Raw genomic sequence first — 72,089 nt, 5'->3', positions numbered from 1 at the left:
TTATAACACTTTCCACGCATTATTTTTTTAACATAAGTGTAAATACGTTCTCCTGCAGCTGGCCTGAAGATAAATATGGTAATTGGATACCTAAATGAGTCACGTGACCCTTATTGTGACAACTTTCGATCAGACTTAACCTTTACAACATGCTGAAGCTCTTACCCAAGTTTCCTATCAATATGTTGCTTAATTACAGAGATAGACCACCCCCTTCATTTTTTCATGTAGTTTACGTGCCTTAATTGACCCAGTCCTTAATATACCCTTTCCATATCAGGTCTGTAAGCACCGCGAGGACGGCAACGAGATCGTCACAAAACAATTGGTTTACGAGCAAAAGAACGGCTCGGCACGCGCATGCTGGTACATTTCTTGAACATTGATTGGCCGACTACGACGTGAACCTTCCTAATGCGAAAATTCCTTTTCAGTAAAATTTCTCTTCTTGTGTATTATCATCAGTCTACACGCGGCTGCCTTTAAACTAACCTTATTTTATTCGATCCTGTTTTGCAGGAGCATTTAAAGTTGCTATCTTTACAAGCATAATCTGGCTGCTGTTAACAATCCTACTTCTGTTTGCTTTGCCTCCCGTACCAGGCTTCATGTTGGTGACTACCTTTGGCGTGCTGTTTCTCGTTGTTCCGCCTGTTAATTACATTCGAGCACTGCTCGCTATTCGTAGTCATAACGCTCAGTTGGGTGATGCAGTTACGCTCCAGATGTCAATAGTATTGCAGCGCGAGAAAAGAGTTGCACTTGATATGTGCATTGTTGCCGGCTTGCTGTTCGCCTCTCTGCCACCAGCTTTTGGCATGTTGATTGTTCAAAAGAGATATCCTCGGCTACACTCCGTTCTGCTTCCATGGAGTTTGACAATGTCGTTTATTCCGTCCTGTGCGAATCCAGTGATTTACTTTGTACGTTTTAAGAACATGAGAAATGCCTTTAAATCTATTATCAACATATAATGGAGCGGCTTTCACAGTCACCCATAAGTAGGCGACTGTTTTACATTCTCAACACATTTATTACAACTCTAACATAGCCGCTCCACGTGAAGGCGAACTACATGGATAGCATAATGTACACGTGACACGTAACATGTGACCTATATACTGTGAAATCCCCCTCTTTACAACAGTGTCTAAGATCATAGAAATCTTTTAAGAGCTGACAGTAATTAAAATCAATGTTCAATGTTCATCAGCTGAGACTCAGATAAAAAAAAAACTGTAACATGCCTTAGCCATAAGACGTAACTGTAACGAAGAACAATAGCGTTTAAACGTTCAGTGACATCTAATTTTACTCTGTAAGGGGAGGTACGTTTTTTCTTGGCGGGAGAGGGCTGGGGAATTTCCGTACTTTTTTACAAAAAAGTTTTGGCCCTCTCTTTGAATATGTTTGAACATGAATATATCTCGATATTGAATGTGTGGGCGCTGAAACAAGAAAATAGGGACTTTGCGTTTCTTCAGTCTTTATAGCGATTATTCCTACCCTATTCCTTACTTTGTCAAATGTAGGCGAACCCTCCTGAAGCTGAATTTCAAGGGACCATGGCCAAGCTCAGAGAGAGAAATAAAATTTCGTCGTTGCTTGTTTATGTCCTCCATAAAACGCAAAATTAGGCATTCAGTTTCACGTCGTAGTCGTGCGAAAACAGGAAAGAAATGTACAAAAAAGCGTGATGCACGTGCAAAGTTGTTGTCCAATTGTTTTTTTGCCGTCCGCGTCGTTGGATCTTAAATTCCCTTATGCGAACAATCAGTGTGGGATATTTACGTTTTCTGGCTGAACTTTGAATATGGGAGAATAAAGTTTGAGGATTTTAAAAGTTTTGAAAATAAAATATAGAAGGGAAAAAACATGCGCTTCTTTCTCCGACAAACCGGCATTGCCTTTGGTTGTTTTAATTAAAAGGTTTGTTTGTTTTTTAACAGCATGCGAAATCTGGCTCTCAAAAACAAATATTTCCTACATTTTCGAATTCTGTTAAAGGAAGGCAGGCTTCTGTAGGAAAGGGAAACTTCTCGCACATCATTGAAGCATCACTGAAGCGTGCGCAAAGAAAGCAACAGGAATACAATGACATTGACTGGAAGATCTCTATCACAGAAACCAGTTGTCATAGCATCCCTTAGAGTAGGTGAAAATGAACTTTACATTAATCACCACAATATTTGCATTTAAAAGAAAGAAATTTGAGAAAGTGAGAGTGCTGAAGGCACATATTGGTGGTAAGATTATGACTTTTATTGTGCAGGACAGACAGAAAAACATTCAGCCAGCTGCCTCTAACTCAAATTCAGAGTCTGCCACTGACAGTTACAGGGTAAAGCGCATTGTTGGACCTACTAACAGTAACTTTTTGGAACTAAACGTCTCAAGAGACCAGGCAGCGGATAGTCAACAGGAGCAAGAAGCTGAAGAAACGATACCTGAGTCTAGTGCATCTCGATACGGAAGGAAAAGGAAACGAGTCCTTCGAGAAAACTATGTGCCAAGGCATTATATACATAGAGAAATGTAACCTAGTACCTATAATAAATCACAAATTAAGTCAAAGTAGGTGAAAAGAACCGGTCGGATGCAACGCGTCTTCCTGCGTGGTACTTGCTCGTCCTGGTCTCCAGTTTTATCTGGAGTACCCCAAGGAACAATCCTCGGACCCGTCTTATTCATTTTATACGTGAATGACATTTCGTCAGGTATTTCATCAACGGTTAAACTGTATGCAGATGATACCAAGGTTTACAGAGAGATCTCCGACATAGCTAGAGACACAAGCATCCTTCAGTCCGACTTATTCCACCTTAGAAATTGGTCTGAGGTCTGGCATTGAAACTTCAATGCGACGAAATGTGAAATTATGCGAGTCACACAAAATCGTGATAAATCTGTCCCACATTACTCCCTCGTCCCGCGTGGAGAACGTCTAAGTTCAGTGACTTCTGTAAAGGTTCTCGGCATCACAATCTCGCATGACCTCTCGTGGTCTTTACACGTTGTTGAGGTTGTCAATAAGGCCAATAAAGTTCTTGGTCTAATCAAGCGAACAATCGGTTCTGTAAACAAGGAAATCTTTTCCACACTGTACAAGGCTCTTGTGAGACCAATCCTCGAGTACGCTTCCCTTGTATGGTGCCCTTACCTAGTTAAGAATCTTGTTCTCTTGGAGAAAGTTCAGAGAAGAGCTTCTCGATTGGCCTTAGGTCAGCGAAGGGGAGAGATGTCATACGAAGATCGCTGCGAAATGTTACGGTGGATGACTGATAGAAGGCTATATTTTTCTTTGATTGAATGCTATAAACTTGTGTTCGGACTGAATAGCCTTTGTGTTTCCGATTTTTTTGAGTTCGCTTCAAAACGTACCAGGTCCAATCACAACTACAAAGTGCAAGTTAAATCGGCTAACTGCAATTGTTATAAATACTCTTTCTTTGTTAAAATTATTCGTGAATGGAATGACCTGCCCGCCAATGTTGTTGACATAGGAAATTTAAGACGTTTTAAAGTAGCTCTTAAATCGTACATGCGTATTTCTTAGGTTTTTATCCATCTTAGATCTTAGATTTTATTCATAAGCATATATTTTTAATTTTTATTTTTGGAAGTTTATTTACATAGGGTCAACCTCTTAAACTTCCTTTTTAGGGTATTATTTGTATCGTTTATTTCTTATGATACCTTAAATAAAGTATGTATGTATGTATGTATGTATGTATGTATGTATGTATGTATGTATGTATGTATGTATGTATGTATGTATGTATGTATGTATGTATGTATGTATGTATGTATGTATGTATGTATGTATGTATGTGTGTGTGTGTATGTATGTATGTATGTAAAAGAAAAACTTAATCTGTAAGAAGAATGTAAAGCAACATCACAAAAAACCTCATTAAAAAATTCTGGAAAAGATGTGTGACCCTCCCCTTGAATAGCTCACAAAGAGGTATGGCCCTCCCCTTTTGGTGATTCAAGCATGGGCGGAAGCGCCCCTGGGTACCGACTCTCACCGGACCATTTCCAAACGGTCAAGAGAATGCTGGTTCCTGATTGGGCACAAAAAATGCTTTGTATTATTGTGCCCAAGAAACAGTAATCGAAACAACATTCGATTATCGAATCGAGGCTAAATATGAATATTGGATGGTTCATTTTATGAATGGATTATTGAATCAATAAACGAAATCATTCTTCCGTTAATGAATTTATTAGTTCGTTAGCGACGGGAACGCTTCACCTGGTTTGACTGTAGACGAATTATCCGTCTGACGGATAATCCGTCTAGACGGATAACTCGTCTCTAGTATAAATTCGGGCATTGGCGGAGTGCAATTTGTATTGCAAAATTGTGAAATACTGCATTCTGTCCGAGGTCTGTATGATAAAACAGTGCCTCATAGTACTGTTTCACCTCAGATGTGATTTATAAATGGTATAAAAGGTTGGTTTACACGCACCCAGAAGTTTGTTGGCTAGATTTTGTAAAGTAAACTTGTCGAACGCCAAAAATTCGGCCTGATTTTTTTTCCTGGCCTAATTAATCTACGGTGATCAAGATCCATTATGGCTCTCAAATGTGATTGAAGATGATTACAAGTTTTTGGGTGTACATACGAGGCTATCAACTCGAAGTAAGATTTGGTTCACTCTTGGGCTGTTTGCAAATTATTTTTCTCTAAAATCACTTGACCTTTCCCTAATAAGTCACATGAATGTGCTCTAAAGTTAACTGAATTGTGAAATACAAGTTAATTGTTTGATTTAAATTATAAATTTATTAATGGCAGCTTCGCTTTTAGCCCTAGCTAAATCTATATATTACTCCATCTGGAAGTCGAAAATAGGTTGGGAAAATGAAAAATAAACCATGTAAATCGGGCTTCGAAGTCGTCGAACTTGAAAGAAGCCGTGACTGTCATTGGCTGCTCGGCCAAAACAGGATCATCGCTTCAAGCGGCCTAGTCGTTTAAAACATGCGTATTTGAAATATGTAAGGGTTGATATGGAAAGCTTTGGAATCTAATAAAAATATATGTAAATCTGCGTTTGAAAAGTACTCCTTCCTTCGCAGACGATGGCGATTTTGTGGAGCGCCCCGGCCCTTCTTGTAATTTGCATTACGTTTGTGTTGTGTTGTGTAGAGGCCGTGCAAAACGACCAAGAAAAGAAGGAAATCGGCGATGGTAGGAAATACAACCACAAAGGATATCCATCATTTCAGGCCCAAATAAACAAGTAATATTTGAATCTGTAAATTACAAATTTGTCTTAAGTTTATTAAGTTCCGCTCGGTTTCATGTTCAGCAACTGATAAATGTTCTATGTTTTTGTTGGCAGTAAACTTCTGTACTAATTATACTATTGCAAATCTGCACAACAAGACGCTGATTATCATGATCAAGAACTGGAACCAGAGGAAAGCTTAGGCAAGGATTCTTATAACACAAAAAGACGGAGAGGAGTGTGGGATCCCTAGTGTGATAATAAATCATAGACTTTGAGACGAACGTGGCTCCCTATTCCACGATAAAATCTTCCACGGCACAAGTACCCTTTTCGGCCACCATTTCGTTTTGCCTTCTTCATTTAGCCCCATAGCCCGCTCATTTAAACTGCGCATGAGCAGAACCAATTTTTCAGGCTCAAGACCATGTAAATCGGCCTCAAGGGGCTCATTTCTTGCCAAGAATTGTTTCTCGTAGAATTTAATATGAAGTAACAAAAAATAACTATTTTGGGAGGTAAAAGTGATTTTAGGTGTTGCAGTGAGGTAGTTGTGGAAGTGATTATTTGCTTATGAAGGGATAATGTAGTTACAATGTGTTGAAATAAAGTGGTGGTTGTGAATAATAGTCGAAAACATACTTGTACTTATTTTAAACGTTCTCAGGCTTTCTGTTTAGGATTGTTTTTCGATTATTTTTGATAATATTTGTATGGAGAGGACATGGATGGATGAGGCCAAAAGCCCATTTAGTATAGAGAAAGGGGTATTGAAGATTTTGAGAATGGGCGTGGGGCTGACATTTTGTGTGTGTTCTCGTGTACCTTGTTTTTCCTAAACATTTGTTTTCTATTGCCGATTTGTTTGCCGTGGGTTATCTGTGGGTCGTAGGTAACGAAGATAAATGCTGTGTTGTGACACACCGCGCGGCAGACATTCGCGTCGCTTGGCTTGTTTACACTCGCACGTACGGCGTGCCTATTGCAACTTTGTGTCAAAACAAGCGAACTCGATTACTCTATTTGGGCGACGCCCAAATAAAAAGGAAAGCCTTAATACTGCACGCAAATGCTCGCATTAGCGAGGTTGGCTTTTTTCGAGAATCTCTTGGTTGGGCGAGAATCAAGTGTCTGTTGTCCGCATTGACAAGTGTCTTTGAACGTTTTCCCGTTACCAAAAACTTTCGGAAACTCCCATGGAAAGGTCCATCGAGTGAAGAATGTGTTCCATTTGGCACAAGCTCCATTCGTTATGCTTTTGTCACCAATATTCATGATGGTAGCACAGATATCGTCATGAATAGCCTGGAACGGCCGGTGATTCCTTGTGAAAACTCGTAAATGGAACATGCTTTTTCACCGGAAATTTTCCAACGGGAAAACAGGATTACCTTTTTAAAATTCCAATTATTCCCGGGAACTTTCCAATGGAACGCCCGGAAAACGTGTATTCCATTAACATCCCAACCGGAATTTCCGGTATTTCGTAGGAAATGGAGAGCGCCTCATATTACATTTAAGAGGCCCCCTTTAGAGCTTCAGGAGGTTTACGTACGTCTCTAGTCTGAATGTCAAAACCTCTTGTTTCGCTTATTGAGGAAGAATCCATTTCGCTGTTGGTATATTGCTATTGTCTTTTCGCTTTTCTCCGTCGCTGTCGCAGTTCCAACCCATCTTTGTGTCGCTTGTCACCATTTCTGCTCCATTGTCGCTGTTCAAAGGCTATGTCGATTGTGGGAATTTACCCTAACTGGGTTCCTGCCCTAACAGGACCTTTCCCAGAGACAAACAAAAATGACCGTATCATAAAAACGTCAAATCACTTAATTGTGTCAATCAAGTTACATGTAGACCTAGATGTTGCAAATTTTGGGTACATCGTATCTTTTCGTAATTTTGGTTGCCGTATCATAAACAGTTTTATAGTTCATGTTCGGCCGTTATCTATAGAAAACGAAGCGCTTTTGAAGTGAAATTTTATTTGTCTTTAAAAACGTGAGTGAAAGCGAGCGATGTAGAAAAAAGGATTTGATTAGTATGCACTGAGGCGCTCTCTTTTGTAAACATTTTTGGTCTTCTTAAACAAATAAGCGAGTAATTTTGAAACCGCTCGATGGATTTTATTAACAATTTCAGATTCTCGAGATTAACCTCTTCTTGTATGACCCTTAAGTTTCAAGATTAGTAAAAGAAGACAGTAAAATACGAAGGGCTGCGGCGACCTCAAAGGCTTGACGCGTTTCAGACTGGGCCTCCTTTTCTCCTCCTCGATCAAGAAGACAAAAGGAGGCTCTGATCGCAGGGTGGAGTCCTCATGATACGAGAGATGATTTTTTAGTTACCATGGAAACTCTTTTCTAAGTTTGGGCGGCCCATCTTCTGTCCCTGGTATAGTCGACTCTGTCTTAAAGGAATTTTCTATAAGAAGGGTATCTCAGTGAAAGGGACATCTACGGTTGGTCCTTTCCTTTCTCTGATCCGTTTATTTGACTGTTTATAAGACGGACACTCAGTGTGCGCCCCAAAGGTGTTCCTCTTAGAAAACGTTGACTGCATGCCTAATGCTCCTGCTAGTGTTAATCGTGTTTTGCTGTTGTTGTTGTTGCTTTCTTTGTACTACATTTTTGAACCTGCATGGTTACGAGAACCTTCTATACGTGAATGATAATACGTCGTTTAATGACCAGCTAGGAGAATGCATTTTTTAAATCTGACCAGACTTGTTGTCTCGACTATCAGCTTATACCTCACATTCGATAATTAACCTTAAAGGTCTGGATAGGTATAAACCACTTAGCAAATAAGGAGGAAATGCCTTTTGAGTGTCTCGGCGCATCGTCTTATAAGGAAGTAAATGTGTTGAGATACTGATCAATTACCCTTATAAAAAAAAGTTGCCCGAAAAGATAAATTTAGCCCACCTAAATAACGTGAGCCGGCCATCTCTTCACTCTCGTTTTTCGCTCTAACAGGTTATCGTTATCGTGATGGGACTTCACATCTTGTTTTCACTTTAATAAGTGTTAGACACTTTGGCGACCTTAAAACAGCATAAGAGAGCTTTAGCAGTGTTGTCATCAGTCAAATGTTTTCTCTGGTCGCGCATAAAACTTACATACAACATACATGACCTAAAATAAAGGATCAATAAGACCATTTAAATGTGAGAAAACAACTGTTTGAGTTAGTTTTCTAATTTTGAGGTCTCCTCTGCTAATTCTTGGGAGCGTGATTCCTTCAGGCTAAAGACTGCTTAATCGTCGATTAAGCGGTATTAAGATGTACCTCGGTCAAAAAAGCTGTAGAATGAAAAGATCTTGTCAAATTAAGTCTAACCGGGAAAATAAAATGATTTACTCCTGAGTTTTTTTTTTTTTTACTACATGTGTGGCTAGATTCTCCGAATGATCGTGTACATGTTGGATTGAAAAGTCTGAAACTGGATTTCCAATGTATGCAAGGTTAGCTGTGAGGTGTTAACGCCTACATATGTTTTAATTTAAAGCCTGACAGTGTGAGGTTTATTCACTTGACATGCGGAAGTCAGTGGAATGCAGGGTTTTACTAAGGGGGGTAGCCTCCGTAGCAGGTGTTAAAAGGGGAAGGGCAAGCAGGAATTCTGGCGCGCAAGGATGTTGAAAACGGGAACCTTTTCCTCTCTTTTCCCATTTTTCCCCCTCCTCGCGCGCCCCTTTGCGCTCTCACGCACCCAATTTCCTCGTTCTCCTTTCCCTTTTAAAGCTGCCAGGCAGACTACACGTAGGGGATTAAGCCCCTCTATTGTTAAGTGGTTTCTAAAAAGGTGGGGTTGTGTACATTGGCTTGCACCTCACACAGACTGCAAGCAAATGTGACGACATGAAGTGAGAAAATATAATATCGAAGGTCAACCTCTGGAAAGTGTTAATGTGATGATTTAGGATTGTTTACTACTGGTGACCTCTCATGGAACCAACAAGTTGGTAACTAACAACTGCTTAGGCTAATGGGGTTTTAGGGTTGGTTCAAAGGACCTGCAGGGACTTAAAGGACATTGATACTATGAAAACACTTTACCGTAGTCTTGTGAGACCTTTATTAGAATATTCATGGGAAACTTGGGAGCCTCATACTAAAAGTAACTTTGATAAATTAGAGGCTGTACAGCGAAGAGACACCAGATGGATTACTAAGTCTGATGATGATTATGATACTATACTATCTAAGTTAAAATTGTTGTCATTGTTTAATAGGAAGTTCATTAGAGAGTTACGTAATTGATGGACATTATGAATTAGGCATATCAAACAAGCTCATATTTTGTAAGGACAGAAACACAGGTTATAACTTGTAATGGAGAAAAATGACACACAGGACCTTGATTATAGCCATTGATTTATTATGTGTTCTAAAATTGGTTAAAGATATCAACAAGCGGAATAAAAACTGCTGCCACTGCTCCATCGAGCACGGTGAATAAAATATTTAAAAAAGGATTAACTTCTGTACTTCTTACTTTGGCTTGCACCCAAAAATTCAAGAACCTTTGTCTTCAATCTGGATTTTGTGTGTGGGTTTGTTTATTGCGCTCTCTGATTTCGCAAGGAAAATTTGTCGGTGCGGTTAGATTCTTCTAATTTCGTGAGGGAGAAAAGTCTAAATTGACAGAGGGACAAACACCAAATTCAAGTTGAGAATTTCTCAAAACAGGAGCTGAGCGGATAAAAACAGCTCACAACAATTCTAATTAATCTAATTGATAGAAAATTGCATGAAAGTACCAACATTTGTGTAGATATAATGAACAGTAAACGACAAGTAAAGGGGGAAACTTATTCACGTGGTACAAATTCGTCTAACTTACTAGTGGATTTCAGGGAGCACTAACATCCCGGAATATCCGATACTCGGAAAGGCCGTTTTAGCTTTGACTGAGAAGACGTTATCGCTTATTTTGTTAACTTATTTTGTTAGGTTTGACTGCAGTGCTTGCAGTTCACTCATTTGATATGCGGAAGTTCACAGTAGAATGCCATGGAATGTAGGATCAGGGGGTTTATTCTAAGTAAGCCTTTAATTTCTACTTTTAAGTGCACGTGGTTTCGAAAAGGTTGCGATTGTGTACATTGGCTTACACCTGATACAGACTGCACGCAAATATGACATATCCCTCTAAGAACACAAAAAAACCCTGAACTTATGTTAGCTGCTCCTACTTAATGACCGTTTTAGATCTTCTTCTATAACGTTGGAAAATCAGATGCACGTTTCTTACCCTTTACTGACTGTTTCAAAGCCGCAGAAAGAATACTTCCTGAATGTTCCATGAAAGGGATTGCGTGCGGCAAGCGGACGTTTTCTAAACATAATCCATGAATACTTACCACGGATCATCACCAAAAACCCTTAACATTTATTTGGCTTTCGGAAAGAAGTGACAGTTTTCTAAAAGAATTATCATCACTGAATCATTTAACAAGTTAAACCACGAAACAACGAGTGCGTTCGCAATGATAGCATTGAATGACCAAGAAAAGAGTTGAGGGTTTATCTAATAACAGTTTCCAGGATCCACTGGGTTTCTTCCTTTCAGGAAACGTAGTGCATGTGTGGGTGGTGATAAAGTCTTTTGAGACTCATTACGTGGAATACCGCACGCATATAGAAAGGATGAAATTAGCTTCCCTTTGCCAAGAGGGTCATATCTCAAGTTTGACCGGCTAAACTGCTCCTATGCACGGTAAACAACTAGAGTTTTGGCAACAAACTTTAGATAAACGTTGCTCTTACAAATACCTACGATTACTGTTAATTGTAGGAATATTTTTAAGCTGCTTTAGAAGGAGTTGTCCTTAAAATATTTTGATAAACTATTTCCACTGACACGGCCGTCTCTCGCACTGCACTCTGGGACCAAAGCGACACTTCTTTTGTTGAGCTCCTGAAAGCGTGCCTTTGTGTCTTAAATTTACATAGTATATGAAATCAATAAAAATTAGGCAAAGTGCCGGACAGCGTGATTCTAACAGCGTGCCCAGAGCTCCATAAGACAGTCGGTTTTCATTAGTTTGAATCTAGTGATGAAATACTTGGCAGAAGTAGCTGTTCGAGAGTCCTTTTTGAGTCCTTTTTACTGATTTGCATCATATTGCACTTTCACTACCCAATCAGCTTGTTTTTACTTGTTAAGAGGATTTGGTATACATGGCTGATTTGTCAAATATGAGCCGAGGAAACGTTTTTACCGCTATAAAACAACCAATCCAAATGTCGACAGGCCATTACATCTATAGGTTTAGCAGCCAGATGGACCTCAAAAAATTTGCACTTTTTGTCTTTTTCCTAAACCTGGGGATTTTCCCTCTAACTGTAAAAGGTATGCCAGTCTCTTCTTTTCATCGTAGGCCGTTGCAATCAGCATTTGTACGTTCTTATACCTAACAAAAGGAAAATATTACCTCTTTTCTTGTAACATAGTTGAAAATTGTTAAAATTTCATCTCCTCAAAAGCAATTCATCTCGATCGAAGACTTTCTATTTTGTTCTTTATTTTTTAAGGAACACTGCATGGACATATTTAGACCTCATATAAAGACAGAAGGTCTGACAGCTAAAATTTTTGAGTTTCTTAGTTCTTCTGATTTACAACTTTGGGGAACATAACAAGCCCCTCCTTCTCGTTTAAGGGACTAACTCAGTGCTCGAGCTTGCGACTAGAGTACTAAGGTCAAAGTCTCTGATCGATGCATTTTTCCATCTCATTTAATGTGCCAGTTTCTATACATCTCACGATCTCGAGAAAATGATTATATTACAAAGTTTTGGATGGACTAATTTGTTTGTTGTAACTCGGTTCTCCAAAATAGTACAGTCTATTCCCGTCAGCGGGCTACCACTTGGATTGACGCAAAACGAAACAAAATTTTAAGCACAGACAGGTGATTGATTCTTGATACGATATTTCATATCCGCAGAAGACCTACAGTTTGAAGATTTCAGATCTAGAACATAAGATTTTGACAGTGGGGTGAGATCTCTGAAAATAAACCTGCCCCTTACACCCCACACCCACATTCTGATGCAACGCGAAAGTTTTAATCCATTTCAAACTTTCGAAGGCCATAGTAATATCTGGTAGTTCATCAACCCTCCTTTTACAGAAAACCTCAAACGAGTTATTATTCTTTAATTTCCTATTTTCGAATCAGTCATTTCGGCACTTCTATCGATGTTCAGATTTCCTAATCTCTGCAGCTCGGGTTTAATCCAATCAGAGATAACTGTCATTTGCGGGCTACCCTTTTGGTGCAAGGAACCGAGCTTACTCGACACATTGCGTATGCGCGCGTAGCAAAACGATAATTTGTTTAATCTAGATATTTAGATTTGCTCTCAACAAGTGGAGTAACTGAGCATGAACAAAAAAGGAGCTAGGGGAGATAAAATTGGACTTAAAACAAATCTAAAGAGAGTTATTATAGTAGCTATTCTCCGAGTTTGCCATTTGGACCGCCGCGATCTTTATCAAATATTGTCCAAATCAAGAGTGAAACATTGAAATATGATGATAAAGACTTTCAAAATGGCGAGAGAAGTGTTCATCGAAGAGACAGATAAAAATTTCGAATTTATCACGAAATACTGTTCCGATTTCTTGGATTTGGAGATTTTAAGGTCCCTCTTGTCATAGAAAACTAGACTTAAGTACTTTTTTGGAATGAAACGTCCACTGGTGTAACAAATTTTAAAGATTCCTTTCTATCGTTGAACAAATTTTACGGGCAATCATACGGACCGGTCACACTTTTGAGGGCCAGTGCACAGCAAGAGTGAGGAATTTAGACACAGCAATAGGAGGTTCATCAAAGGATCTATTATACTTTACCTTGTGCGTATTTTCAGCTGTTCAGAGCTAATGGAACCCCATATCAATCCTTTCAAAGTTCGCTTAGCTGTATTGTTGAAAGAGGAAGCTACATGACAGATATTTGTGAGAGACCGTGAGCGTTGAATCTTGTTGCTTTAACATATTTTCATACTGTACTGGGCATACACCTGTAATTCTGTAATTAAATCCCGAAAACCAATAAAAGGTTTCGTTTAATTATTTTTTGGGGCCAAACCCAGTGGAGATTTTAGGGTAATAATATTGATAATTAAGACGATGTACAAAAGGCAGGTCTAAATTTCGCCAGTGGATCACTGGTGGGTGTTAGGTGTAAACTAGTACAGTCTTCTGGTGTACTGTGTGTTGTTTGTCATGATGTCAACTAACATTGAAAAAAATTCAGCTGTTTGAGAGGAGAGGGGACATAAGTTGAGAGCTTGTGTTTTTTTCTGGCCGTAAGCTTGGCCAGTACGCAGATCAAGAACTCTTGAAATTCCTTTTCCAAAGTAATAATCCGGTCTTAAACTTAAAATATATATTGATCCAATTGCATGACCAGCAGGGTCCGCAGTAAGAATAAAGAAAAACAGGCGAAAAGGAAAAACCAAGACTAAACAGAAAAAAAAAAATAAAAACGGTACAAAAAAACAGAAAACAGCGTCGCCAGGAGTCGAACCCGGTTTATCTGCACGTGCAAGCAACTCCTTGACCACTGAACCACAGTGACACACATGTTTTGGAAACCATTTTTTAGTCTAACATAGACGCTGTTTCAAGCTGGTGGAGCTGTATTTATCATGAATTCAAATATACATTAATTTTGAGGAAAATTATCTTAAGCGCGTATTTCGAAGCTATTTCGCATTATTTCGGGTTCAACGCCGGCCGACCCGATGTAGATAATCGATCGAACTAGCTTTACGGAGTTTGGTGGAGAATTAGGAGATGAACAGAGGCCCACACTCGAAAGGATTGATATGAAGTGAGGCCCGTTTAATTAGCAAACGAATAGATGAAATATTAATATGTCAGGAGCCGATTACTGATATGTGTGATCTGTGAATGGAACCTCCTATTCTGGAGACTAGACCTTGCCTATTTAGGAGAAAAAAAAGATTTAAGTCTTGATGACCTTGCCGGTCCCATGAAAAAGACGATCCCGCAACACGGCCCGCAAAACAAATTAACAAAATTATACAATTACGGACACAAAATATCAAAACGGTTTACACAAGCAGATTATAGCAACACCAAAGCTCACACACATTCGATCAAATTAGCGATATAGCCATATCTGATAGCTTCTTAGCTTTTCCTCGACCTCGCTCGTCCTAATAACTGTCGTATCCGTTGCTAATTTGCACAAGCGACCCAAGGGTCTTGCCCGTTAATATGTGACGTCATACTGGCAGGCAGAGTGGGTCAAGAAACTTAGGAATAAAACAATAGAGTTACCTCCCCTCCCCCCTTGATGTTGAGTAACTGAAATGAAAAATATCTGTATATATAAACTTCTTCTTCCTAAATTTTCTTCACATAACGACAAGGCAGAGATTTTACACCTCGCTTGGAAATGAAAAGTGAAAAAATGCTAGGCTACGTTTTTTAAGCGCATATTTCTTTTCCCTATGACGCCAAAGTAGAGTCGCTTATTACCCAATAGACTTGAACCGTAGGCCAAGTTACGTTTTTACAGCGCTATTTAAATGAAAAGAAAAGTCACAATGTCGTTGCAAAAGAACAGCTTTTGGTGATATTTAGTTTATATTTCTTTCAAACTGAACTTCACTAAATGAAGAAGAATTCATTTTCTGTCCTCACATTTTAATAACACACAAAAGTTGCTTATCTCTCCTCGCCTTTCAAATAAACACAGACACACCCCTGGCCGCTCTTCGTTTCTTTTCAAGCAACACTCCATCTCCTTCCATCCCATATCTACACTACATTGGGACATTTTTTTCTATTTTACAGGCATTTCCTATCAAGTTGGAAAACTGAACACATCAGAGACACGTCAAGAATGGAATTGCAACAGCGGATGTGAGGCGCCACAACACTGTACACTGCCACGCTGCACTAACGTGGTATTTCCTCAAACCTTTAGTGGATCTGGAACAGTAAGTACACCCTAAGCAATTAAAAATTACTGTATTTCTTCAAATAATAGCCTCGAGCAATTATTCGAGGGAGGCGATTATTTCAAATGTTGGTCACTGGAAGTCGATCCCCAAATATTTTATTTTGTTACCCGTTTAATAAAAATAAAGAAATAATCACATCAAATATACTTAACATGGGCTTTATAAGTTTCCAAAAAATGGTTTCTTGTCAGCAGCAATCCTGTTCCTTGGTTATTTTTCAATTTCAATATCCTTGGCGTTAGAGCTTGAATCGTCACTGATCAGTTTTGCTGGATGAGATTGCACTTCAGCTTTGTTTGTTATCCAAGGTGTCAACTTTTAACTCGATAGGGAGGTAGTAAAGAAAGAGAAGATAGCGAGAAGGGTGGGGGTTAGGGGCGATTATTTGGGGGAGGCGATTAACCGAGGGACGGCTATTTTTCGAGGAAATACAGTAGTCTAGTCGTAAGGGTTGGTGGCAACTTTCTTTTGTTAGCAGAACACAATAAGCTTCTCTAGAAACTAATGTTTTTAACAAATTTTGATTTGCCAGCATAGTGGCCTTTGTAATGTTATGACCTCAGACAATTTAGTGCGCATAGGTGTGTTCAAGTGCTCCCTAATCCCTAGGATGCGAGTGTTTTCAAACAAAACAAAACAAGACAAAACAAAAAAGCCAGAGAATTCTGACAATAAAAATAGGCTAGAAGATCTTTAATCCTTGGAATGGGGTCGGGAATGGAGGGTTGAATTAGATCCTCTTTTTCTTCAGATTTAGTGTGAGGAGTGCACGCGCGCACGAGCAATACTAAATTTAAGGACAGGGCCAAATGGTCACGCGACACTGTTCAACCAAGTAGAAGGTGGGCTTGTGTTTATCAAAACATCGACCAAGTGATCAAAAATTTTCACAACAGCGGACGGAGTCGGACAGATTTTAAGATAAGCTTGCAATACTCGGCTAGGTTTCACATTGTTTCAAAGAAAACATTTGATGTAAGAGAATAAGAGTATTATTCATTGCAAGGAATCATTGGGGTGTTCGAACTGATTCTGGACCGATCGCAGAGGTCGTGGCTTCACTGACTTGGCTTGCAAGATTTTTGATAGAAGGAAACTTGAAAATTTGTTGAGATCGTACAAAACAGGAATGGTACTACCTATTAACTTCTACAGGACAAGAATCAAAGAACCAGTCATCATAACAAGAATAAAAAGTAGTTCAAATTTATTAATTTTCCTTGTTTGTTTTTTGTGTTGTTTTGTGTTGACTTCACGCATCTGGTGCTTTCTTTGCTTGTTGTCGTACCTGCAATGTTTTAATTTTATCCCAGATAATCAGTGCATGTTTAATGTGTAGCGAACTACATCATTTACAGTTGAAATTTGTCTTCTTTCTTTGATTTTTTCAACTGTGGATGAACATTTGGAGAATCCAACAATAATAAATCTCTCCTGATTTGGTGAATTACAGAAACAAAGCGGTTAATAACCACCTTGCGCTTACGATTTTTAATTTTATCCCCGCAAATTCGGCAAAGTGAGGCGAGATGCATGTTGGACGTGAATATCCATAAGACTAATAAAGTTGTTTTGGCCTTGAAAAGAAAAAAGGCAAAGGCTCGAATTAATGCGAAAAAAATTAATAACACGGCTCTGCCATGTCTGCGTGAAACCTGGGAGTGGAACACGTTCGATCTCACGTATCAAGGACAATTTCTCACATCTGACTCTCAAATCCGGACAAATTGTTCTCAACACATGATGACTTTGTGTCCTTTTTTGTGTTCTAACGAAATCATATCAAAGCACGCTAAAAGTGTCGTCTTTTAAGTACCTTCGAAAGTGCTCAAACGTCAGGTCTTCTGGAACATCTGCGGACATTTAACTTTCGGCAACGTTTGCAAGTCTTCGGTAATTCGTCGGAAATCTTTGGAAGTCGCCGGGACGTTTCGTGAAATCTTGGTTATGACAAGGTGAAAATCTCACGTATTTGACTCAGAAAAAGCTGACAGGTATAACATTGGGACGTAGATCGTAAGAAGACCAAGAAAACCGTCTCTCAATCATCTCAGTAAAACCCTGCAATTGCCTTTGTAACACCCTCATTTTGAGCAGCCATCGTATGCTGGCGCGTTCTCAGAGAAACGTAAATTTGAAATCATAGGTCATTTGCAGATGGTACATGACACACATGAGATTTTAAGCGTATCGCTGCTAAGATTACCCCTAAAAACGCACATTTGATCACATTATACGATGAAAAGAGTGGAACAATGCTATTCAAGGCCTTAAGAACAAGTTTTGTAGAAAATAAAGGACAATCAGGTCCTTTGTCAGCTGACAGTAAAACCCAGGGCAAATGTCAGTTGTCAGTTAAATTTTCGGCTATTTGTGAGTGGTCAGTCGTCAGTTAACCCCATCCAGACCCTCTTCTAGATTGTCTACTATCCCCACATTCAACGTGATATACGTTAATGGATATGACAATTGAGGAAAAATATCTAGAACTTCGTAAAAATCTGTAAGTCGAAAAAATAATAGATACTTGTTCGCCTACCTTGAAAACCGACCAAATTCTCGCCTACATCGTGTTGTTTAAAAGAAGAAATCAGGCAAAAAATGTGCTGAATATTTCACGAGACACTTCCAATATGGCTTTCGATACGCTTTCAACTTGAAAAAATTGTGTATGCCTCATTAAAGTCTTCCAAATATGCCTGAGAGTCTCGAAACGGTGACTGTGGTCGTTTAGGTAATCTATCCGCCATTTTTCTCGAGAAGAATAGCTCCATGACGTCACAACTGCCCTTAAATTTAGGGATATTCCGTACTGATCAAGGTAGAAGAAAAAAGAGAGACTGCTCGTAATCTAGGGTTGAATTGTCGCCTGCAAATTTTCATTGATGCTTATCTTTTCAGGTTCGAGTCTTTGTGTCATTAAGCCACGAAGATCAGTCTTCAGTTGTTCATTCGCCTTCTGCTGTGTGGGCAGAGTCCATAAGTACAGCTGGATTTCAGTTATGCTCGCGTGCAACAGGTTCTACAAATGACACTGGAATTATCAACTGGGTAGTGCTTCAGGACAAACCCATGTTAACGCATGGAAGCGTTACTTTTAGTGGAATATGGACAACAGAAACCAAGTGTGAGAAGGTGGCCTTTTCTCAGGTTAGATAACAATAATTGATAACAAGTATAATTTTGTTATCAAGGTGTAAAACGTAATTAAATAGTAGAAACAAATGAAATAGTATCAGAAAGTATAGTTCTAAAACAAATGATCTCTAGTTCCATATCCGGAATTTGTTCTTATTGAATAATCAGACCTATCAAAGTGCATTGCTAAACTTCTTGTTAAGCTTCCTCTCGGGCTTAGATTCAAACTTTTCCTTCTATCGCCTTTAGACAAGCCATTTTCACGTTTTACTTTAGAACATAGTTAATTGAGTGGAATGGTTATGAAACCCGTCAGACTCCTCTGTTATATGTTTTTGTGGACCTGAAAGTGCACAACGTTCAAAAGCATTCCTATCATTTTGATTGTTTTGACCAATAAAAACGCTGCATTAATTTATTCTGTAACAATTTGCCAAGAGAAAACAAAGGATTGTGCGCTTTCTGGGTGCTTTCAACATAAACTGCAGCACTGTAAATTGTTTTTATCATTGATGTTTGCCGCTTTTCATAACCAGTCTCCTCTAATAACTATGTTTAGAAGTAGTGATTGAATAATGCTTGACCGTTTTGATTGTATTGATGTATCAAAGGGAATTGGGAAAATAAAAGTCTATTTATTCAATGATGTTAAATTTTTGGCATTAAACCTAACAAGGTTAGCCGAACAGAAACATTGCTGTTAGTAGCTTTATTTAAGTAAGGGGCTAAATAAGATGCATTCAACAACCTTTTCAACATTTCGTAGAAAGAGGTGAAGAGGGGTAGAAAATTGAATCCATGTGAATAGACAAGTAGTCAAGATTTAATTAATCTGCTCCAATTAGCCTTTGATAAATCCTTAATTTCATTTATGTGCCACTAAGCACTTCATTGATACGATCATGTTGATTTATATCTCGAGAAGCTTGTTTATTTTTTAGTCAATTGTTTTTCATATATCTAACATTTTTTGCAGAGCTTTGCTTCCAAGCCTCGTGTATTTGTCTCTGTTAAGTACACTCGCAGTACTAAGCCAAATGATGCTATGTACTTGTGGTTAGAAAACGTCAATTCTGGAGGATTTGAAGTCTGCTTAAGGGAATTCTTGCCCTTTGATGGAAAGCACCAAGATACAGCTGTGGTAAGTGAAGAAAAATGCTCGAGTAAACTATAATATTGATGAAAAATAAATAAATAAATAACTTGACTTTGCCACACTTCGGCAGCCCGGACAACCAATTACCTAGATCGTTCGTAATTCAATTAAGGTCAGTGTCCTGTCGTCACGTGTCTCATGCAGTCATTTCTTGTTAAAGGAAGTGTCGTTCGAAGCCTGACGCAACTCGTCTTGTAAAGGAAAGAGCAGCAAATTAAACATTATTTTCTTGTCCACAGGACTGGTTCGCATTCACTGGAAATGGGAGTCAACTTAATTTCACAATAACTGGAGAAGAAATCTTTCCAAACACTGGAAATCCATCGGCCGAAAACAACTACGGCTTCTGTCAGGTGAAAACTTTAGTTCTAACAAGAACATTTAGCAAGCCACAGAACATTTTCAGTGGTTGAGGCCATACTAGAGAAAACTTAATCTAGTAAACCTAAATTTACCAGGCCATGGTGATCGACAATGTATCAAAAATGGCAATTCCCAGATGAACGCGACATGCTTATCTCGCGACTTGAATGTGCGCATATTTTGGGATTTTTAAATTTCGCGACTTTGCAAGAATTTTATATTTCGAATCACTTCAATTTCGCGTTGTTGAGTGGGCGAATATTAGAATCGGGGACTTTACAGACGATGGGCAAAAATAGTGGGAGAAGTGAGCACGTTCACATCCATTTACTAACCTACATTACTTTTTTACCTATTTATAGGAAGTACCTTTCAATACGACCTTTTACAAATCGCCAATTGTGATTCTTTCCGTAAATCATGAGTATAATCTTCAGGTCAAGGGAAGCCGTCTTCCAGAAAATAATATAATATCGTCCTGGGTTGAGGTAGGTTTGAATTTTTATTCTAACCTGAGAAAAAAGCCGGCATTTCACGCTACGCCACCACTAGTTTTTCCACAAAATGACGTCTGATGAACGACGATAGCAAAAATTGTATACTGATGATGTGTCAACTGGGCATGCAGTGCTTCTGATTGCGGCACGACCAATCAGGAGCAGTATCTTGATCTGGGAAGTGCAAAGTCATCATTATGGGATTTCTTCACTCGTTCCACAGACGTCTTTTCAACAAGTAATTAATTGCGTCGCGAAATGGGGTTTTCCTCACTGGATAATATTCTTGTTCAATAAGGGAAGAGAAGTAATCCGTACATTCTAGTAAATTGATAAAAGGACCGTGAAAGAGCCATAAGAAACAGATAATTTGGATCTGATCCGTAAATTTCATGACTTGTATTGTCGTCGTAGAAATTAAGAAGAAATTATGGATTTTCTAGTAACTGATGAGTGCTATCACATTTTGCTGTAGGACGTTGGATTAGAATCTATGAAGATATGCGTTAAAGACCTCAGTGGATTAGGATCGAGTCATGATCCCTTGATTGTCAGCTACGCTGTTACTGGAGGTTGTTATTAATTTTCCTATTGTAATGATCACTATTTCTAGAATTATTATTATTATTGCATTTTTTGTATTTGCAGATTTTATCTCTTGTTTGCCCCCTGAGAAACCACGCAACATTGCTTTAATTTATTCCATCAGCCTTAAGCGCGTGCAAAGATGGCGGTATGGTTAATAAGGTCTTCTAACGATAAAAATAATAGGTTGAGTTGCCTGTATGCAAACGTGTCACTACTATTTACTAACATGTCATTACTATTTAGTTTTAATTCAAATATGAAAAATATGTTAGAAATTTATGTTTTTTCCGAATGGATAACTACTCAATATTATGTTTTTTTTCTTGCTGCAGATCTTAATCCTTGCCTTAATGTGCATTGCCCTCGATTTGAAGTCTGCAGGACCTACAGTGCGCATGACGCTCAGTGTGAGTGCGATGACCAATGCCCCTCATATAAAGACCCAGTGTGCACTGCGAACGGAACAACTTACGACAACCGATGCTGGCATAAGTTAAGCTATTGCAAAGGACTCGAAAATAATCTGGTCTATCACCCAGGAAGCTGTGAAGGTAACGAAAAATGATTTCAATGATTTTTTTGGCTGTATATGCCACATAAAATAGTCTGGGAGTTAAGCTCTCGGTCGCTTAGAATTATAGTTGTTGGCTCAAAATTGCATTCAATTTGGCTTCTAGCTAGCTATAGGATGTTTATAACTTCCGTTACTTTTAAGCTCAATTCTAGCTCCTCACGCAGGCTAAGCAACAATAGACAGCTGTAACAAGTTACTTCGTCTTTCTACATTGGCAAACAAGCATATAGCAGCCCAGACTATAGCCGATGTTTGATCTGTGTAAGATCGATCTTTTATTCTCTTTTGCCTTGCAATCTAGTTTTTATCGCTTAAAATTAGATTTACACAAATTTGCTCGGGGCAATTATGGTTCAAAAAAGTGCAAAAGTGGAGGAAATCAAAGACAAGGGTGGTAAATATCACATTTACATACCAGTTTACATGGAGTTGCATATTTGAGGGCAAATGCAGTATTTATTATCTTTGCCCATGATTTCAGCCTCTTTTGCACTTTTTTTTGCACCCTATTAGCACTGAGTAAATTTGCTGAAAATCAAATATTTCGCGCAGTGGCGAGCGCTCCCACGCGTACATGTCATCAGGTACGCTTTTGATTTATAATTTTTTTGTTGGCCTCCTCCAGTACTGTATATGTTTATCTTTATACTGGCATATGTTTATCTTGGGCACTGAAACCAGCAACCAGCATGCAATAATAAGCAGCCACTATACATTTCGTTGTTGAAAGGTAGCCGACATTGCAAGTTATAGCCTAGTTTTAGTTCAATTTCCACGCTTTTTTTGTCACCACCCTTCACCTGACTTAGAGTTACACTACAAAGCAAGCTGACTACGACCTTAGCGATAATGCTTAAAGAGTACAATGATGCTTCCTTTTAAAGTACTTAATTTATTATAAAACAGGTTTTCCAATTGTACGGGGCCGTATAGATCTGCTACAGGTTCCAAAATGGTCAGATTCAAACTGTCAGACAGTCACATTTCCTCCATACCGGTTTTATCCCGACAAACAAGTTCATGTTCAAATAACCGTCAATCACATGAAGCTGAATGACTCTGTGACAGTCCACGACGCTGTTACTTCATGGACAGAAAGTATCAACACAAAAAACTTCACCGTCTGTGTCATGCAAACCGGGAGGAAAGAAGAAGGTGCGAATCCATTTGCCACCATTGATTGGATGGCTTATCAAGGTGCACCGCCCGAAGGATTGACGGGAACGGTTGAGTTGCAGAAATGGTGGTCTGGTACCAAATGCGCAGATGTGACTTTTCCTACGGTGAGAGATTAATTGATGCAAGTCCCCAAGGCAAATGTTAGACTTTCGTTCATCAGACAGCTTTAATCCACACCGTCTTTAAATTAAAAAATAACAGATCTTTACGACTAGGAAGAAAAAAGACGATTGCTACAATAAATAACAAGGCAAAGTTAGGTAATAAATAAGAAGGAGAACTTACTCAGTGATCAGTTGCGTGTAATTTTGCAGCAACATTCATCTTAATATGACTTCAGTTGTTGTTATTGTGTTTTTTTGGTTTTTTCTTCAGGGCAAGTTTGCTGAGGCGCCAATAGTCCTTGTGACGTCAGAGCACCTGAGGACTGGTAAAGAGCATGATGCTGCTCTCATTTGGATTGAAGACGTAACTAAGGACTCAGTTAAAGTCTGTCTTCGTGAAATGCAAAACTTTGACGGTAGACACCAAGATATCACTGTGGTACGTTCTAAGTGATTTTCTTAGAAACTGGAACGCCAATGTCTGCAAAATTTGTGAGGATTGTTGGTCTGTTAACCATAACAGCGCGGTTAAGATGAAATGGCGTTGATAGCTTTAAAGATCGTCCGGGCGAGTGATGGTTCAGTCGAAAGAAGGGAACTGCAGAAAGAAAAACATAAAAAGAAACAGAAATATAATAATAATAAAAAGAAGAAAAAGAAGAAAAAAAAACTGAATATCATCAGAGGGAGTGAATTTTAAATAGCACACAAATTGGTCTGCCTTTTCCCCATGCTTCCCTTCCTGACGTTTTTACGCGATTCCCCCGATGTCGTAAAAAATTATGGATTTGCATCCTTTCCTTGACTTTCTGCGCTCTTTGTTAGTTCTAATCTCGTACCCAGATCTCCCACGGCCAGTGTAAAACAGAGTGAGATCTGGGTACGAGATTATGTTAGTTCACCAATTTATAGAGTTCAAAATGCTTAGGTTCACTAAAAGGGCCTTAAAAATGCAGTTGATTTTAAATAAATTTTCTGTGGGTATATTACGAAACTGTTACAAGTATGAGTGGCATCATTTTTGTTTTTTTCCTCTTTTCACAGAACTGGTTTGCCTTCTCCAAACTGCACAAGCCTCTTTTCACTGAACATGGTGTCATAAGTTTTCCAAATACGAACCCACCTTCGGATAAAATGAACAATGCTTATTGTGAGGTGAGAAAAGAATTCTTTGCAAAATTATAAGCATAAGCGTGCTATTCACAGGATTTTCCCTCACAAATATTTAGCTTACTTACATCACTGTTTATATCTTCAAAGCACTTATAGTCATTATACACTGTGCGTGGTAGAGATCAAATTAACCAGAAAAGCTAAGAAGCTGGTCCACAAAATAATGTTTGAAAAACGTTAATCAAAATATTAAAAGGGCAGTTCGTTCTGTTAAAATAATTAATCGCAAATATTGTTTGTCCAATCTTGACTTCAAAAATAAACACAACCGAAGGTAACTACATTTAAAGGAAACAATGTTAAACGTTGTATGTTTCTCTTCCATGGCAGTTCGTGACATTCACGAGAGCTTATAACTCGACTCCGACAGTCCTTGTCTCAGCCAATCACAGCACGACAGTATCTGGGAATTCAGCGCCGATCCACAACGGAATTACAACTTGGATCGAGGTAAAAGTTTCCGTCATGGGGCGAATGTGTAGGGATGTGTCCTGGCAAAAAAAATTCAAACCGAAGCTCGACGAAAGATAAAACTGAACAGAGTCACGCTTGAGGCGATAATAGAAGTGGCTCAAAAAAGGACCAAGAAAATTTGAGATTGCTTATTGGCTAACTTCATGTTTTCGATCGCGAATATAATTATGTAGGTATTATTCATTAAAGTTAGAATAATATCTTTAAATACTCAGGCGCCGCGGTGGTCTCAAACTTTAGATCTGACAGTACGGGTTTAAACGTTACCGTATTTTTTTTCATGGAACAAGAAATCATTTGCTGTCTTCATCAAACTGTTTGGGCCTTATAGCTCCTGCGCCACCATCATACCCCTTATTAGGGTAAAAAGGATATTTTGGATAACATTTGAACCTCTTAATTCTTTAAGCTTTTATAACTTTGTTATTTCTAAACCTTCCAATCTTTTAATTTTCTAGCGGTCTTTGCAAGCTTTCATCAAACCACGGTTTTCAGTTGGCGAATCTGTTTGCATTTCTATGTCACATAAAAAGGTGTAGGAGAAAGGTTTAATTTCAGAGACTATTCTAACATTCCCTCCACGTTAATCCAGTTGTTTATGGTTACAACTGCATAAAATGTACCAGCTACGTTAAGTGTTTATTTTTTCAGAACATGAATACCTCTGCATTCAGAGTCTGTGTCAAGGAATTATACGGGACCAGATATGACCCCTTGTCCGTCAGTTATGCTGTGCTCACAGGTCTGTAATAAGTAATGAACTCATCTATGAAGTAGTTTTCAGCAAACATCTTACCCGATTCATGAGGAGTTATAAATACTTTGGAAGTGCTCTAAACTAACACAAGCATATGGTTTGCGAGTCATGCCGAGTGAGAGTCAAGAGAGTAACAAAATTCCAGTCGCTTGTTGTTCAAATTTTCTTCTTTCGATTCCCCATTCACTGCTAGCAGCGGGGTACCATTTTGAAGTTCTTGTCTCAAAGAAATTAGGGACCTTAAGATGTGAGGACGGCAACGGCAGGTAAAACGTCACTTAAAAAGTGAATTCGGGGTTTTCAATCTTCATCGCGATTTTTCCATCTCGCTTACTTTGTGGAAAGTACGCTACTCCTCCTGAAGTTGAATTCCTAAGGGCCTTGACGTTAAGCCGAGAGAGAGAAGGAAAATTTCGTCGTTGCTTGTTTACGTGCTCTAAAAAACATGAAACTAAGCATTTTCAAGTTGTAGTCGTGCAACGACGGCTTAGAAATGTAGAAAAAAGCGTGATGGCACGTGCATAGTTGTTGTTTTACTATAATTAAACCTATTGCTTTTTGGCCGTTCTCATTGCCGTCGCCGTCGTCGGATCTTAAGGTCCCTAATAACTCATAATGACAGAAGACCTCAGTTGCCGAAATGAAAACCATCACGCATCGAACAAACGTTAAAAGTTAGTGTTGCTTCAGAATTTTTACTCTAATTTGAAAAAGTGATCCCTCTTTCATCATTGTGACACCGCTCCTACTCTCCTTCAAGATAAAAATAATGATGATGGTCTACTCGTTGCCCCGAAAAAAATGTTAATCATTTTTAAATATATTTTCTTATCACCCTTGCAACAGTACTCCTACAAAAGTGCCGCTAAGGATAAATAATATCTATCAATCCGACCATAATCATATTTATTATATGGAGGAGAGTGTTTTACTGGGAACTAAACCACTCGTAGATTCCATACGCCACTTCATCCGGGACCCGAGTGGCGTATTTTCCGTATGTCACCTTTGTGAGTGTCGTATCGTTCAATGACGTCACGATTCCCGCCTTTTGCTTTTGTTGAATTGGTTTCTCCATATAATAAAAAGAACATTACACGTTGGCTCGAAGATATGAATTTTATGTTCTCGTGGCAAGATCAATATCTCACTCGTTCGCTTCGCTCACTCGTGAGATATTGTTCTTGCCACTCGAACATAAAATTCATATCTTCTCGCCACCGTGTAATATCCTCTATTTATTATATAACAATTTATATATCAGCAATCTAAATCTTTTCCCCTTTTTACCTTTTGTTAGATATTTGTGATCCTGGATGGAACTATTTCAACGGCTTTTGCTATTTCACAAGTAAGACTTGTCAAAATTGGACCACATCACTGGATAAATGCCGACAAGAAAACTCAGTTCTTGTTGATGTCCAAAACAATGAAGAAAATGTGTTTTTACAGCATCTTCACAATGGAGCAAAATCCTGGCTGGGAATGAATGATATTTTCACAGAGGGCTCCTTTACTTGGGCAGATCGTGGTAATGGGAACTTTACAGCTTGGGCCAAAAACCAACCCAACAATTTTCGAGATGAAGACTGTGTACATACACTTAGTGTTGAATACAAATACGAATGGAATGACGTGAAATGTAGTGACTGTCATCAGTATACTTGCAAGAAAGGTATAGTTTTTCATGTATGTTTACGTGTAAGGTTATGGTCATAAAAAGAGATTATTATCTCTGAAAATTACATGATTAAATGATATCTTGTTATTAAACAGAGACAAACAAGACAGTTGAAAAAAAATAATTAAGTGATGCAATGAGTGAACTGATGGATATGTTGCGGTGGGTCATCCTTGGTGTTTAAACCTGTGAAGTTTTTCTTTGTTTTCTATATTGTAACTACTAGTTATAGCTATCGCTAAGTGCCAACGAGCAAAGCTGTTACTTATTGTTGGTTTTCACATGACGTCACTAAAATTCAAACTAAAAAACTATCGATCCTACCGTGATTTTGCTTTCACGATGAATTAAGAGCAGCTGAAAACTAATTTTCATACAAATTTTCGCTTCAAAAGGGTTCTTGGTTTTGTGAGAGAGTACGCTTGAATTTCTAAGCTTTTGCGAGACGCGGCATTTACATGACGGCCAAGAGAGCTGTCATGTAGGTTAAAAAAATGACTTATCTCAGGAAATTTTGCTATCTAAACAGTTCATGTATTAGAAAAAGTATTATGAGTTAGAAAAAGTATTATGAGTTTCTCGAAGAAAAAAATTCACGCTTCTACTACTTCTGTAGCAAAACTCAGTAACAGATGTTTCTGTTGGTTTCCGTCCGCCATGTTGGAGCTCATCCAGGTGAACACCAGCAAGGCGTCTCTATACTATTTAAATCTCTATAGGTTTGGGTAAAACATTTCTTCGGATATCTCGTATACGAAATATTCCTCTGACCTGAATCTTGGCAAGGGTCTCTGTATATGTACCTCCTTTCATTTCCCAGATTCTGGACTTTATCTATTGAACGGTTTTGATTTTTATTTTGATCTATTTTGAATGGCGTGACACTGGAAACCAGCAATACGCGCGCACTGTTCAATGTTTTTAGAAATGTCATGAATTACAGTAATTTATAAAGAATAGATTGAACTTAATTCGATCGCATAAGCGAAAATTATTGCAGTAACCTGTTTTAGCAAATTTAATGTGTAGATTGCACTATACCTGATAATTTAGAATGTTGTCAACAGCACCGTTTGGGTCGAACTCTCGTTCATTGCAACTCAATTTTTTGTTTTTAAGTGCCACTTTAATTAACTAAAACTTTCAAACACTGAAAATAAATGGAATCACGGAGACTGATCGGTATGGAGGGCAGTTTATTGTATCATTTTAGTCATAAGTTTATTTATACGAAATAACAATTTTAGTGCAATTTGTTCTAACAACTCGTCTGACATCTCGTCTATATCTTCTTCAATTACTGGATCGCCATCGTAATCTTGTTTCAAAAGCGCTTCATTTCTATGCTTCTTCCACGGCATTGCAAAGACTTTCAAAACCCACGCCCATTTCCGGCGGCTGACGTCTGATACCCAGCTTTTGTCAAACTTCTCGCAGTTCTGAAGCTGTAATTGGCGTTCTACATCTTCGCTCTATTTTAAAATGAAAATGGAAACGCTGCCTTTAGAGGTAGATAAAGAAGTAAAGCACTGCCAGAAATGACTAAACGTTACACGCGATTACCTTCGATTTCAGCTGAAATATCTGTTTTCGTAGAGCTCTGTGTGATAAATAATGCTTCGTCTTCCGAGGAATCCATCTCCTTTCAAAACTAAGGCTTGTACTGAGCAGAATGACTGAATTCTCTGGGTTATAAAGAGTACAGATTTGTAGTGTTACACGCCTTGCACATGTTAGGGCCTGTTTACATGGAGTGGGGGACCCCGGTCTAGTGGGGTTGGTTTCTTTTGTTTTCACGCTCTGGGGGACACAAAACAAAAGAAACCTACCCCACTAGACCGGGGTCCCCTACTCCATGTAAACAGGCCCTTAATTTCATTGTTAGAATTGTTTTAAACAACTATAACAATGAACTACAATAACACCCCTCGGCTTCGCTAAAATCGAAGATTCATCACAAAGAAGGAACAAAAGGATTTGAAGGGCATCACAATTATCAAACATAAGTGCAACTAAAATCGAAGATCCAACACAGACAAACAACAATAGGACAAGGATCAATAATTATAATGGATAATTACTTCGGCACATGGCATTATGAGAAATATTGTGAGCTCAACTGTTCTTCTGCATAAAGAATTTGAAATCCCGACTTTACATAGCAAGTTTTTCGAGATATTGAAGTTAGTGGTTTTGTCCGAAGTTGAGCACATATCATTTTGGGTAAAATTTAGTGGTCTTATAAGCAAACTTAGAATCCTTGAAAAATCATATCAAAGTCCGCGAATATTCATCGTACAGACTTAAATTTGGTCTCTTTTTAAAGCTAAATAAAAATTATGGTGCGCCGATGAACAATTCCGAATTATTTTGCTTCAAAGACACAAAAAATTTCGCGGCGTTATTTTTCCTAGCGGCAGGCAATAAAAAAAGTCCAGCGGGCAAATGCGCAGCCATACGCCGCAGTATGTTGCAAATAAATCCAGCCGATGATTGGTTGAATGAACACGAAGGATGAACACAGGACTCACAAGCACTCAAACGACTCGTGGATTCTCTGTTCTATACTATCAGGTGTTCCCTCGAAAATAATGCATTCTCTGTTCTGCATTACGTCGCAAATGTTGCCTTACATTACTATATGTTACATCGATTCGAGTTTTTTTTTCTCGCACGGCCCTATTAGGCTTGCGCCTCTCGCGAGGATGCTTGTTTAAGCAATTATTTCCCTTGGCTCTATTATGTTGACTTGTCAGTGGCTTCTTTGTATTAATTGTTCTACGTCACTCGTGAGTTTCACGGGTTTTTACACCGCGGAGTATGACCCGCTGTAGTTGAATTTTGTCCTTGGTTTAAATTTTATTTCCCTTTTTTCAAACTCATTATCATATCTGAATAACATACCCCAAAAGAAAAGAAAAGAAATTAAACCATAGATGAAATTGAACGACAACCGAAATAAATGAGTAAATGACAAGCTTATGAACAATTCCTAATTATAATTCAAAATTCTTATATTTATTCGATTAAACGCCGCGGCGTTTGTTATATTTTTTGGTTTTCGAGTGCGGCGTTTATTTAATATCCATTTATTTCTTGCAAACAATAGTATGGTAACTGAGCATTTAAACTTTAAAAACAGAAACATGTTTTAGTGCTTGTCTGACTAAAGTCATTATCTATATCTTTCTCAATTTCACAATTCGCATGTTAATATACTACTGGAATACATAAAGTGAATAAAGTTAATTAATTAGTTAATTAATCCTTTGAGCTTCGAATGTCCTGATCTTAAAGCATTGTTAAAATCAAAGAAAATAATTTTTTCAGGCTTGCTCAAACATGATTATTACTGCATGTATTTACTTTTTGAGTCTATTATTGGAATAAACACCGCATCATGACGTGGCGTTTATTCGAGGGCGGCGTTAAATCGAATAAATACGGTAATTAAAGAATTGATAGCTGCTGTAATTGCAGTTAATAAACATGGTATCTTTCGTACATTACAGATCTGAATGAGTGCAGCAGGGACAAGTATTATTGTCATCGTTTTGCCACCTGTTCGAATAATCGTGGTTCCTTCACTTGCACTTGTGACCTTCAACAAGGTTTTATTGGGGATGGTTTTGAGTGCAACTTAAATTATGCAAGTAAGTGATCTTATGCAAAGAATTAATTTTACAATGCCGAAGTTTAAAGATCACGAGAAGGGCAATTTTATATCATTTTCAACCACCCAGAAAACGGTTTGAAAACAAGGACAGGAAATTTTTTGTAAAATTTTTAATTATTAATCTGTAACATGAGAAATCAGTTTTAAATTTGCAGGCCTTCTGTTACAAGCTGATTTTATATGACAAATGAAGGGGTGTTCGAGCAACTCGCTCGCTTGGCGTAGAGGTACCAGGTATCTGGGCCCAGTTGTTCGAAGGCCGATTAGCGCTGAACCCAGGGTTAAATTTAACCCGGGTTTCTATTTCGTTTTTTCAAAAACATTTTCTCGCATAATTTTCTCTGTTATTTTTAAGAGCATCCAATCATCAACTTGTTGACAAAAAGAATAAAACTGAAATTACTGTCTAAGCTTTTATTTCTGAATTCAAATTTCGCACTAACCCTGAGTTATCTTAACTCAGCTTTGAACAACTCGGCCCTGATTTACATTAGCTTACATTTCGGGATTCTTTATTCTTCGCAGCAGCTCATATGGTTTCTTCTACGGCATCACTTTCCGACTGCTGCTGAACATAACTACAACATAACCGCACTCCCCTCTAACTGCGCAAAATATTGCGAAAAAGGCTTAATAAATAACTTAACGTTCGGGCTTTCTGACAATGAGAGTAACGAACGCACTTTCCTAATGAGTTTAGGGATTTCCTGTTGATCACCAAAGTGGAAAAAACAAACCTATAAGGTATGATAATGACATGAGCAAGAAACCAATGAAAGCTTGACAGCTGATACCACCGGGCTCTACCGTAAACCAAAACAGGAACTCTGATGTAGGTAACAACCACGGTCAGCGATAATCCCTAAACGTGCCCAATTCAGGGGCTGACACTCAAATTTTAATAAATGACAATTATGTTGAAAAACTACTAAGAAAGGAAAATAATAGAATTGAAACCTGTGGATACAAAATACGGATGAACCTTGATCTACAAACCTAATCATAACGAGACTCTATAAGGTACGAGTGTAACGTCAAGTGCAAACATGAAATATACTAAAATAACCTACAAAATACGGCTTCACAACAGAAAATGGGACGTAGCAGTACAGCTGTAATTCTTACTTTTCCCTTTTGCCGAGAATTTTTCCGCTACCTTAAGTAAACGAGTGTTGGGACCGGAGGAGACCATACATCGCGCGTCTCAGTCAAATCTTGAAAACTGGAATAGTGAGTAACAAGAAATAATTACTCTCGACTTATCTTAAAGAACTTAAATACAACCTCACCTGAGAAACAGGTTCTGAAAGGTTAAAGCAAGGCCTGCATGAAGTTTCCGAAACTCCCGGCCGTTATGCGACGCTTTCCTCATGCCAACCAAAAATAATTAAACAAACAATCAAACAAGATCTGAACAGCAAAAGAATTTTGATACCTTTGTCTTTATTTGTAATCTCTCGATAAGCATTGTTTATATTATTTTGGGTTGGTTTTTGATCGTCAAGGGGACAGTACAAGTTTGGTTTGAAAGGACACAATGATTTCAGCTATTTCAGATCTGTTTAGGAACAACCTGTTTACTTCGACGAGCATGTTCTCGGTCTTTTTCCATTATATCCTTCGAATTTGTCAAAGTCTGTGGGATTCGTTTCTCTATCTGGGAAAGCTTCATTGGTTTCTATATCTGTTGCTATCCTATTTCTACGATCCTGGCATGTTTATTTTTCGTTGGAGTTCGAATTTCGTGGAAAAAGTTGTGTTGAAAGGGAGCATGGCGGCGAAAATGGCATCTCGTGTCTCCTTCCTTGTACATTATTATTGTATATAGAGTGAATTTGAACAAATGATCACGAAACTTCGTTGGAGCATTAAGGACAACAACATCTAACTACAGAGTAAGTTTTATTGAACTTTATTTAGTATTTCCTAGAAATTTTAGGATCGTATTTTTACCCCATACAAACACTGTAATTTTACTGGAACCGTACTGTGGTACTATCACAGAGCCTGGGTTACCTGTGCACCCAGCAGGGCAGGAAATCATCACATTCACGGACAATAGTCCAGTTTCGAATTAATAAATTACCACTGAATAAAAACATTAACGACACATTCATACAGGGTTAGCCTCGACGTAAAGTAAAATATTCAGAAATTCTGGCAAGTAAGTGTTTGAAATTTGAACATACACAATAGACAGAGTAATAAACAGGTCTTTTTCTCGTTGGAATTTGTGAACATATTACTTCAGACGGAGGCTAAAGCTGTAAAAAATACGTCACTTCTTTAATTCAGCGGTCATAGCGAACTCGAAAATGGACTATTGACTATTTTCCAATTGCCCATAATACACTCTGTTTGCCCCCCAAATTTTGCATAACTTATTGTCTTAAAATGCTCTTGGGAAAATGCAATACTCCCAGGAGCATTTAAAAACAATGGTTTATGCAGAATTTGGGGGACAAACAGAGTGTATTATGAGCAATTGGAAAATAGAGAATTACAAAGAGCAAAGGAAATGACCTGTAAGTGTCACACAAACAACAGCAAAGATAAGACTGATTCGCTCAATTAAAGTTTGGAATCCTCCACAGCTTAATCTACGGATTTGGATTTAAGAACTAATAAAAATTTGCAACGCCTTGCAACACGAACAATTCACGAAAAAATAAGGCACGTAATATCGGCGTCATTTTCGATAACACCGTAACGATTTCTTTTCATATTAGCAACATAGTTAAAGTGGCATTCTACCGCCTTAGAAATATAGCTAAGATTCGTAAGTATATCAATGTCACAACGGCTGAAGTTCTTGTGCACGCATACATAAATTCGAAGTTGGATTTCTGCAACTCGCTTTTACATGGTCTTCCCAAGTATGAAATTAACAAACTGTAAAGTGTCCAAAACGCTGCAGCGCTCGTGATTGCCTGCTTACGTAAGTTTGATCACATAAGTGATACTGTAAAGGAGTTGCACTGGCTACCAGTGGAGCATAGAATAATCTTTAAGATTAATCTTATTTGTTTTAAGATACTCATCAATTTAGCTCCTGATTATAAGAATGACCTAATCCCTGTTTTTTTAAGGGCTTTTTCAGTCATTGCCCCTATACTCTGGAACGATTTGCCTATTGACATTAGATCGCTCGATGATGTAAATAAGTTTAAATCTAAACTGAAGACCTTTCTTTTTAAGCGAGTTTACGAACTATCTTAGGTTTTCTATTTTGTATTTTTGTGACTATGTATACATATATGTAAATGATTTTAGGATTTTTATTTTTTTATCCAGACCTTTTTGAAGCATTGTAAAGCGCTTAGCACTGAAAAGTATAGGCGCTATATAAATATTTATTATTATTATTATTATTATTATTATTATTATTATTATTAACAATTCCAAATTAAACGAAACCAAGGATCAGTTTAGAATACGATCCACAAAACGCTCACACATTGAACCAGTAATGGTCCCGAAATTACACACGTCACAGATTTTCAAAGGCCTTACATACGTTTGTTTGAATAAACAACAAGCAAATTTACTCTAGTATCTAGAAGTAATTTTTGCAAAACCAGAAAAAACTATTACACACCTGAAATTTGCAAGAATTCAAAGACCACTCCACTCAGAATGCATGAAAATCACAACTGTTTACATCACGTTCGGCAGATCTTTCTCTGCGTTGCAGAGACGCACGCCATCTTTCTTTGTTTCACATGTTCCTCTGATGGTCCTTTACAAATAACGCGTGGTCTCCTGGGATTTGAAAGGAAACAAAATAATGGCGGCGCAAAAGCGTTGCAAATACTGATCTTTCTTTGAAGGTCCAACATGGAATTATCAGTGACGTCATCATATATCCAGAAATGGATATCTCCCGGACTGATAAGAAAAATGTTAATAAAGATGTTAAATTTCATTGTTTTTCAGTGGATAAAGCCTCAAAAAATGAGGCACTAACTTAAAGTACGAAAAATTGGACACCTTTATACAATTTTAAAGGGACTCATTTTCAAAGTGATCAAAATATCTCGAAACAAAATTACTGAAACAACATGACATTCCTTGCAAAAAAACTAATACAAATTCACCACGACTAACAAATTCGAATTTTAAACTTCAATTGGACATGACAGGCTAAGTTAGCTTAATTCAAACTCGTTCCAACTGTAAGAAAACAAGACAGTCTATTTTCTGCAACTGACTCAACATTGCTTTACTTTCAAGTGCTACTTTTCTTCGTCAACTTTACCCTCGCAAGGCAATTCATTGCATATAGCCCCTACATACATTCAGAATCTAGTTTCTTTGAAATCGCAAAGCAGATATAACTTCAGATCGCCTGGTCGGATGTTTTGCTAGCGTCGCCAACAATGAGAACTAAGGTTCAGCAATAGGCGATGGGTCCTTCCAGGTGGCTGCGCCCAAGTTATCGAATACTTTATAAGACCCACCCTTTAAGATTGTTGCGATATTGCATTATTGTAGTAGGCCAGGTCACGTGTTATTGTTGCTTTATGTGGTCCATATTTGGTCATTAAAAAGCTAGTATGATTCTCACCGAATCTGGTACATGTCTATTGAAACATGGTGTCAGAAGTAAAGTTTACCTTCTGAAGAGTCCAGCTCCTCTTACGAATAGTTAATGCTGTTGGTGGCACACTGATGCTGTTTCCTTCTTTTGTGCGTAATTTCGAAGCAAATTGTCCGCTCAAAGTGTGAGAAGATGCCGGCAGACAACGACCTCGTGGAGTCGAGTGCGCAAATTTCCGCGCCATCAGCGTCAACACCAAGCACAGCGCAAGCACAAGCTATTCCGCAAGTTTATCCTCAGCTTATTGCGTCAAATTTTCCGCTGCCAAGTTCCATGAAATGTCAAGGTGATGTTGCTAGCAACTGGGAGTTTTTTAAACAGCAATGGAGCGATTATGAAATCGCGACAGGCCTCGACAAGCGAGAGGAATCGGTCCGTCTTGCGACTTTGCGATCAGCGATGGGACGAGAATGTCTCCAAATTCTACTTAACCTTAACCTGTCTGAGGAAGATAAGAAGAAAATCGACAAATGTCTAGAAGCTCTGGAAAAATATTTCAAGCCGACCAGAAATGTCGTGTACGAGCGGTATGTTTTCAACACTTGTTCACAGACAAGCGAAGAATCCGTTCAAACTTACGTCACAAGATTGAGGAAATTAGCCGCGTCCTGTGAATATGGAGCTTTAACAGACGAGTTTATACGAGATAGATTAGTCATCGGATTAAAGAATCAAGGTGACAAAGTCAGGCTTCTCAGAGAAAAATCCCTGACCCTTCAGAAAGCCATAGAAATGTGCACATCGAGCGAAACAGCTTCGCACCAGATGAAGACGATCGAAGCCACCGGAGACAAGCAGACAGAAGACGTCAAGAAACTTCGTGACAAGAAAACCGGAGATACAAATCGTCGAAAGAAGAGAGATGGATCCAGATCCTCAAAGAAAGAGAAGAAAAACGAGAATAAGAATTCCGAAAGTTCTTCTGAACCGACATGCAAGTATTGTGGTCGTAAACAACGTCATACAAGAAGAACAGAGTGTCCCGCGTTCAAGCAAACGTGCAGTAAGTGTCACAAAAAGGGCCATTTTGCGTCCGTGTGTCGCTCATCAAAAAAAGTGCAACAATTTGAAGAAGACCAAGAAAGCTCTGATGAAAGCTGCCTGCAAGTGGAAACTGTCTCCCTGGTACAGACTAAAGCAAAGCAGTGGTTCGCAGATGTCAGTTTCTTCAAATCAGCTGAAGAAGATTTTACAACAACCCTAGCCTGTCAACTGGATACTGGAGCTACCTGCAACGTACTTTGTTCGGACGACCTCTCAATCATTACACAGTTAGGAGATCTACCCATGGACAACTCCTCTGTCAAACTGAAGCTATTTGGTGGTTCAACGTTAAAGCCACTCGGTGAATGCAAATTACATGTGCAGCACAAAGGCAAAAAGAAGACTCTGAAGTTTCAAGTTGTTGAAAGCAAGTGCAAACCCTTGCTGTCAGCCGACACATGCGAAAAGTTGCAACTCATCCGTTTGAATGTCAGTGTCCCTGAGAGTCTACACCAAATGAGCGAGAGTCCAGTGCAAAATCCTCTGTCAAGAGAAGATCTGCTGAACAAGTATCATGAAGTTTTCAGTGGCCTAGGACACATTGGAGACGGAAAGATTGTGGTTGATAAAAATGTTACACCAGTGCAGCACTCCCCTAGACGTGTGCCTGTAGCCTTGCAGAAAGATGTAAAGAAGGAGATTTTGGAGTTGGAAGAGCAAGGCATTATCAAGAAAGCAGTTGAGCCCTCAGAGTGGATCAGCAGTACGGTGATAGTTGCAAAACCTCAGAAGATTCGAATCTGTTTGGATCCAAAAGACCTTAACCGTGCAGTCCAACGCCCTAAGTTCCAAATGCCTACTTTAGAGGAACTTTTACCTGAGCTCAGCAAAGCACGAATCTTCAGTTCCTTCGACGCAAAGGATGGATTTTATCAAGTTAGCCTTGATGATGAGAGTAGCAAACTCACTACTTTCTGGACACCCCTTGGAAGATATCGTTACTTAAGAATGCCCTTTGGTATAACCTTAGCCCCCGAAGTTTTTGAGAGCAAACTACAAGAGTGCCTCGCAGATCTACCCGGAGTGAAAGTCATCAGAGATGATATCCTTGTGGTTGGTTGTGGTGATACTGACTCCGAAGCCCTTATAAACCATGATCAAAATGTGATTCGCCTACTTGAACGAGCCAAGCAAGTTAACCTGAAGCTTAACAAGAACAAAGTAAAGCTTCGAGAAGCAGAAGTGAAATTCATGGGCCATGTGATTTCAAAGGATGGATTGAAGCCAGATCCAGAAAAGGTCTGTGCCATCAAGAACATGCCCAAGCCTAGATCTAAACCTGAAGTACTCACTTTACTTGCAATTGGTTTCGTTAACTACCTCTCTAAATTCCTTCCGAAGCTTTCAGATGTGTCAGCACCATTGAGAGAGCTCCCAACTGGCCAATCCAAATTCACCTGGGCAAAGCAGCATGATGAAGCCTTCGCTACAATTCAGCAACTTGTCATTCAACACCCAGTGCTTAAGTTCTACAACATCGAAGAAGAAGTCACCATCCAGACTGATGCCAGTGACAAAGGCCTTGGAGCAGTCCTCCTTCAAAGCGGACAACCAGTAGCTTTTGCCTCTAGAACTCTCTCCCCTACAGAGAAGAATTACGCAACCATCGAGAAAGAATGTCTGGCCATAGTCTTTGCATGGGAAAGATTCAATCAATACTTAGCACGCAGAGAGAAGATTTTTGTAGAAACAGATCACCAACCTCTTCAATCAATTTTCAAGAAGTCTCTCCTTTGAGCTCCGTGCCGTCTTCAAAGGATGCTTCTCAGGCTGCAACGATTCAACCTGTCAGTCAGCTACAAACCTGGGTCGCAGATGTTCTTGGCTGATCATTTATCTAGAGCAGCACAGCACGAAACCCTGAAGTCAGAAGAATCATTTCAAGTGTTTTCTTTAAAGTTAGAGACCCTTGACCCTATGTTAGCCCTGAAGATCACACCAGAACGACTAGAGCAGTTACAACGAAGTACAGGTCAAGACGACACTTTGCAAACCCTGAAGACAACTATTCTGACCGGTTGGCCAATGCAAAAAGAGGAAGTGCCAATCAAGATTCGTGAGTACTGGTCCTACCGTTAGGAACTGGCCGTTTACAACGGTGTTCTTTTCAAAGGCTCAAGAGTAGTCATCCCTCAGCTACTAAGACCCAAGGTAAAGTCACGAATCCATTCGAGCCATTTGGGAGTAGAAGCTTGCCTTCGTAAAGCTAGAGACACTGTTTTCTGGCCCGGCATGAATGCTGAAGTACGTGATCAAATTAAGCAATGCTCAATCTGTAACGAATTTCAAGCTAAGAATCAGAAGCTTCCAATGCAGAGTCACAAGCTTCCAGATCGCCCTTGGAGTCGAGTTGCTGCAGACCAATTCAAGCTTCATAGCCAAGATTATATAGTGCTTGTGGACTTCTATTCCGACTTTATTGAAGTCAAGAAATTGGAAGAGAACACCTCTAGTTCTGTGGTTGAATTCCTCAAGGAACAATTCAGCAGATACGGTATTCCGGATTCATTAGTAACCGACAATGGTTCTCAGTTCTCAAGTCAAGAGTTTCGTCAATTTGCACTTGACTGGGAATTTGTCCACGTGACATCCTCCCCACATCATCACAAAGCAAACGGAAAAGTGGAGTCTGCTGTGAAGACTGCTAAGTCCTCAATCAAGAAGACACTCAAGGACAACAGAGATCCTTGGTTAGCCCTACTAGACCAGAGAAACACACCAACGGAGTCAATCCAAACAAGCCCATCACAGAGGTTGATGTCTCGTCGCACCAGAACCTTGTTACTCACAGCTACCAACCTTCTATACCCCAAAGTTCCCGAAAGTGTGACTGAAAAGCTGAAGTTGAAACGACAGAAAGCAAAATGGTATCATAATCGATCCTTCCGCATTTTACCAGAAATAGAAATAGGACAAGATGTCAGAATTGCACCTTTGCAGAAGAATCAAACCTGGAAAACTGGCACGTGTATCGAGAAGTTGTCAGGCCGATCCTATGTGGTGAAAACAAATTCAGACAACCAAGTTCTTCGCAGGAACCGAGAATTCTTGAAGCCAGCTGAGCAACCAGCAGCTACTACTCAGCGGCAGACAGTAGTGGTCACTGAGATTCAACCCACAAAGCGTGATGTGCAGACGCCGTTACCTGAACAAAAGCAGATGTCTACACCGTCCCCACTTCCAGCTGTCAAGAAGACACGCACCCGAGTCGTAAAACCACCCTCTAGGTTCAAGGACTTTGTTGCTTAGTTAGTTTTCAGTTGCAAAACAAAAAAAAAAAAGAAGGGTATTTGAACTTCAACAGACTTTTACTGATCTTTCTGCAAAGACATTGCCCCTTATGACAGATATTATTATTTTTTTTTTTGTAAGTTTTGTAACATTTATTTTCTATTACTTCTTATTTTTTTTTTACTTTCGGTTTTGTAAGATTATCAAATTTTGTTATTTTTCATAAGCTCGTTCACCTCAAAGGAAGGGAGATGTTGCGATATTGCATTATTGTAGCAGGCCAGGTCACGTGTTACTGTTGCTTTATGTGGTCCATATTTGGTCATTAAAAAGCTAGTATGATTCTCACCGAATCTGGTACATGTCTATTGATATAATGACCCGCTTATTGTGAACTGAATGGACCTTTTGCGCCCAACAGTTTAATTTTCTCCGCCAAAAACTACCTCCAGAGTAGCTATTATAAAAACTACGAGCGCAGCCATTGCTTTTTTTCTCTTCTCCTCCTTTCCTCCTCCTCGCTGTTTCTTTTTCTCCTTTCCTTTTCCTTCGTTTCTGTAATCTTGGAGCTTCTTGGGGTTAAGAAACCTGCCTTTTGACACCTTTTCACTCAAATGACTGCAAATCTCGTTAGGTTGGTTTTCAAAAAATAGGTTACATATATTTCTGTTTCTATTCATATCATTATTTGTTTTCGTATTGTAAATAGATTTTTAATGTTTTTATTACCTGTTAGTGTAAGGCGCATTTAATCATTGTTATGGATACTTGCGCAATCTAAGTGGATAAATTATTAATTAATATTGAATAATAAACAATCTTTAATATTTAAGTATCAGAACAATAAGTAATATTTACAGTTTCAAATTATGTCGTCTTGTTTACAAATTAAAAATTAAATATATGTCCACGATAGAAAACTATTTACAATTGTGAATAATTTAAAAGTGGGAAAAGGAAAATCAAGCATTACTAAGAAAAACTATAAAAAAAAATCTAGGCCTAAAATTATGAGTGCAGATGTAGACCAGCTACAGCGAAAGTGAAGTCCTCTGAGACCTCACGTGCCGTTTGAATGGATATCTAGAACCTCTGACGTATCTGTGTACAGTTCTTAATATAGCAAATGAGAGCTGTATTCGAAGCCAGGGAATAACGCTGGCGTAGTGTTCATTGTTCTTAGTCGAAAGCTTATTTGCGAGAGTTCTTAAAAAGTTCTTACAGTCGAGTCCCATACCCCCGTTTGTACCAAACACCAGTGGTGTAAAAGTTCCCATCTCTACATTTAAGGCACTCTCTGGCTGTATTTCCTCTTCTTCTCGTTTTCTTGCTCTTTGAAGACCGTAGCTGTGTACTTGCCCTGGTTGGACCGGGAGCTAACATGCGTTATACGTACGTCAAAGAATGCCGTTACTCCTGGTGTCCAAAAACCTCCTGCTTTTATATCCAGCCTATCCAGCTCGACTTGTAACAGTGCACTGAAGGTTGAATATATCTTTGTCGAGTAGTTGCAGGAGTGGCTCTGTCTCCACGTTTCTGCACACTTTACTGATGTGTGATGTCAGAAGATCTCTGATTGTATCATGTCTCTGAGCTACAAAACCTCCCTCCTTACATGACAACGCATGGTTGACAGTAAACATTTCTCCACAAGCACAGTAATTAGGGAGATTAGGCAGAGGGAGGTTGTATCGAAGGCAAAGGAAGTCCCTAAACTCCTGCTTGTTCAAAGCCAGTCCGTGTTCTTCGATTGGAATAGCGTTCAGCCACGAGCTGACTCCCTTGTCCCTTGTCCGCTGTACCGCTTGGAGTAGATCAGGAGATCAGGATTCGTCAATCCTGTCAATTCGGGACTTTGCAGCGGCTCTCCTTTTAGCATTGATTTCACACTTCCTTTCCTCCATCAGCTGTCGTGCTGGAATGGTGGAGCTCTGATATTTAATATTAAATTGACGTTTTTAACTCGTTTAGGAATTTAAAGTAGTATTCATTGAAGTAGACTCAGGTTAACTTGGCACTGTTGTCGTTCTGAAAAATGTGTATCTATATTAACGATTTTGAGAACAACGCAAGAAAATAAAATTTTAAAGTGTCCTTCTTTGTTCTTGAAGCCATCATGTTTTTTTTTTTGGCCTCGGATAAAGGCAACGTCCGGTCTTAGGCTGTTTCCTAAATCCGTTTAAATTAAATGGCTCTCTACATCACTATTGCTAATTTTTTTGTTTATATCTCGTAGGAGGATTGACAGGCTCTGCTATTGTGGGAAATGATGTTAGCTACTTAACATATTTGAGCACTTTGCTCAAACCAGTCTCGAGCAAATCTTCACGATGGAGGCGCTGTTGGCGTGCGTCCGTGGACGGCTGGGCTGCCAGTACTTTTCACGGCCGATGCGACCATAAAGGACCAACTGTCACAATAATAAGAGTCGGGGGGAAATACATATTTGGGGGGTATACCAGCCACTCTTGGGGTAAGTGGAAGGATTTTCTAAACCTGAGCGTGACAGCATGTAAAATTGTGTAAGGAAGAATTTGTAATGAATATTTTTTTGTATATACAGTGATCTTGGTGATTTAAGCAATCTGATTGGTTCGCTATCTCGGACTATTCGACAATATTCACCTCCTAGCGAGTGGATAATGTGCGTGCTCGGTTTTTTTCCCATTTTCGTAGAGAAAGATCTTTTAAAAGTCGACAAAATCCTAGGGTTGACTTTTTTTCAGGCAAGAAAAGACTTCGAAGGATTCAAAACCGCGTTTTTCCATTTACTGTTGTTGAGTTTTGTGGTCGATGGATTGTTTACAACTCCCGTTTATTCGCCTAGAAGAGACCGTTTCTTGAACTCAGCGTTTCCTAACAAGAAAAATTTGGCCCAAAAACGAAGTTTATTTATGACAAACAAATTTGAAAGCAAATGCAGGAATTCTAATTTTCAAGTAAATACGAGAAAGAATGCTACATGAAGACGACGTCTTACCTCGAGGAACCGAATCGCCATTTTTGTCGGCACTTCATGCGAAGAACGACACAACAAACCTCTTCAGCTATAAACTTGGCAAGTCAACGGAACTGACATCAAAGCTCTTCTTTTCTTCTCAGGTAAGGAAACAATTCAAACTTTTAGCGGTTCCATTTAAGTCATTACGCTGTTGTTTGCGAAGTGATAAGCTTGTGAATTGCCATGTTTGAAAATTCTACAAAGATCTATTTTTAAACTGTCGCGTGTCTAGCTGACCTGATCTGTCAATCAAATCGTACTTTTGAATGGTTTCCTCTCTGATTTTGTTGAGATCACTTCGTATGTATATACTAAAACAATTATTCTTTTCAATCTCGGTGAATAGTGGCTTTAGGAATATTTACCTCGCCACTTCGTGGCTCGGTAAATATTTTGCCACTTTTCACCTCGATTTCAAGGAATAATTGTTAAATATTCATTTACTTCTTTTTTTGCAATCACTTTCGTTACGGCTTACCATCAGACATTTGTGAATCATTAGGAGCTTAAGCAACCACGACGGGGAGGCGGAGGATGCCCGGCATTTCTCTTATTATCCTTTTTTTTTTCCATTAAAACGCAATGCACAACTTTTTTTTCTCTTGTTGCCACAAATTTGGAATTTAAAGGAGGAGAAAGACAGAGAAAAAAAGAAAGTAGGCGGTCTTGAGCGAGAGATAACAAACAGAGGAGACATTTTTTTGTTGGAAGAACTACATGAAAATTTTGTAGCGGCGGTGACAAAATGGGAAATGCTAATGGTCACCAATGCAAGGTGAAAATAAGGGCAGTGAAAAAAAGAAGTGAACTTGAACACGAACGACATTTCCTCCATAAAACGTGTAACTAAGACGTTTCTGGAAGTTTCACGTTGTAGGGGTGCAAAACATAGCAAAGAATGTACAAAAAGGTGTGCTGCACGTGCAAAGTTGCTTTTTTTGCTAATTAGTCCGATTGTTGTTTTTCACCGTTCTCCGGCGTTGCCTTCCCGCTTAGCATTACACGATTTTATATTTGGTTTGAACAAGTTATAAATATTATCGAGAGCTTCGCTTTCAGACCCTGGCTAAATCTATATATAATTTATATTTATCACTAAAACTCTAGAAGGAAATAACAACGGACAATTTTAACAAAGGTCACACGAAGGGTTCACGCTTTCCCTTCAGTGAAAACTTATTTTCAAAACTGTGACAATTTGTCCTGCGACTTGCTAAGGGAAGATGCAAAATACTGGACAAAAATTGCAAATGCAAGTTTGGTTCGTCAAAATGTAAATGGCTTAAGTTCATTTATTTTAAATACTAGTATACCTAAAGGGTAGAAGTGTTGCCGTAGGCAAGGAATAGTGAAGAAATTGAAAATTAAGTGTGAAATGTTTAGTAGAAGGTGATATGACGCTAAGACAGCTATCCAAAATCTTTGTGACCTAAATTTAGAAATTATCTTCCTTTTGATCGCGTTTAAGGTGACTAACTTAATTATGAGCGAGTTTTAGTATTTTTCTAACGTGCTCGCGTCGCGTCGGAACTCGATTTTTGATATGTATAAGTTCAATCATTCTCGCTTTCAACTGAATGACTGAAATTTATTTTGAAGCTTTGATTTGGCGATACGAGCAAATTATTTTCTAACGTTGGTGTTCAGTCTTTCTGTTCGCACAAAAATCGAGCAATTTCCACGAAACTTAAAATTCTTGAGTTTACGACTGTTTATTTCATCTGCCAACAGTATCCCGTTACTGCGCATGCACCAAACTTTGATTTTTGGACAGGATGTCGCGAAATCAAAAGATGCGAGGAGAGTAAGAGAACCTTGAAAAATCCGTTTGCATCGCGCTTGGCCGGGTTCAATACGACAATTAAACTTCTCAGGATTACAGACCAGTGATATATTGTTCCGGTTAAGTTTCGATTTGGGCAAAATCTGGATTTTATGTCGTTACTTTTATTGCCGTTTGCCAGAGGACCAAAAGATTGGAAGCACTTTGATGCCGATTGAAGGCTTATTTCTTCTGCTAGCTTTCATACAAGCTCAGATAATTGTGAAAGGAATACGCAGAAATGAAACAGCAACAATAAAGACTGTAAGAAAGAAACAATTGAGACATTGATGTGAATGAGGAGATCTTGTGGAGGGGAGCTTCGCGAAGCAGAATGTCTTGCAACGACACGTTAGTAAACTTTTAAATGAATCTGCCTACGGCCGACAAAATCAAACAAACAGGCGCTACATGTTTAGAAAAACTAGTGCCCTGAAATCATAATATAATTTTTGACTAACCTTTGTGATGATTCATAGCGTTGAGATTGCATTTTTTTAATGTCTTTCAGTGTTTGAGGCTAGAACGCGAGCAAATCAGGCAGATATTACTGGACTTGGCACAATTGACCTCTGACACGAGTTTCAAATTTGAAAATATGTTTTTAAAGCGAGCGAAACGAGATTTTCGGGTCGCAAGGCGGCCCAGCTAGCGATAAAATCGCGATGAGTCTTCGAACCGCGAACCAAATATTTATATAAGACGAAAGACTTCTTCGAAAGTCTAAAATATTACTTGAGAATATAAACAACAAATCTCCGTCGGCGGTGCGGTCCGGATGGAAATCTTGTCGAGTCAATATGACAGTTTTATTGTCTTTTGAAGAAAAAACAGATGACGCTCGCGCGTGCGCATAATCGGGACACTGTCCCTTTAAGGAAATTTGTTCGGCTGTGATCTGCGCTGCAAGATAGTTCTGAGAAACGACAATGAAAACACAACATTAACTTGGCCAACCATATCCACGAATCAAACACCAATTTAAACAATTTTGTAGGGCAGTTATGTTCAATTTTTGATAAATATGATACATAAATTTGGGGCTCGTAGCTCTAACGCTGCTTGTTTGATTCCCTCTCAAAACAGAAGAAAATTTGCTTGGAAAATAATAAAGGCTGCGGCTATATGGCCGGTAACCGTTCAAGACACTAAATGGCCGGCAGTCCGATATTTTTTTCAATAATTTTGACAAATCGAAGAATCCCAGCCAGACCAAACCATCATACGTCGGTCGATTTAGAATAGACTGAGAGACTTAGTTTCTGATCAACAAATGTTGTCAAAGTTTAAGTCCCTTCAATTTCTCCGCAAGTTGATAATTTTATTCAAATATTGTAGCGTAAACCCCAACCCAAAATAGAGGCTAACCGTCAACCCTAATCACTTTTCTCAGGGTTTAACCCTAATCAGTATGGTTAGTGCTTAAATTAGTATTCTCAGTGCATAACCCTAGTCACGGACTTATAAAATAGTGCATTTTGTGAAAATATGCTTGAAAGATATTAAACGGCTGCTTGCTCCAGTGATGCTATTTTTTGTCCATATGCTACGCTATTTTGCTGGTCTTAACGTGTTCTGTTTTCCGAACTTTTCTTTTATTCTGCCTTGGCATCGACTATGATGAATTCATCATGAATGCCTTCGGTTCTTGGTCGACAAGTCTCGGCCAACTGCAAAAGTATAGAGCACGTGTAAAGCTGTTTGTTTTCCAATTAGACCTACCTTTTGTTTCTATACTTTAACGAGATTGCAAATTATTCAAATTGTAGTTGAAAATCAGTGTAAGAAGAAAGCATGTGGTAATCCACTACGCACTCGAAATCTCCTATTCTAGCATAGCCACAATTCCTTGCGAGTCTACTGCGCATCCTAAATCTTCTATTCGCACTTAACCACAATTCCTTGCGAGTCCATTGCGCATCCTAAATCTTTGAGCCGCGCATAACCACAATTCCTTGCGTTTGGTAAGAAAACGTGATTGAATGCCCCTCTAATGTAATTTTTTGCCGATAAGAGAGCTGCCTCGTTCGCTCGCTTCAGGCTCACTCACTGCGGCAGAAATAATTATTTCATCTTTTCATATTGACAATACAGCTTTTCAAAAAACGTTGTCGGGAGAAAAGCAAAAAGTCTTCAAGCCAAGACCGCAAGGTAATGTGGGTTGTTTCAAATCAGTCTTTTGCCGGCAAACAATCACTCCACTAAACTGGTCGCTGATTTTATTCGTCATTTATACTGAATCATACTTATCATTTTAATTTTTAAAAAAGCACAAGGTAAAATTTCAGTCGAAGTGCACTCTTGCTTATTCCCATCGTTGAAAGCAATTTTGTTCCGGTAATTAGCAAGGAAAAATGACAGTAAATTTTACATTTTATCAATTTGCATAACGTAGTAACGAAGTGTGCGAAAAAAATATTATAAACAAACCTTTTTCCGAATAATGGTTCCTACTCAAGCATTAATTAAAGCTAGCCAAAGTCTACTGCAGGTAATATTTTGCACTAAACCAGCATGTGAGAATGCATGGACAACCACACCGCCTTTATTCCACCTCGTTCAATTTTTTAAATGATGGCGATTCCTCTGGAAATGAATTCTAAAGGACTAGTTTTGAATTAAAAAAAAAAAGAAAGAAAAGAAAATTGTGGTCTGCTGTTCACTTCCCCAATAAAATATGAGACATTTCAAACCGTAGTCGGGCAACAACGGCCACGGACAAAGAAAACGTGATGCACGTGCAAATTTAGGCCCCGTCCACACGTATCCGGAGATTTTTGTATCCGCAAATTTTTTTATGCGGATACACCTAGCGTCCACACGTGTCCGCCGTATACGCTCCGTGTATCCGGCGATTTCTGTATACACTCTCCAGAGTGGAAATTTCTGTATACGCTGTGTATCCGGATACGTGTGGACGCTCGTATCCGTATATTTCTGTATACGCTGACGTCACAGTATCAGAACCAGTCTTTTTCCGCGCGAGATTTTCCAAAAGGCGGCGAGCAGAAACGTTGTATGTTCAATGCTACTAGGACTACTTTCAAGCCTAATAGCGTGTCTCGAACTAAATGTTACAATGTCAAATCTAAACTTTAACTACTTGAGAAGACGTCTAAGCATTATGCGGCTTCTAGCCATATCTGATTCACGAATCAGACGCCAAAGACTTCTCAAAAGAGCGGAAAGACAACTAGCAAACAAACAAGAAAGCCGCGAATTTGGCGCCAAAATTATCGCAGGCTTAGCTTTCTTTGTAATGCGCATGCTCTGTTGACTAATCCTTTGAGATGTTCGGATACGAATCGGATACGTGTGGACGGGTCGTATACGATTCGTATACGCTACGTGTGGACACAGATATTTTTGTATCCGCATAAAAAAATTTGCGGATACAAAAATCTCCGGGATACGTGTGGACGGGGCCTAAGTTGTTGTTTTGCTAATTTATACCTATTGTTGCTCACGGTCTCTCTTGTCGCTATTGTATTTGCTTAAGCTCCCTACTGTTTGAAGGCCCTTCAGCCACCTCTGTTTTAACAGTTGTCCAACGATTAGAAATACTCTCACTTACGGAAAGACGTTCCATACTGTTCTCAGGAACATACTTGAGTGGCCGCAAAACTCCTATAGGACCTGTAACAGGTCATTATGAAAATACCACATTACCTTTCGGTCTTGGCTTAAACTTTTTGCTTTTCTTCTGACAACGTTTTTTGAAATAGCTGTATTCGCACTGAATCAGTGTACTATTCATGCTATTCATGGAGGCATAAGTTTGGGAAAATTAGCATAACGTCAAAAGAGTAAATGTTATAAGCCAAGTTTTTGGCCGGTTTGTACGCTAGTAGGTTTGTCTTGAAATTTCAAGGTGTTGCAGTGAATCAATCTCAATGAAAGTTTCAGACATTATTGTATGCATCGTGAAGATGATTTGATGAGGTTTAAAAAGAATTCTGTCGAGCCTTTCTATACAGAGATGCATAAAAGCGCTAAAAGTCAAAATTTAGAAGAAAGTTGCACTTAAACAGGTGGTGAGATAACGGGTTGGTTTTCAGGATGGCAAAAAAGAAAATACGCCAAAATTTCCAAGCAGCAAAATATGATATTAAACAACTTTCTGATGCTACTTAAGACATAACACGCTAAGACCAGACTATTTTAAATAGTCGGGATAAATTGTTTAATAAAAAAAGTTGTAAATAAGTTATTTACAACTTTTTTTATTGATCAATTTATCCCGACTATTGAAAATATAAGGTTTGTAATATATTTACGTTTTATTTGAAGTCAAATATACCAAATTCTTTATTTCTTACGGAGGTTATTTGCTAAACACCACAAGTTCCTGGTGTCGGATTTTCAGTAGCGAGCCTAAATTGCTGAAAATTCGGCTATTATTGATTTCATTTTTTTGTCCATTGTTGTCATGGTGATATCGATTTTACTTAAAAAGTCCAAAGTCAGTAAGTGTTGAAAATTTCATAGCCATCGGACAAGGATAAAACGACTTTTAAGGCGATTGAAAAATATCGGTATGGTCTCTGAAAAAACTGTATCGAAACACCTTGAGTGAAACCCCATACAGGGGACCCAAAATTTGGTCCGGGAAAGACGTCCACATGATCTTTATATCTGTTACATATATTGAAGGGACACCTCTATTTAAGGGAAAGGGACAGGTTTTCTTGGTCCCGAAACCTGGGTTTAACCTCCATTCAGGGGACACCTTAGCACTCAAAACGTGACTGACCACAAAGAAGGTTGATATCTTTAAGTGTACACTAATGACCATGATGGCAGCTTTCACAAACTGAACTATCTCACTTGCATCGATATACTGCACCTGTGTGAATTCAACATATAAAGTCGCATAGATAAGTTAATGACGATTTTTTTGTATTGTCTTTGTTCATCAATTATTAACAAACCTCAACCCAACCTCTATTTAAGGGACACTTGCAAACAAAGAGAAACATTTCTTCGAGTCAAATTTTCCTCTCCTGCAGGCGTTCCTCAGGCAGGTCAGATTTGTTAAAAAAAGGCCAAAGTGGGAAATCTTTTCTGAGGGTTGTACCGTAATTAATATGCATCACCTCTTTTTTCACTCAATTTTTCTTTGCACAATTATTTCATGTGCTTATTCGCCTCCCCCCCTCCCACCCCCCCCCCCCCCCAAAAAAAGAACACCGTTCAGTAGCGTTTTGAAGCTACAATAGCTAGGATTACGCGCCGTGAATTTCTGTAAAAATCACAAGATCCGAAAGGCAAAGACGGCAGGGGGTAATTCGGAGGTTGCAGATTGGAACCTCAATGTAATTAAAGGTCAAGGGACTGGCAGACAATTTTCGCTATATAACGAGTTTCGTTTTATTGAGATTCGTTTCCATATATTTTACTATAACCTGGGGTAAAGAAAATCGTTAGTTACATGAAGGAATTCGTCATACAGAGGTTCGTTATATCGAGGTTACACTCGTCTGTAGTAAACAACAATTGAGCGATTCAAACCTTTATATCGGGGTACCGATAACTGAATACTATTCTGCAATTCATCGCCCTGTTCAATATTTTTTGCGTCTTACCTTTTTAAATAAGAAGCAGTTTCTTCCTTCCAAAAGTAAATAATTACGTAAGAATAAAATTAGTATCAAAATCACACTTTTCATCGATCTTTGCTAAGGAACTTTAACTACTATTATTAGTTATCAGCATATTTTCTTGTCTGTGTGAATTCGAATTTTTGAATGAAATCTGTGGATTGGTCATCTTTTTCATTTCTTATTTTCCCAACAGGTTACAGCTGCCAGTATCATTATGATTCCCAGGCATTCCTTTTCTCGCTGGTGAACAAACCGGGATGGGCACCTGTGAAACTGCCTCAGACAGGGCAGTATAGTTATTACAGCTATTCAATATACGACTGCTCTTCTTATGGACCTACTTTCGGTGGAGGCCATGACATTCACATTGTCGACTACGCGTCATCCAGTAGCAGTTCCTATACTGAACTTGGCTCGCAGTACAGCCCACCAAGTGGGTACAGCTATGGAAGCACCTTTTCCAATACATTTCTGGCAGGCACTTATCATTTTACTCCAGACGAAGTAGAAACATTTTACGAAACAACCTAAAAACTGAGGCATCGTATTCAGCTTCAAACGTGACAGTCACTTAATATTACACTGATTAAGCCAGGATAATATTTTTTTTTCTATAAACCAGGCAATGAAAAAAGAAATACATTTTAATTTGTCAATTCAATGTTGAGACCTGTATGTTACAGTATAAAAATTGTACCACCTTATTAAACTGTTCTTTAATATAACCAAATGTTCTTTATTTATTTCTTTTCAAACATTTCTCCTCGTCTGATTTGCAAACTATACACCTGTTGCGTTTTTTATATTGAGCTGTCTAGTCAAATTTGGCATTTTAAGCCTACATTATTTTGCATATTTCGTTTTATGTTCTACCTGGTTTTCTTGATCACGAAAGACTATACCCTGCGTTGCAGGCGTTCGAAAAGGAAGGGGAAGGGAATTAGGGCGCGAGACCACTCCCCTCGCGTTTCCCTCGCGCCTAAAACTCCCTTTCCCAAAGCTCCCTTTCCCTTCCCTTCCAAACGCCTGCCACGCGGGCTAGAAAGACTATTAAATTGATATTGGTTGTGCGAGCGCTAGGTAAATATGATGATATCCCCCTACTGTGGTGCTACGACTGAAACTGATGTAACTCGAAGAATTTTCAAGAAAGGCTTATGAGCATGGGAATAGTTATCTGAGCAAAGAAGAAATTCATTTTGGCAAATCCTAATTAAATAATTACAGTTCAATATAGACATGAATTAAAAGCACCGTAGACCGATAGACCATAGGTCAAATCAGGGATAACGATTTTGAAACAGATCGTCTAATTCTGTCTGAGTATAACCCTCCTTCCTTAACGATCTCAGTATAAAAAGACATTTGTTAGCTTTAATTCGCTTATGCCCTACATGTGTAGTAAATCGGCAATCTTCTTGGAAAGTAACAACACTAATGGAGAGGGCTCTGCTTTGCGAAATACCTGACACGAGAAGAAAAACCTGTGTACAAGGCCTTTTTTTTTTCTTAGAAACAGAAGTTGAACATTTTTGATGTCAGCCATTTGTAATGCGGCAATCAGCCGAAACAGAATTAAGTACCCAAAAAACACTACAAGGTAAGATAGCATCAAATACAATTCATTCATTTCAAACATTCAGCGTACATAGCCTGCGTGGTAGGCATAAAAAGGGGAGGGGGAGAGGGGAGGGAGAAAAGCGCCAAAGGAAAAAAGGAAGGGAGCGCCATCTCCTCCCTCTCTCCCCAATCCCCCTCCCTTTTTCCCTTCCTCCCTATCCCCTACCCCTTTCGACCGTACACCTGCTACGCAGGCCACAACATACACCGAGTTAGGTACTTTCGCCGACTCTGGAAGAGTGGAGCAGATTCTTTCCAGAACAGGTTCATAATATAAACGTCCCACTCCAGGTCCCCCACACAGAGCAAAAGAAAAGGTAAAACAGCATCTCATCAGAGACAAATTCCTGTCAAACCCAATAAAACAAAAAAATAATTGATCATTGAAACAGGTCAGCTTCATAACGTCTCAATGTGTAGCCTGAATTTCAGCCGTCTCCTCGAGTGACAAACATCCTAGATAGACGTCTGAAAGGACTGGTTGCATTGTTAAAGCCGTCCAGTGAGCGGTGAAGAGGGGCACTAAGTGCCGAGAAAAAAGTCTCTTTATTAGACGCTACATTACCTTTTGCAGTTTTCCGGAACTCTAGATAATTTTACCAGGTTTGTAACAAGTTCACGTGAGGGTTTGATTGGTCAAGTTCATACACTTCGATTCTCAGTAAAAAGTAAGGCGATTTGCACCTCCAACTGCAAAATTTGACGGCAATTAAGGTCACAAGTAACTCCTCTGCGCTCTCTGTTTCTTCTGGTAATCGTGTGAGGAATTTTGATAAATAATAGGCCATTCCCGAGTTGCTCCAAGCCTCTATTTCAAAGCGAAGCCAAGTGCAGGGAGCTAATGATATGAAGACAACTTTTTAATTCTCATGCAAATAAAAACTCTGATGCACAGTAAAGGTTTCGCACTTAGCCCCGTTTTAAAAGTGAGAGTTTCTGGAACTCGGAAGTGGCCTATTCACCAAGCCAAGAAATCAGTGGGTCAGGTATGTCTCACACGTGCCCTGAATATACACATACGGATTCGTCAAAACACTTACACCAATCGTGCCATTGGTAAAACAATACGATTTGTCAAAGAATTAAGCCTTGCGATTCGTACAATTTGTGCAATTTGTACGAATGGTGAGTTCCTCAGTCGATTTGGTCAACTGCCTGCTGTATGTCATTAACGGCTCTGGTGGCTTCAAGATACGCGCAATGGCGCGAAGTTAGACTGCATCTCATTACAGGGACACCCAATGACTTGATTCTGCAAAATAACCGTTATAAAGCGGCAAATTGATACTACCTCGAAATCTCTAAAGCTCCAGAAAGGCTTAAAATTTCTGGATAATTGTTAAACTCGCTCAAGATATGCGGAGTCTTTTTTTTACCAACTTTCCTACATTTTTCAGAGATTTTTGACAGTTCATATTTTTATTTCTTAATTTTGAATAATAAGCGGCACTCCCGCAACACTAGATATTCAAGCATTAATGCTGTTTGTCCTAAATATAGAAGAGAAACAGAGGGAGGACGCTCTTTCGCTGTTTCGGCAACAAGACTGTGGAATAGTACACCAATTGAAATTAGGAAACTAGATTCTGTAACATGTTTTAAAAAGATCATGTTTGCCAAGATTTTTAAGGAACAACAATGTTTGCATCATTTTATCAGTTAATAATTTTTTTTATATAAAAATCGAATCTTGTTTTATTTTAAATGTTTATATATTTTAGCTTACGATATTTATTAGATTGTAAATAGTTGTGTATTTTATGAGGGCCACAAGTTTATTAGCCTTTGGCTATTAGGTGCTACCCTCTTTAAATAAAGGCTTTACTTACTTACTTACTTACTTACTTACTTACTTACTTACTTACTTACTTACTTACTTACTTACCAAGATATCGTGATTATTGTTACAAAAAAAGTCCTCTGAAAATTTCGGTATAACAAAACGTCGCTTATGAAAGGACTGTTACTCCATGTCCTCGAACTTAGTCTTCCGGACCCATCAGGATAACTATCTAAAGCGTTCGAGACCACCAAAGTCCCCTTTTAAAGCAACAGAACAGATCAACAGTTTTTGGGGCAGCTTCAAATTTATCAAACAGGCTTCTAAATCAAAGAGAAAACCATCTGAAACAAATCTGACGAATTTAAAAATAAAAATGGTGGTTGGTTGCCCATATGTCATCATTAACACCTGAAAGCCGTGCAAGATCCATCTGTACATGTCGATTGGTACCAAGGGAATGTTGCTTTGAAAGAGCTCTAAATGTGTTTGAAAGAATTAGTGTTGAATGTAAGATTACAAGGACTGCAAAACAGTAAAAGCAATCACTTTTTTACGCCTCGGGCTGTTCCACTGTACCCGGGTGATACAGCTTTTCAAAGGTCATTGTAGAGGTTATAGATGAAACCTGTGAAGTTGATTTTGAGCTGAAAACAAAATCATCGATTAATGTTCTAGTCAAATGTTCAGTATATGGATTAAGGTTTTGTCCTGCACATAATCACACCGAAGACAGACTAAGGGTTAAAAACTGTTTCATCACTTATTTTCCAGACACATGTCAGTCCTACATCAGTAATAAATTAGTTACAGTGGAACCCCGCTAATGCGACCACCATTGGGCCATAAAATCCAGGTCGCACTAACGAGGTGGTCGCACTAACGGGGTTCCACTGTTACGAAATGACTCAGTGAATCTTACGTTTGGGTCGAAAGAATAATGTTCGTGTAAACAAGGTGGTCGTATAAACAGACTGATCGTAAGGCGAGGTTCCACCATAGTGCTTGCTACTGTGCTGCAACCGATTATATTAAATTATTTTATAATTTTATAATTCTGTTTCGTCATTGGTCATTGGTCGCTACGGAGTCACGTGAGAAAGCGCACGAGCCCGGGAAGATCAGTTGTGTGCGATCCTTCGGGAAGGTCGAACGTTTGTTGTTTTGCTCGCTCAGTGTTGAGCGAACACCGAGAAAATCGCCGTATGGCTGCCGAAAATATCAGTGAAAGGGACCCCCTTTCACAGGCAGAAGAAGATAATTTACTTTCTGAAGAAAATGAGTCAGCGAATCCCTCGCACCAGGGCACAGACAAAGTGCTGGCTAACGTATTGATCGGCCATGACCCAAATGAGTTCCACCATGCTGTCCATGGAAAACGCAATCAAACGTTTAGCTGACGCACCAGCAGACCATGCTACACCACCGAAAAGGAGAAGACAACCTCCTGCACCTAGTACAATGAGCGATAGCGGAGATTCAGACCCTGAACGGTCAGATTCCGAGGCACTCAATTTCCCGCCCAACGGCGACCCGCCAAAACCGGGCAGCTCTGTCACCGAGGACGCATTGCTCAATGAAATTGCTCAAGACTTTGAGCCGGGGAGCAAACTGACCCGAAAGTCGCTCAGAAATTGGCGAATATCGTCAATAAGCGATGGGGCTCTAAGTTGGAGGAAGCCAAATTAAAAGAAAAATTGGCGAAATACAATCGACCTGATAATTGTGAGAAATTAACTGTGCCAAAGGTCAACCCCGAGATATGGAATAAGCTGAAGCACGGGACCAAGAGCGCGGATTTACGTCTTGCAAACATGCAGAAAGTACTTGTCAAAGTCGGTAGTGCTGTCGCCAAAGCGACTGACACACTGCTGGCCATCTGTGCAGATCCTGAGAAGACTTCAGCGTTGGCTCTTACTGAGAAATTGGGGAAATTAGTCACGTATAACGCTGACGCTCTGGCATTGTTAGTCCATGTAAACATTGAGCTGTCTTACCGTCGACGCGACGCTATCAAACCAAACTTAAATGCCGAATATTCCGCGTTGTGTGGCTCTCAAGTACCCATCACGGGCTTGTTATTTGGCGATGAGTTGCACTCTCAGCTTAACAACATCAAAGCGACTAGCAAAATTGGTCATACGACCACTGCCAAGTCATCTTTTCGAAACCACAGCGAGGGCTGGAAGGGCAAATCTTCTCACTCTAGTGGAAAGCCTTTTTTAGGGAAGAGGGGCCGGCCTTACCGGCCACACAACAACTTCTACAAACCACGGGAAACCGCGAAGAAGTCCAGCCAGTGAAACGATCTGATATTCCTACAGATAAGGTAAATATGTTACAGTATCTTGAGCACAAAGTTCACTGCTTTAAAGCAGGGGGGCTGAGAGAATATTATAATCAGTGGCAGGCCTTACCCTCAGACCCTGAGATTTTGCAAATGATATTAGGCCAGCCAATTGAATTTACTAGGACTCCTTATCAAAGAGTTGTTCCCAAAGAGAAGAAAATCCTTGATTTGGATGAACAGTATGTCATTAATACCTAAATAGATAAACTACTTGCTAAAGGTGTTCTTACCCCAAGTAGTCACGAAGAAGGGAAATATATCTCTCCTATTTTCACTAGGGCCAAAAAGGATGGCTCCTTCAGAGTTATTTTATATCTCAAGTGCCTAAATACTCATGTGCAATATCACCATTTTAAAATGGACTCACTTAATACTGTTTTACATATGGTAAAACCTGGGTGCTTTATGGCATCAATAGACTTAAAGGATGCTTATTATTCTGTACCTATCGCCACTGCAGACCAAAAATACCTGAAGTTTCAGTGGCGAGGAAAACTGTAGAAGTATGTTTGCTTTCCAAATGGATTGGCATTTTGCCCCAGGAAGTTTACTAAATTATTAAAGCCAGTATATTCACATTTAAGACAGCTGGGTCACCTTTCAGCAAGTCATATTGATGACTCATATCTCCAGGGTGATGACTATGATGACTGTGAAAGAAATGTTTGGGATACTGTCAACTTATTTGATTCCCTTGGGTTTACTGTACACCCTGAAAAATCATCCTTTGTTCCGCAACAGCGAATCACCTTTATGGGCTTTATTATAGACTCAATTACAATGACAGTCTATCCAACTTCTGAGAAGATCGAGAAGATAATTCATACCTGTCAAGGCCTGCTGCAGTGTCCACACCCCACAATCAGAGAGGTGGCATCCACTCTTGGGTTGCTCATATCAAATTTTTCGGCAGCACAGCTGGGGCCCTTGCATTTTAGGTCACTGGACATGGACAAAACAGAGGCCTTGCGCTTAAACAAGGGTAACTTTGATGCATTTATGCAACTGTCTGAGTTGTCTCGCAGTGATTTGAAGTGGTGGGTAAACTCAGCAAGGTCACTGCATAACCCTATAAGCCTTCCCCAGCCAGAGATCACTTTATACACAGATGCAAGTAAAGGAGGCTGGGGAGGAGTACTCAATAATGTCAAGATTGGGGGGCATTGGACCTCTGAAGAAGCTTCTAATCACATTAATTATCTTGAAATGCTCGCAGTGTTGTTTTCTCTCAAAGCATTTCATAAAGAACTATCAGGGAAGCATGCCCTTGTGCGAATTGATAACATGACTGCTGTGTCAGATTCAGGTACAATGGGCACAAGCCATTCCAAAAAGCGAAATGATTTAACCCGTACGCTCTAGGAATGGTACCTTGACAATAACATTTGGTTAACCACAAGTCATATCCCGGGTAAAGAGAATACTCTAGCTGATGAAGAGTCCAGGAAATCTAGGAAAGAAACTGAATGGACCTTAGACAGAGGAATTTTCCACGAGGCTGTTAAGAAACTTCATGTTGAGCCTCAGATTGACCTATTTGCCTCTCGGCTTAATTACCAGTTAAGACCATTTGTCGCCTACCAACCTGATCCTGAAGCAATTGCTATTAATGCCTTTTCAATCTCTTGGAAACCTTACATTTTTTATGCTTTTCCTCCTTTTAGTATCATCCCAAAAGTGTTACAGAAAATCCAAGCCGGCAGAGGAGGCCACAGGACTGTTGGTTGTGCCATGCTGGCCGACTCAGCCATGGTGGCCATCGGTAATGAGACTGCTGGTTCAGAAACCCCTTGTGCTTCCCAAAAAGAAACACCTTATTTCTACCGCAACAGCCAGACTTGGTGCATCCACTACACCAGAAACTCACCGTGCTGATATGCCACTTGTCCGGAAATCACTTGAAGGCAGAGGCCTTTCGGAATCAGCTACCTCACTCATCCTGCAGTCCTGGAGAAAGGGCACTAAACAACAATATAAACCATTCATCGCTAAATGGAAACAGTACTGTAGTCAAAGGCAGATTAATCCCTTTTCAGCGACCATAGAACATGGGATTAATTTCCTGGCAGAACTCTACCAAACAGGGATTGGATATAGTGCTCTCAATACAGCCCGGTGTGCTTTATCTACTGTTTGTTTTACATCAGAGCATTACACTTTTGGACAGCATCTTTTAGTCTGTCGTTTCATCAAGGGAATCTTCGAATGCAGACCCTCTCTACCAAGGTATCAAGAAACTTGGGATGTGAAACTGGGCCCACCTGAAAAACTTAGTCTGAAGAACTTGACTTTGAAAGTGGTTATGTTGCTTTCAGAACAGCGTCGCCAGACTCTGCACACATTATTAATTGATTGTGTGCAAATAAGTGCTGATAAGTGTGTGTTTTCCATTAACTCATTGTTGAAAACTTCGAGACCTGGTAAACATTTAGCTTGTATTGAGTTTCAGGCCTATGCACCAGATGTTAGTCTTTGTATTGTAAAGCATCTTCAGCAATATCTGAAGCGTACAGATATTCTTCGAGGTGATGTGAAGCAGCTTTTTATTAGTTACACCAAGCCTCACAAAGCTGTTTCCCCTGATACAGTAAGCCGGTGGATTAAGACTACATTGGTTGATGCTGGAATTGACACTTCAAAATACAGTGCACACAGCACCAGATCAGCAGCTACATCTGCAGCAAAGAGGAACAACATTTCTATTGCCACAATTATGAAAAGTGCTGGGTGGTCCCAGGAGTCCACATTAACAAAGTTTTATGACAAACCAGTGGCCCCTCGAGAGAATTTTGGGACTGAACTCCTTAAAGCTGTATGTGGGGACAACTAAGATAGTTTCTTACGGTTGTATGTTTTGATGGCTAAGAGAGCATATTATTAAAGCAGATTCATGTTGATATAAATCATTGCTGTTTATTTGAGTTCGCACTCACACTGCTTTAAAATCTCACGTGACTCCGTAGCGACCAATGACCAATGACGAAACAGAATACCAAAATTAAACGAGGCTTACCTGTAAGGTGAAGTTTGATTTGGGTTCTGTGAGTCATTGGTCGGGAGCGAAGGAGTCATGTGCCCACCCGTGTGTTATTCACCCACCCATGCTTGGGTGTAAGTGCTCACATCTGTTAAAGACTGATCTTCCCGGGCTCGTGCGCTTTCTCACATGACTCCTTCGCTCCCGACCAATGACTCACAGAACCCAAATCAAACTTCACCTTACAGGTAAGCCTCGTTTAATTTTGGTATTTTGTGTATATGTTCAATATGTAATATGCGTAATAAAAGAAGACCTGTTTTGGTTCAGCAAGGATAAAATACTTGACAGATCTTAGCAAGGATTAATGAGCACAAAATACCCCACACAATTAACCCTTTTGGTTGTGTTCTGATCTTACATGTATACAAGCCAAAAATAACTGACTTCCTTATTTTGAGGTGCTTTGCCCCTATTATCCTGTTAACCAACCAATTAAGAGAAGTTCTGTAAGTCAGGATGAGTACTTTTTTCATTTGAGATTTTCATGCCTAGATGAATAAAGGCTTCATCATATTTTTGTGGAGATGCTAACAACGTTGCAGGAGTTTTTTGACCAGATACACGGTTGGTCTGGCCTGCATGCCGAAACTGCTAACAGCGCTATGTGCCACAGTCATTATGATTTCGTTCTAACAGCTAAGGCCATCCTCTTTTTTTCCTCCTTTTAGCGTCGTCCGACCGACCCAAATTTTTGGCATTTAAAAAAAGGACAGTAACGACGTAGTTTAACCATTTTACACTTGAAATAATTCTTTTAATCTGAAAAATGAGCATAGTAACAGCAAAGAGAACAACAGGAACAAAAACATGAACACTTTTTACAGTATATAATTGTGCCTTTTATTAATCCAAATATGTGAATGTTAACTTTTAACGTGGTCCTGAGGTACCAGGGCCTATTATTCCGAGACTTCTTATGATTTTTTTTTTTAGTTTTTTTTTTCCAATCCGACCGACTTTCTTTTTCTGTTTTCTGGTTTAAAAGCATTTTATTGCATTAGTTAGGAAGCAAATGTGCATTTTTTTTTTCTTTCCAATTTTATGCTGTGAACTTAAATTGAAAGTTTTTGTAAATGACGTTTTCTTCCCACATTAATTAAAATAAAATAAGTATGTTTTATTGCCGTGTCATTTCAATGTTCATTTTTATTTTAAAAAATTGAAATTTTATTCATATTTTGATTGTCAGTCATAATTTTGCAAGGTGTTATGAAGCTTTTTTTCTTTTCGCGGACAGTAACATAATGACGGCGCGTGAGTGAAATGTCTGAAAATGGTTTACATAAAAGATTTTTCGATCAATTTACTGTCAGACACGTGACTTCGCGTTTTTGGAATACGTTGTATATGGTTGTTACGTTTATAATTTGTAGTTAAAATATAGCGCACATTTAGCCGTATAAATACACAGCACGCAAAGGGCAGTTTGTGTAGCCGGACTGCAAAATTATATGATTCTTCGTTGGGGAAAATGTTAAATACGTTATCAACCTTCCTGGGTCTTTTCACCAGAAGAAACAAAAAGTATTAACTGAGTATCAGATATTGTGATGTAGTTCACACGTAACGGTTCGTCGGGCCGAGTTTGCAAAGAAAACATACTCTAAACACAAAATCGGCCAAATTTACCATACGGGTAGATTGACCTATATTAAGAAATAAACTGTGAACTGGACGCAGCCAAACAGTTTCGTGAATAACAACCAGCCTTTATAAAACAATTTAATGTTTTGTAAAGACTAAATATCTCATGGGGAATTAGCTTCTTAAAGGGGTGGGGGAAGGAGTGGTTCAGTGATTCAATAACAACAACAACAACAACAACAATTAATTAGGTATTGCCATTTACATACATGGCATTACCTACTCTCTAAAAAGTAATTGATTAATTAACTAATTGGTTAATTCACTTTTGAAATTACATGATAGTGTCTACGATTCGTAATCTCAAAAATAAAAGCAGCAACTGGTTTACAAATAAATGGATCACTATTGTTAAGTAGGAACAAATTTTTGATTTTACATCTAAATCGTTAAAAAATTAATATTTGTTAATGGTTGCATCAAAAAAATTGTTGCGAAGCGTATCATACAGAATGCAAGAAAACACATATAACATGACATTCATTTTCAACTCCATTAGCTTGACATATGGAACAAATTCTTAAGTCTTCGGGAGTCTTTAGTGCAGTATATCTCCCTGTTTCGATACGAAGTCGATGATTTCCTAGGCGAAATTCATTAATAGCAGATCTATGGAGATGATTTTTTATTGCATCTCAGTAGAAATTCGGTTCGGGTGGTATCTGTTTTAAAAGTATTGTAAAAATTAAATTTCCCGTTCGAGACAAAAATTAAGAGTTGGTGGTTGATTATTTTGAGCGACACTGGAGATGAGAGTTTTCACTTACCGTTGCTTTCATTTAAAATCATGCATGGAGCATGAACTTCATTTATCACATAATATTTTAATCTTTTGTGATATGCCTGACTGATTTTTCTCAGCCATATCCTTTGAAAGTTGTAAATCAAAAGTATTAGGGAGGACGTACTTATTTAGTAAGAGTACATTACAAGAAGATAAATGGTAAATTCAAAATAATAACTGACTGTACAATAAAGCGTAGCGTCCATTATCCACTACATTAATTACATTGACCAACCACCAATAAAGCACTAGAAATAAAGCGGCCCTAATGCACTTTCAAGAGGTTTGTACTTAATCAAAGGTGTCGGAAAACAGACAGTGTTTCATGTGTTGATACAGTGTTTCAAGCGGTCTGTCATACTAAGCAATATTCTTTGCTTCAAATTCGATCGTGTCTTCAAATTTGATTAACTCAATGGTGAGTGAAATTTTTACTTTTCTTGCTTTACTAGGTGCTGAAAAAAACACAATTGTTAGGAGTATTGTAGAAGGTCAAATCCTTTTTGGCAGTGAACGTTAGTATTTAAGATAATAATATATTTTTTTAAAGTTAGTTAACAGTCTAGGTGGATCTCATGATTACCGAAGAAAATCAAATTTGCGAAAAGAAATCATTTAAAAAGCAAGTGAATGTTACCTAAGCTCGCTTATCTATAAGTCATCGAATTGACAAGACCTTTCTTTTGACTTTCTTTTTCAAACAAAGCGATGGGAAATTATATGGTTATGTTGTGAGCTATCCGCGGTAATTTTGCGCCCACAACATTTAGGCTGTGGCCCTTCCAGTAGTTGCACGATACTTCCCTGTGTTTTGATCTCTTTGTTTTCCAATCGCGATGGGCTGTGATACAGAAAAACGGTCCCTCAAAAAATTTCAACTTTCTGAGTTTATCATTATACGGTAAACAACGATATTTTTCATTACAAACAACATTTTCGGTCGACCTTCAAGAACCGATCGAGATCAACCTTAAACAACAAGTAGCATTCATGCTTTTTATAGGATCGCAGACGCAATTAACGTCCTTTATATTCAAAGAACCTGCCAATTTTGAAAGGCAAACTCCATTAATTAAAAACTGAACAATTTTACAAAATCATTGCGGCTACCAATTTATTTATTACGGAATTAATAACCTCGATTCTGGCGTTCAAATTCTGCACAGCTGGGGGTCTGTTTATGTGGTTCCGTGTGAACACAATACCTAACGCACCAATTTTCCATTGGTGGACATTTCGTCTACAGCCGTGTGAACATAACATTTGCATAGGTCTGCATACATCTCAGGCGTGCAGCTAACGGGTATTAAAGTTTTGTGGACTTCCTAGTTTTTTTCACATTCTTCTATCGATGTATATCGTGTTCTGGGAAGAGCTTATTTATAGCGGGGCTCCCGCGCGCGCGAAGCACAGAGGAATATGGTCAACCTCTTTTCTCTTGGTTGTCACGTGATTGACCGAGCGTACGTACGCGTCTACAGATTGTACGGGTAGGGTAGGGGAGACTATCAAAAGGAAGGGAGGGGTGTCTCAGGCGTGTCTTGGCAAGTCCTCAAATTGGGCATTTTCACGTCGTAGTCGTGCAAAAAATGCAAACAAATTTACACAAAAATGTGCTGCATGTGAAAAGTTGTTGTTTTGTTTATTAAACATATTGGTTTTTTGACCTTCTCGTTGCCGTCGCGTCTTTGAACGTAAAAGTCCATATTATTACTTCCAAAACATTCTATAATGGCCGGGGAGCCCATGTTGTACGCTTCACCTTTCCTGCACATCATCGTACAAGAGCGTCGCGAGCCCTTGGGAGTAGGAAGGGGTGAGAAACTCCCTTACATTTATTATTATTGGAGTATGCCACTGAGTTTGTTTGAGACTATGGACCTGTTCCAGACAAAAACAAAAAGATGTCTATGTGACCCTGCTCCAGACAATATTTGTAAAATAGGAATCCTGATCTAGAGCCAGAAAGGCAAAAAGAATACTCTTTTGAGTGCACATACCCTATTATCCATTGAGTCATCCACTAGTTGATGTCGACGGTAAAGGAACAAATCATAAAAAGTTCATTTGAGGGCCCATTACATGAAGACCATTATCTTCAAAATCGAACTCGAATTGTATTTATGTTTACTAAACTTTGATTAAACTGGGGGTTCTTTTTCTTGCTGCTGGTGCTGTGGGCAACAGTAGTGTTCTCAGCAAATAGTATAAACTTAAGAAAACTTGAGAAGAGATGAATATCATTAATATATAAAAGGAAAAGGAAAGTACCGAGGATAGAACCCTGTGGAACACTACACTACACTACACTTCTGATACTCAGAAGCAATACCGTCGACTTAACAACAACAACATCGCGACCAAATTGACCAATCAGGTCAATAATAACCAGAGTTAAATACTATCGTGATACAACTGACTTTGACTCTGAAGATGAATACCGCACAGGTTTTCGAAACGTCAGTCACTGTCAACAACAACATTCCTATTCAGGACTTCGTTCACCCGGACGATCATACTCAACCTACTTATGAAATGACTCCTGGGTTCAAACCTTTCACAGAATTAATTTGGCACGCCGCGACTGCATCGATTGTTTTGGCTAACTCCGCGGGACGGGAGTAGCTATACACCCAGCATAGAAAATATTGGACCACTACATCGCAATATACTCTCCTGACATTCTCGCCTTGTTTTCTTTAATAACCTGACACAGCCTGGGCTGAATGAAGCGTGTCCCTTACAGGGTAATCATTTTTGCATTATATTAAGGTAGTATCATCGTCTTCAAGGCCTTTCGAAGATTCTGATTTCGCCCAAAGTAAACAAGTGGATTGACAGAGGAATTAATCAGCGCCAACGTCAAACCCCACGGGAAAATAATAGCATGCGCTCTAGGATAATGCTGTCGAACAATCTCCATGCAGAGAGCTGGCGTCAAAGAAACCAATAGCAATATGGCGACAATGAACATAGTAATGGCTACTGCCTTCTCAAGATGAAATGCCGCGGAAAGCTGACTCAAAATGACTGTGTCAGCCAACTGACTGTTGTGGCGACGAACTGCAAGCAGCATTCTGACATAATTAATCGTTGGTACCACAAGAAACAAAGCGCCGCAAGTGGAGATGACAATATGGTTAATAGGAGAAGGTAACACGAATACAATCAGGATTGCCAGAAGAAACCAAATAATGCTCGCGACGGTAACGATTTTCATCGCGCCTGTCAAATTAAAATGAAATTCAGTTATTTTGAGGTTCTTTCGAGTTCCTACACAAATAACACAGTAAAGTACAATTTCGAGGAAAAATATAAGCCCAGAGGTGTACGTTTTTCAAAAGCCCTTTTTGAGGGCTAACTATTTGGAAAGAATTGTGTTTCAAATTGTTGCTATTGTTGTTGCTCATCCTCGGTGTAAGAAGCTGTAGCTCCCACATGTGACGTAAAACAGAGAAAACAAAGAAATGAACATAATAGGGTCTAGGAAAACAAAAAAAAATTCGCAGGTTCTACCTGGAAGATATAAACCAAAAGACTACTCTAAATTTTGACTTAAATAAAGTTAATGTATGTAGGTATGTGTGTGCTCAGTGCCCTGGCCTTTGAATCGAGCGCATCCTGGGGTTAAACTTCTTTTGTCACCAACCTTCCTGTTTTTCACCATGTAAATGATCATGTTCACAGGCTTTGTTAGCATGAGAATAAAAGCAGGAAGGTTTAAAAACAAAACCAACGTTACCTTTAGGTTCTCTTCGGTTCTAAGGCCAGGACACTATAAAGGCACAACTGTAAAACGGCTTATTCAAGTCCAAATTTCCAAATTTTCATCGCCAAATGATGGATACTGTTGTATTTCATCATTCACAACGGCAATCAACAATTATGGGATGATACTGAGTATGACACATGTATAAAGGACAATGCACATTGAGGATGGTGCTGGCATATGAATGGATGCTTTCGTCTTAAAAAAGCGGTGGACATCTTTCTCATTTTTTTAACGTGTAGAATATTCTGCCATTTTCTTGAGCTATACAGCGCCAAAACAGCTTAGTTGCAGAGTTGCTGTCTTTACGTGGCATTAATCACTGTCCAATAATTGCACTCTAATTTTCAGGGAGTTATAATAACTCCTCTAGTGGGGCTAATTTAACTCCTTACAGTGGAGTTATTTTTCGTGGAGTTACTTTAACTCCAAAAAGGAGTTTAAAGAACTCTTTTTCAGGAGTAAAAGTGACCCCAGATATTGAGGAGTTAAAATAACCCCAAAAAAGGAGTTATCCTGTACCTAAAATTTTTACTCCACTTTCAGAGTTAAATTAACTCCAAAAAGAGTAAAAACAACCCATGTAAAGAGTACAAATAACCCCATTTCGGAGTAATTTTAACTCCAGACTGGGAGTAAAAAGAACTCTTTTTCAGGAGTAAAAATGACCCCAAATTCGGAGTTAAATTAGGAGTTAAAATAACCCCAAAAAAGGGGTTATCCTGTACCTAAAATTTTTACTCCATTTTTGGAGTTATAATAACTGCCTAAAAATTACGGTGTGCTTTACGACTGTCGGAAAATACTAGACAACTTATTCCAAACCTTCCAAAGCCGTCTGTGAAGACTATAGTCAATCAGAAACGGATCATTTTTTTAAAAAAAATCATGATTATTTATGATTTATGAGAGGACACTTGCCTTTGTTGGTAGCTTCAGCACGATATATAAGTGGCCTGGAGCAGGCATTTAACCGATCAAAGCTCATTACCATGACGAGTGCGAACGAGAAACCAGTTATCACCACATTCAAGGTATAATAAACATAAAAAATCAAGATTTGGCTTGAACACGATTGTTGGGCTCTTTGAAAGAAAAAACGCCAAACGACAAATAATAGTTGAACGATGACTCCACTGAGGGAATCTGCGAAGGCCAGGCCACACAGAAGGATGTTAGATGGTTTTTGTAACGCGGACTTCTTGAAAACAGTGATTATGATGGCCAGGTTAGTAAGAAAAGCAAAAATAGCAAATTAGTTCATTTTTCCCCCCTTGTTTGGCCTTTCCCAAAGACGCTCACTTTTACGTATGGCAAGGGCTGTTAACCTGGAGGGAGAAAGATCCTTGCACCAGGAAGGTCCGAGAAGGCGGAACAACGTTTTGTTGAATTAACATGCAGATATTTTGGTCCGTGTGGTTACTAAGTAGAAAAGAGAAAGATGGCGGGCGACGACAACAATCATGCAATTTTGGCCCTTCTTTCCTGGTTACTAGTGTTCATAACTACCTTTTAGCAGCAACTGGCAGTTCTTTACAACTAGTAATGCCAAACGAAATTGTCGGCCTTTTGCCGTGATTACCCACAATATTACCCGCCACTAATTTTGTCTGGTTTGTCCCCAGTACTGGTGCTAGGATCTTCCTCGGGCTAGAATATCTCTACCTCTCAGCTAGTAAGATCCTAGTACAAGGAATTTTCTAGTGCTAGGCAAAGTATAATCCTTTGCATGTAAACTGAATTCAGAAAACATATGGCGCTAGAATGATCCGATTTCTGGCTTCTTCCTGGTGCTAGCATCTTCATTCCTCCAAGAAAACAGCCCCCAAATGAAGTAGCTTTTAAAAAGACCAAACAACGCCGAATTCCTGTTTGGTGATACAGTATTTTCTCAATTGAACGGTCAGCTCCGAACAAACGCCGGGTCTTAGCGGGGAATAAACACATCAAACGTTTGTTGCTTCGCAATAAACTTAGGTATATAGGCAAGATACACGGCTGTCAAGAGAAGCCGTAAAAAAATCTCTTTATAGGAGGCCTGAATGAAGGCTGCAAATACAAGCAATGGCCGGCGGGGTTTGAATTGAGAAAATATGATTCTGTCCCTGTTATTATCATCAGCCTTGGGAGCAGCCAAAACATATTACGTTAATTATTAAGTTCAATTCAGTTTTGGTCGTCTGTAAAGTGGAAGTGTATTCTAAAAATATTGACTGCTTGGTGAATATAAATAGAGGATATTAAACGATGGCGCGAAGATATGAATTTTATTTTGCGGTGGCAAAACAATATTTTACGAACGAGCTCAGCGAGTGAGTACAATATTGTTTTTGCCACGAGAAAATAAAATTCATATCTTCAAGCCGCCGTGTCATGTTCTTTTTATTATATAGACAAAAAGACGTCGATAAAATGATAGATTTTTATTCGCTAAAAAGTACTCGTGACGGCTCAAATTTACAGTGCAGCAATATAAGACATTGTTTACAATCATCTTGAGAAATAACACTGAGCTGAATAGGGCTCTACAATGACAAAATATAAGGAAAGCTCTGAAAAATCTGTAAGTAAAATTCAAAAGACCCAAGACGCCTACAAATAGGGAAATTACCGAAATTACGTCATCGATAAACTCACGTGTGAGATTATGGAAAATAAACCACTCGGGTCCCGGATGTAGTTTTTATGAATTTTGCCAGTGGTAAAACACTCGTGACTATATAAGAAATATCATTAAACCCACAGATTTTCTTGTTTTCACAGATTTTCTTATTCTTTCTTTTTCCTTCTTTTTCCTAATCGTAATTTTCATGTTGGCTCAATGAATCCTCGGATGAAAGTAATATATTTAATGAAACTAAAATGAGAAAATCATTTGAACATTTTTTTTATGGACAGAATTATGCTATTATTTTAATTCTTTCTTTTCGAAAAGATCTTAAAGTAGTTACTATTTGTTATTTATAGTTGTGACGAACTAGAAATTTAAACTAGTGGAAAGCAAAAAATTAAAAGCATTAATTAACCACTTGCTTCTGCTTGCTCCTTGCTTGTTTGCAAAAATCGAACAACAACAGCAGCATCAACGTGTCGAAAAGCGACTTAACAAAATCGAAGTCAACCAATCAGCTTCCAGAGTCTCGCATAGAGCAGGTGAGTGTAATTGTTTAATATATATGTAATATATTAATATATTAAGAATAATGATCCCCTAAAGTGGACATTAATAACAAGTGCTCGATCTACTTTCAGATTTACTCCAATGATCATTCTTCTTGGTTATTTTTCCACAGACAAACTATATACCTCTAATGATCAAATCGCACGTTAAAATATATTGTAATAAATGTTAAACAGTTCACAAACGGAAATATCTAAAACAAGGACTCTTATCCTTCGAAGGGAAAAAGAAATGGCTGAGAAAGACTGCGTTTGATAGGTATGGCTGTCATAACTATTTTGCCAAAGATGATGACAGATTAAAAGGAAGTAATTCATCTGTTGAAACGAACAATTTGGCGCTTAGCGATAAATTTACTCATTTTAAGTTGAAAGCTTACGAACCCAATCATACTACACTGTACATCTTATATTAGACTGGATTCCATTCATCCCAAAATTTTATCCGAACATCCCGTAGTGAAAAACTAGTCATCATAAAAAATAAATGAAAATCAAATTTCTTCTAAAAAGTTCCCAAAACTTGCAAAATATTCATTCTAACGACCACAACTTGTCAGAAGCGCCCTTAGCTTGCTAACCGATCGGTTATTTCATTCACACGTGGACAAAATGTTGGGTCCAAAACAGTCTGTTGTACCTCAACCGCAAATGTCATCTAAATAGGCGAAACTGAGTGAAAACTAGGCGACTATTGGGCGAAAAATGCTGAAACAAAATATCATCTTTCAGATCGGCCTATTATTGCCCACAGAATAATAGACTAACTTTATCAACTCACTTGATGATCAAACCAAATCTTTGTGGAACCACCATTTTCGTTTCTTTATTTTTTTTCTGTTTTATATCATAGTTTTGGTAAACAACAAGAAATGAAAGAATTAACACACGCTTTTTAAATCATTTGGCCTAAAATTTATAGAGTATCACTATAAAGCTTGATCTGTTCCTTTTTTTTCTTAGACGAGATGTTATTAAATTATTTAGCTACTATTTCACTTTATAGATATTCCATAAATTACCTTATAAAGGGTTCCTTCATTTTTTTCCTCATGACGCCAAGTTTTAAAATTGGTTTTTCAGTTTGGTCATTCTGAGACTTGGAGTGGCCAGTCAACTTGACAGTAATTTCCGGCTGTAATGCATGGTTGCTTGCTACTTATGCCTGGCTAATGACAATTCTCTTAAACTCTTGGCTCAGTCAAATATAGACGACATTCACTTTTCTATAATACTCCAATGTTTCACTAAGAAATACAGCTTTTTCACATGACTTCAAGTCCGCCATATTGCCGGGTGTTCCAAAACGATGAAACGGCGGCCATGTTGGTGTTCCAAACCAGTGTTTTGTTCCAATAAGTTTCCATGGTTGCTGGTCACTTGAGTAAAAAAGTTCAGTCATATTATAGATGATATTGCATTGCACTTTTAGTTTCATTGTAAATAAACGAAAATAAAGAAGGCAAATCAACGCTTCTGAGAGCCAGACATCTTCGTACAACCAATCAAAGATATTGGAGAACCATCTAGCGTTCTCTCTCCTTTATTTTACTCATTATATATTTACTCATGATTTTTTTTTTTAACGAAATACAAGTCCTTCGCCTTAATGTACTCTCAAGAGGATTTACTTATCAACATCAGTGTTTCACTTTCTTGTCAAAAGACGGAATATACCTTGCTTACATTAGTATCTTGAGAGTTGTACCGACCACAGCGGGTACTATTTTTTATTTTCCAGCCAATTGTCGCTGTGCTGGGCGGTAGCACGAAGGCATTGATTAGAGCTAAAGGTAAAGTTACTGGTACACATTGAAATTCAAACTCTTTAAACTTTTCATAAGGGTATGCGTATTTTAATGCATCGACGCGATGCGTCTTATGAAATTGAAATTCAAGGTCAATCGAAATATCGTTAAATGAATCGAGCGTTCGATTTTTCTGCTTCGGCCATTATATGTTATCAAACAAAAAGACTTCTAAATGAGTTTTTTTTTGTCCCATGCCAAGGGACTTTCAGTGTCATTTTTCCAATATTTTTAATAACTTTTAAAAATTTAATAACCAAGGGGCAACACTGTGAATATGAGTCTCTTTTCAGACAAATGATTCATAGTGTCAAGAAAAACAACTACCTCAAGTAGTAGACTATTTGGCGATGACACTTTCCCAGCTGTGACCGGTAAGGATTATTGCAGCTCGTCCCCCTTATGAATCGTAATGTTCAACAAAATTACATACCCTGGTGGGGTCAATTTAGAGTCTGAAAACAATGGGTACACTTATAAATTTCACAGTCTTCTAAAAGTATTATTTTAAGGTGGTTCCCTAGTAAAAGAACCTAACATAGATTGTAGATGAAACTTGGTGCACTGATGTACCAAGTCAAGAAGATGATAAAAAAGTAATAAAAAGTGGGGGTCACCGTGCTCGTTTTGGCGTCACAATGCTGACAAATATGGCTAGTTTGGACCCTTTGACAAAAACCGCGCGCAGCCCAAAACTAGACAAAAAGGAGAGATTTTTTCAATGATGCACGTGGTATCGCACAGAATTTGACTTTAATGTATTGTTTATCCATTTACGTACCAGAAAAATGCCTTTTAATGCCCTTGTTTTTACTTTATGCTCCAAAGTAGAATTAAATTGGACACACGCTATTCGACACGTGATAGCTCAATCCGTACAACTTAGTAAAATTGCCAAAAAACTGAACATAGATTTGTGCCAATTTTTTTCTCGCCGAAAGGAAGCACTGTCCCTATTAAAATCATGAAATAAAAAACGGGGGTCACCGTACTCGTTTTTGCGGTAGAGCTGCAGAAAGTGCGCACCAAATGCATTTTCTCCGATTTTTGAGAAGGGACTGGGGCGTGTTTCAAAATAGAATGTATGTAAAAGGAGGAAGAAAGTATTAAAAAATCCGTTTTTACAGAATTTACATCGAGATATCACATTTAGGACGCAATATGATAAAGAAAGCGTTTAAATGAAAATCAAAGTGAATAAGCACAAATTAAACATCCACTATCGAGGTTCTCCGTGAGGAAGTCGAACTCAGCAACACGCCTACTGCTTACGTTATGCACATTCCACCACATTGAGTCTCACCTCGGCAAGAAACAACCGCAAGCAAAAATTGCAATAGCGTTTCTCTTCAGTCAACTTCATTTTAATAATGTTACATCACATGCTCTTTTTTACGGAGGCCATCTTGTTATGCGCAGTAAGAGATGCGCAGTGCAAAATCAGGGAATCACCTTAAATCGATCCCTGTATTTAAACAAGACAAAATACCTGGTTATTCAACGGCGAAAAAAAATTGTAGTATACAGGGTGAACTCCCTGAGAAGAAAATAGCGGAAATTATTTCACAATCAGAAGAAGTGTGCTTTTAAAAGCCGACTCGGGGTCGGGTTTGGTGTACATTCTTTGTTTGCTTCTTTATGTTTGATATTTTGGTCAAGGAAAACAACAAATAAGGAAACAAAAGAGCAATAGCTTCCAGCCCTTTAGTCAACGTTGCTCAAGATAAACGCTTTTTTAAAAATGAATCACAAAAATACACTAAATTACAATTTGAACATAATTACCGTACAGGTTGCAAAAAGATCAGTCACTATCAAGAACAGTCCTACTAAAGACTACACTCGACTCGGACGATCACAATAGGTTACTCATGAAATTAAAAAAAGTAACGGTCAAAACGATCAAAACGATCAAACGATCAAAACTTGAGTTTATCCTGTATTTATTTAGAGAAAATAAGATAAAACAAAAATAGCAAACTTTGAATTCATCATTTTCTTTCAACAATTCAAAACATGACACGCCTTTTAGGGCTTAAAGAATGCGCTAAGTTAGTGAAAAACAAGTCGCGATCCAATGATGTCAACAGTCATCACGCTATTTCTCATTTTAAACGCAGCTCTAAAGAACGAAATAGAGTCTCTGATAAAGAAATAAGCCCGTTTTTTTCGCTATTCTGTTCGACTACCGAATTTTG

At 38.7% G+C, this 72,089-nt stretch overlaps 1 protein-coding gene and 1 pseudogene across 1 annotated transcript; both read left to right on the top strand.

Moving 5' to 3' along the window:
• The first annotated feature begins 18,162 nt into the window (after positions 1–18,162).
• Positions 18,163–50,770, top strand: LOC140953769 (uncharacterized). The gene is made up of 15 exons (XM_073403162.1): positions 18,163–18,405; positions 19,370–19,534; positions 19,789–19,902; positions 20,275–20,400; positions 20,885–20,981; positions 21,330–21,548; positions 22,478–22,854; positions 23,126–23,293; positions 23,899–24,009; positions 24,358–24,477; positions 25,153–25,243; positions 26,559–26,933; positions 30,452–30,592; positions 41,727–41,963; positions 50,110–50,770. Exons 1-15 carry the CDS (start codon positions 18,328–18,330, stop codon positions 50,445–50,447), a joined length of 2,757 nt encoding a protein of 918 aa, XP_073259263.1. The 5' UTR covers positions 18,163–18,327; the 3' UTR covers positions 50,448–50,770.
• Positions 50,771–55,651: 4,881 nt separating this feature from the next.
• LOC140931646 (uncharacterized) lies at positions 55,652–58,496 on the top strand (annotated as a pseudogene).
• Positions 58,497–72,089: the final 13,593 nt, after the last annotated feature.

Source organism: Porites lutea, chromosome 1 (genome assembly GCF_958299795.1).
Source record: "Porites lutea chromosome 1, jaPorLute2.1, whole genome shotgun sequence".
Lineage (NCBI taxonomy): Eukaryota > Metazoa > Cnidaria > Anthozoa > Scleractinia > Poritidae > Porites > Porites lutea.
The sequence above is the reverse complement of the archived record's forward strand: the minus strand, read 5'-3'. Positions and strand labels throughout refer to the sequence as shown.

Bases quoted from the DNA above. Each gene is read 5' to 3' on its own strand.
- LOC140953769 (XM_073403162.1), top strand. From the start codon at position 18,328: ATGTTAACGCATGGAAGCGTTACTTTTAGTGGAATATGGACAACAGAA. The intron at 18,406-19,369 runs GTTAGATAACAA...CATTTTTTGCAG, and splicing joins AGAAGGTGGCCTTTTCTCAG to AGCTTTGCTTCCAAGCCTCG. The intron at 25,244-26,558 runs GTCTGTAATAAG...ACCTTTTGTTAG, and splicing joins CAGTTATGCTGTGCTCACAG to ATATTTGTGATCCTGGATGG.